General features: G+C 39.5%; 3 protein-coding genes across 3 annotated transcripts; 2 read left to right on the top strand and 1 right to left on the bottom strand.

Moving 5' to 3' along the window:
- The first annotated feature begins 1,623 nt into the window (after window positions 1–1,623).
- On the top strand, window positions 1,624–3,959 carry LOC147337731 (uncharacterized). Its single transcript, XM_086262943.1, has one exon. The coding sequence runs from the start codon at window positions 2,307–2,309 to the stop codon at window positions 3,957–3,959; it is 1,653 nt and encodes a 550-aa protein (XP_086119069.1). The 5' UTR covers window positions 1,624–2,306.
- A 37,460-nt stretch (window positions 3,960–41,419) lies between these two features.
- Window positions 41,420–45,436, bottom strand: LOC147337730 (uncharacterized). Its single transcript, XM_086262936.1, has 8 exons — window positions 45,333–45,436; window positions 44,348–44,472; window positions 43,716–44,072; window positions 43,408–43,627; window positions 42,863–43,086; window positions 42,540–42,687; window positions 42,325–42,434; window positions 41,420–42,092 (listed from the first exon to the last, which is right to left on the bottom strand). Exons 1-8 carry the CDS (start codon window positions 45,370–45,372, stop codon window positions 41,784–41,786), a joined length of 1,533 nt encoding a protein of 510 aa, XP_086119062.1. The 5' UTR covers window positions 45,373–45,436; the 3' UTR covers window positions 41,420–41,783.
- A 286-nt stretch (window positions 45,437–45,722) lies between these two features.
- LOC147337729 (uncharacterized) lies at window positions 45,723–50,545 on the top strand. Its single transcript, XM_086262931.1, has 4 exons — window positions 45,723–45,985; window positions 46,887–47,259; window positions 47,352–47,432; window positions 48,008–50,545. The coding sequence occupies exons 1-4, from the start codon at window positions 45,747–45,749 to the stop codon at window positions 50,153–50,155; spliced, it is 2,841 nt and encodes a 946-aa protein (XP_086119057.1). The 5' UTR covers window positions 45,723–45,746; the 3' UTR covers window positions 50,156–50,545.
- Window positions 50,546–72,089: the final 21,544 nt, after the last annotated feature.

Below are 72,089 nucleotides of genomic sequence, written 5' to 3'. Positions count from 1 at the left end.
ACGGGCAGACATGAATTCCAGTGGTCTAAGTGAGTGGACATAAGCCGGCTTATCCAAAAGGTAAGGCACTACCTGTTGAATTATTTCCAAAGTGTGCCAAATTGGATATGATAAAATTTAAGTCTACTCACTGAAGTTACTGGTGGATGTCTGTTTTGATTTTGATGAAAATCTCATGAGTTGAAGCAGTTAGAGTTCTGCTAAGAAGAAATGAAAGTAGTTAAGAGTCTGATAAGAAAAGTTTAAATACTGGGTTGAAGTCCCAAAGAAATTGAGTTAGAGTCTCAAGTAGTTGGTAGGGAATTGGTTATTGTGTTGGTTAGAGTCCAAATTTGGTCATAAGAGTGGACCTGAGCGGTCATTTTGTGAGTTGGAGTCTCCATTTGACCACTAGGTTGCACCTGCTTCAGTTATACACTTGTTTCGGGTGTTGATTGTTGTTTCAAAATATTATAAATTATTCTAGAACGGCAGTTCGAGTCTGCTAGGAAGCGCAGAGCCCGGAGGTTACGCTCCCTCCTTGTCGTGGACGCGCGACATTGACCTCTCGGCGAAGAGGGTTAGTTCAGTGTGGTTTAGCTGTGGGGTACAGGGCATCCCGGAATTAAGCTAGGAGTTAGAGTCTCCTTACCGTTTGAAACGGTATCTGCGCTTTTTTGGCCAGCAGAAGTGGACTTCGGGCGTGTAACTTTAACCTAAAACTTCAAAAAGTTTGGGTTGGTTGACGCTTTTAAATTGAGTTAGGGATTTTAGAAATGAGGCCAGAAACAGTTAAAGTCTTGATACTGGTTAATTGATCGCAAAAAACGGTTATGTTAAATTTGTCGAAATTCGATAGGTGTTAAAAGGTTTAAAATCTGTGCAGTTGTAAATATAAGACGTCTCTGTAATAAAAAGACCTCTGTGGGTCGAGTCAGCAATGCACTGACTGCCTGCTGCTATTCTTAGATGAAGAGTGTGTGTGTGCATGCAAATGAGGCAGCAGATGCAGAGCGCATGAGAGGACTATGCTTTCGGTTTTGTGTGTCATTCAGCTCTATAACTATTGTTTGCAAATGTGGATAAATGTCTGCAATTAAAATGCTGGCTTAGTAAATAATAACATTGTAAATATATGAATGGTGACAGCGTTTCAAAATAGAATATAAGAATTGTTTGTGTTTAAAACCAACGTTTAGGTAAGAAGATTTAAGGTGGATTTGAAGGCATAAACAAAAATAAAAGGGTTACAGTCTGCAAGGGTTGTTAATTTATGAGCTGACTGGATGCAGAGTAAGTGGAGTGGTCATCCTGAGAGGATTGAATGATGCTCTAACTCTGTGGTCAAGTCAGACATAGGCTTTAAGCAACCATGAGCCACTAATAAGCGTGACAAATTAATGAGTATGTGTAAATTGAACTTGTTAAATAGCTTTGATAGGAGTAACTCAATGAGCACGCAATAAAGTGGACTTTTTAGGGGCAGTTTATCACTGACACCATAAAAAGCAACTTAATTAGTAGTTCAATAACAAATTGTAAAGATAACCTTTGTTATTTGATAAGAGAGAGAAAATTCAGGTTACATATAGTGAATAAATAAGGAAATGTTAATCTCTGCGTCATTCCACACTGAAATTTCAATTGTAGGGGATCATTTGGAGGTGAATTGTGTAGGACACGGGGAGACAGAAGAATCTCCCCATGAGTTTTCGGTGTGCATAGAAATTGAGGAGGCTGAACTGGAAGCCTGCCTGGGTCGTTGTTTTTGTTTATTTGAGGGTCTGCTGGAAGTTTGTGAAAACGACCACCTTGATATGTGGGAGCCTTCTCGGGCAGCGATTTTTTGTTAAACCTGTGGCAGGCTGTGCAACATGGAGAAAGCTTTGACATAATGTCATAAAGGTGATTTCTTGGTTTTAGATTTATTAGTACGGGATGCTTGAGGGTGTGTTGCTGTAAAGTATATAAGGGACGCGCAGCGCCGTTAATGGGTTTAAAATAAATGAAAAAACACTAATCCGAGGAACTATTGGAGAGGTAAGTATACGGAGGTGAGCGCGTTGCGCATAAGGGTTGCTGGTGTCATATATTAACACTTTGAGGGCGAATAATTTTGATTGAGTGTCAACGCTTGAGAACGCGAGGACAGCGTCTAAAGTGCTGGGTTAAACTTTGTGTATCACCGAGCAGGGGAAGAGGAGCCAGTGGTTGCGAGAACAGCGAGACGAAGACTGAAACCGAAAGTTAAGCGTGTCTGGGTGACCTAGACCAAGAAGGTGGAGTCGACCAACGCCATTGGAAGAGGTAAGTCTGTGTTTCAGAGAATGGCTGACAGCTCGGGTGCGACACCTAGTGGGAAAAGGGGATGCAAACCTCTGAAGGATCAGCTTGAACAGCTTAAGAAAGCTATTCGTTTGGCTTCACCTGGAGCATTAAAATCAGCAGAGAAAGAGTGCCAAGCGATGGAGGTTGAGGTAAGTAAACTTATTACATCCCAACAGAAAGGGCTGGGTGATAAAATACCTCTGAGCTTGGTGTTAAAAACTGAAGGAGAAGTGTATGGACAAATGCATGAGGCCCTACGTGCGTCCATAGAGGCATTAACGGCATTGGAGGTTATAAAGCAGAGAGTAATGCAGGGAGGGCCAGAAGAGGAGAATGAAGACCGTGCGACGTCATCAGAAGAAGAGGACGAGGAGGAGGACGAAGATGGAGGACCTGAGCCCCAACCAAGTACAAGCCTAATTTTGAGGAAAAGAAGTGTGAAGAGAGACCAAGCACAGAGACAGCCCATATTTAGGAGCTCAAAGGGAAAAGGAAAGTCGAGGAAGAGTAGAAAAGTGAGTTTTGAAGCTCCTGACCCTGGTTTAAGTCTGCCTCTAATAGCAGGTCCAAAGAACGAACCAGTTTATCGCGCCTATAAGGTGAGAGATTTGGAAGCATTGGTTAAACAACTTCCACCAATAACCAAGGGAGAACATTGGGAAGGAGAAGAATTAGCGCTGGGCGACTTTCGCGCTTTGGCCGGACGTTGTATGCTGGGTGGTGGGTTAGCAGATGTAGAGCAGATAGCTCAAACAACCAGATATGCAAATGACCTGAAATATCATGAGGTGCAGAGTGACTTAGCAGATGCAGTTCGGGAGAAGGACCCAACTCCTAACTCTGGAGCCATTCCAAAAATTATTTGGGATCCCAAAAACACACCCAGAGAGTGTTTAGCTAAAGCAAAGGAACAATGGTTGTTAGGAACAGGAATACATCCGGGGAAGGAGGGTGAAAGTAGAGCGTGGTTTCGTTCGGCAGTGCTGGCAGGGCTGCCCAACCAGGTTGCAGTTGACTTGGAAAAGAACCCAGATTTTGCCGTTGCAGACTCGGTGCAGTGGGAGAGACATGTGACCCACAGACTTCAGCAGGAACAGGATTTGACGAACAAACAAAAGAAAGAGTTAGATGAAGTACAGGCGCAGCTGCTTAGGCTGCAGCTGGGTGAGGCTCGCGAAAAATATAATGCGAAGAAAAAAGAACTGAAAGAACTAAATAAGACTATAATGGTGGCAAGGCCTCAGCCCGATCCTGTGCCTGACTGGCCAGATCAGGATCCGGGTCTCTACCCTGATGACCGTTGGCCCGCCAATGCACCAAGGCAGCGTCAACCCGTAGGGAATTGGGGGACCGGTGGACCGCAGAGAGGGCGTGGTGGATCCGTGAGGGGAGGACAAAGGGCTCGGAATCCAGGGAATCCTAATAATGTGTCTTGGACTGGCTGTTACAGCTGTGGAGCAGAAGGACACTGGTCCCGAGAATGCCCTGAATCGCAGCGAAATTATCAGAGGCGAGGCTATCAGCCCCAGGCACGAGGAGGCCCAAGACAAAGAGTTGCTTACAGGGGAGCACATCAAGCTCCAAACCCGAATGCAGCACCAGCCCCCCAGTACCCAGTAGCCGACTGGGGCTGGGAGGGGGAGCAATACTGACGGAGCCCGGAGAAACTGAACAGCGTGGGGGGCGGCAGAACCCATGCTGTCAATGACCGTGGAAGGCACTGAATTGCCCTTCCTGGTGGATACTGGAGCAACATACTCAACATTGAAAGACACACCAGACAGTGCAACACTCTCCTGTCACACAGTTAATGTGGTAGGCTTTTCCGGGATTCCAATGACACTGCCATTGACAGATCCAGCATTGACACAGCTGGGAAAACAGACTTTGAAGCACCAATATGTGGTGTCCTCACAGGTGCCTGGAAAATCTCATGGGCAGGGACCTGCTTGTGAAACTGGGATCACCTTCAAAGACTCAATATCTAGTCCAGAACTCTGAACAACCCACTGCCGAAATCTACTGGGGGAGGCTAGTGGAAGAAGGCATTTTGAGACATTATCAGCTATGGAAACCCTGGATAATGAGCCTGGCCGTCTATTCCCCCGCGCGAGATCCTTTCCACGTTACACTCTTTTATGATAGGGAAGATAACGATATCTATCGGGAACAGTTCCAGTCTGATCTTGAGGGACAGACGTGGAATGTGCAAACACATAACATTTATGTTGGACCAGAAGGTGTGGCCGCGGCTGTGAAATTTACTGATGAACAACTGCCTTGGTACAATGTGGGAGAGGATTCAGCCCCTCACATTACATTGGCGGTCCACGAGGGTCATGGGCCAAGAGATCTGGGACCAATGGTTAAGCGGGCGCTGGACAACGCATGCTGGCAAAGCACCCAAATTCCAAACGTTTGGTATGCACCAAAATGTAAAATATATCGCATAACTTGTTTGTCCAACGATGCAGTGATCTTAGAACATAAAGAAATCTCCAGAATACATGGCAGGGAAAGAATGGATCATCCTGATGCAGTAGCTGAGCTCTCAAAATTGCCTGGTACTTTGTGGTCCGCAGGGCCCACAGATGTAGGTCTAGCTAACTGTTCGCCTGTCCTGTTCCAGCTGAAGTCTGACATACCATTTAACAGACCATAATAGAAGCACAAAACTGAAGACCAAGAGTGGTTCACATGTATTGACTTAGCGAATGCATTCTTTTGTCTCCCACTGCACGAGTCACTCAGAGACATTTTCTCATTCACATACAGAGGCCGCAAATTTAGGTACACACGCCTACCACAAGGCTTTGCACTCTCACCAGGAATTTTTAATCAGGTGTTGAAAGAGGCATTGTCCCCATGTCAACTGCCAGGGGGCTGTACATTAATAGAGTATGTTGATGATCTTCTTATTGCAGCCCCGTCAGCAGCGGCCTGTACGGTAGCATTGCTCGTGGTGTTGAACAGATTGGCGGAGTGTGGCTTCAAAGTGAGCAAAGAAAAACTGCAGTTGGTCCGGCCAGAGGTAACATTCCTGGGCCGGGTGATCGCACACAGATCAGTGGGGTTAATGAACACACACAGAGACCAAATTCTGACACATCCAAAACCAAGAACTGTGAAGGAGTTGCTTTCCTTTCTTGGCTTGACAGGTTACAGCAGGCAGTTCATTCCGAACTATGCGGGTAAAACGGCCCCTTTAAGGGACCTGATCAAGAAAGTTGGTGTTCGAAATCTGAAGGCTGAATTGCCTTGGACGCCGGACACAGAGACAGCGTTCATTTCACTAAAACTGGATTTGTCAAGAGCCACAGATCTGGCCACACCTAACTATGATGAGGCATTTTATCTTGATGTTTCAGAAACAAAGGGAGTTGTGAATGGTGTGTTGTTTCAGAAAAAAGGGGGAGGTAGGGATGTACTTATGTATGTTAGCATAAGATTAAATTCAACAGAAGCAAGGCATCCCACATGCACACAACACGCAGCAGGAGTAGCAAAGATAATTCAGAAAACAGCACATATAGTGAGGGAACACCCACTGAAAGTGCTTACTACACACAGTGTAGTGGCCTATGTGAACTCACAGGCATTCACAATGACTCCACTGACGCAACAAAGGTTCAGCAAAATTTTAGAGGCGCCAAATCTGATATTCACACATGAAGGAATAAATATGGCAGACCTAATGGGGTCAGGAGAACCACATGACTGTATTAAGAAAGCCCAAGTTGAAGGAAAAATCAGGGAAGACCTAAAGGCAGAGCCCATACTTGGAGCTGAGGATTGGTTCACAGATGGATGCTGCCACAGAGATGAAGAAGGATTGAAAGCCGGCTATGCTGTAGTCTGTAGAGTAGGAACTGAGTTTCAGGTGAAAGAAGCAGGAAAAATCGAGGGACAACAGTCGGCCCAGAGAGCTGAAGTGATAGCCCTAACTTGAGCCTTGAGGTTGGCTAAAAACATGAGAGTGAACATCTACACTGACTCAGCATATGCGTTTGGAGCAGCTCATGTGGAACTGGCTCAGTGGAAGAGAGCCGGGTTCAGGACGGCCACTAATGCACCCATCTGTCACAAAAAGGAAATGGAGGAACTGGAAAAGGCCCTGGAGGACCCAGACGAGGTAAGTATTATAAAATGCAAAGGCCACTCACAAGCAGACAGTATGGTGGCAAGAGGAAATCAGAAAGCTGACGAAGCCGCAAAGGAAGCAGCGGGCTACAAAGGACAGAGACAACTGGTGCAGGTAACCCCAGAAGAGGAGGTTAGCACTAACAGCATGGAAGAAGTTAGACAGGCTCAGGAGGAGACATCCCCAGAGGAAAAGGGGGTGTGGGAAAACAAAGGAGCCTGGCAAGATGGCGGTTTGTGGAGGGGGCCAGATGGGCGTCCCGCTTTAACGGCCAAAATGGCGGAACAAAAGGTGAATGAGGCTCACGGGCTTGGTCACGTGGGAGTGAAACAGATGGAGAGAAATTTGTGCCGATGGTGGCATCCTGATTTGAGAAGGATGATACTGGAAAAGGCCAGAACGTGCCTAATTTGTGGGGCACACAACCCAAAGCCAGCAGTAAAACCTGAAGCTGGTAAGTTTCTCATGCCAGAAAGGCCAGGAGAAGAGGTCGTGATTGATTATACCGACATGATTGATACAGGCCCAGGTGGGGTGAGGTATTTGTTGGTGTGTGTGGATGTTCTGACTGGATGGCCCGAAGCATGGGCGACCAAATGTGAAGATGCGAAAAGTGTGATTAAGTGCTTAATCAATCATTACATTCCAAGGCATGGGTTTCCCAAGAGAATTAGATCAGACAATGGTACTCACTTCAAGAATAAAGATTTGCAAGAGGTAGAGAGGATGTTGGGAGTGCAACATAAGTTCGGGACGGTCTTTCATCCTCAATCTCAAGGAAAGGTAGAGAGGATGAACCTAAATTTGAAAAACAAGTTGGCTAAAATTTGTGCGCAGACAGGGCTAAATTGGGTCGCAGCCCTGCCCATTGCTTTGATGACCATAAGATGTTTATGATGATGTTAACTTTGTATTTCAGGTGCAGTTATAACTATTTTATACATATTGCATTTTGTGCTTTTAAAGGAGTTGTGGCTCAAATTTGTCTCTGGAGGGTCACGAGCCTTTGGCTAGCGCTATGATTAGCCAATCTACTGTGAGGATAATATGAGTTCATGAAGGATTGCACACGCTTACAGACACAGAGTTAAGAAACACACATGACAGTATTGATTCCAGGCAAAAGGCCCTAAATTCATTTAGCTTTTAACTGAACTTAAAGAAGGACCAAAGAGGAAGGAAAGCATATATTTTGGTTAAGTCTGATACATTAGAATTAGAAGGTATTGTTACATTAAGGGAGCAAAATGAAATAAAAAGGTTATACCAAAACAGGTGATAACATAGGAAATGTGAGGTTTTAAAATGAAGTTAGTGTTAACACATAGGAGTTGTTTCAAGGCAGCATTTAGCTATGATGAAATGTATACAGGAGTAATTGCTTATATGCTTAAACTTAATTGATTAAAGTGGTTGTTTTCTTTTGGAGTAGATTAACTTGCAGCAGCGACAACTTGTGCACAGGATGTTGATGATCAGATAAGGGAAAGTAGAGCGAGCAACTGGACGTGAAACCAGCGCTTAAAGAATTTTAAAGTGATGAGTAACGTTGAAGAGTATACATAAATACAAGTCAATAAGTTAAGAAGATAATTAGGATCAGGCTTTTGATTAAAGAGTCCCAGATAGGATAAGTTAGGGAGATGCAAGAAAAGGTGTTTTGTTTCCTTTGCAGAAGATCGATCTCGGCGACCACAGGAGGGGCGAGGATCCTGGAGATCTCAAGGTTCGAGACCACCAGAGAAGGGTCTGCGTGAGGACACAATGTATTGTGACCTCTGGTGTTCCAGAGGTCAAAAGAGGGAGTGTCGAGGAGGGAAATTATTTTACTGCTATTGTTAAATAATTGTCATTGCATTAATAATATAATCTGCAGCATGGATATTGCATTCCAAGGTTTAAACAGTGTCTCTTTCAGAAAGACTGAGTTGCAGGCTGACAGGAAGTTGTATGCAGAAGTGAAAGCAGGAAGTTATTTTGAGCCGCAGGCTAAGACGAGGCTTTAACAATGTAACAGATAGCTTTAAGAAGGCCTTAAGCAGCTATGACTATTTTATACACAATGCATATCTGTGCTTATTAAAGAGTTGGAGCTCGGTCAATTAATTGGGGGTCGGAAGCTTTGTTCGGCGCGATGTTCGGACAATCTATTGTGCAAGTGACTTGGAGCCATAGAAGGAATTGCAATACATGCTTACAAAACACTTATATATCAGATCATTTTATATTAAGGTTTTAGTAGAGGTTCTTGATTAAAACATTTATTTAGTAGAAGACATACACATAGTCTCAGTGAGCTTCTGGTCTGGTAAAAGGTCAGAAGTGCAACAGGTGAATTGAGAAAGAGCATTTGAGGACGAGACACAGACAGTAGGTGAAGAGGTGACACAAAGAGCATGTGAGGTCAACACACACACACACACACACACTTTAAATTAGATTTATTTAGAGGAGAGGTTAGTTATGTTTGGCTGTAACTGCAGAATTGTCTTGGTAAAAGAGGAACCGTTTCTTGGTGTCTCGGCAAGAAAGAGGAACAAGACAAGAACTGAAAGGTAGACAGGAAGGGCTAGCCATGAAAATAGAAGATGATTTTCTAGGTGAAAAGTCATGATGATGTTGATCTGATCTATGTATAAAATGTATCTGTGACGCATGAAGGGGCGTCAGTAAACAAACCCTGATGCTATAAAATATCTGTTCATGCTTTGATTAAGTCGAAGACTACTTCCTGTCTGCGTACAGAGTTGTCTTCCCACGCGTGTATTCATTAAAATCATCGTTTGACTTCACCCGGCCGGATCGGTGTGGTTATTCTTCGATCACCTCTTGTACCCTTCCTCAATATTGAATCTTAACACTTGATATCATGATTTTTTTTTTTTCGAAATTAATAAACTCCAAAACACTTGCAAACTCCAAAACACATGCAAACCCCAAAACACATGCAAATTCCAAAACACAACGGAAGTGCTCCAGGACGCTAGGGGCAGTGTTGAGCTTTTGTTACCTAGTAACTACACAAGCCAGGAAGTACCAATGACCAGATTTGGACTGTATCCCAATTCAGGGTCTGCAGCCTTAAAGGCTGCATTTTAAGGCCGATTACGAAGGCTGTCCCAATTCAAAGGCTGCTCAAAATGCGGCCCTCAAATGCGTCCTTAATTTCCCTCGTTTTTAAGGATGCGTCGGTGTAGCCTTCATGGCCCAACATATCCCAGATTTCATAGCGCGGTGGTGGTGTGGATAATTTTGCCGAAAGAAACGGCAGAAGCGGAGCCGCCGAAGAGTAAACTTTTAGAAGTAAGTACTGAATATTATGTCACTTATTTATGCGTGAATGTTTTTATAATGAAGAACATTAAAACATTACTGTTGGCCACATGTCGGGAAAGTTATGTGACATTAGCGATGTTTGTACTACCTTGGTTTTAAAGCCCTTACTTCAAAATATATGCCGTTCAATAGTTGACTTTAATCTTACAGAGAATCTGATGATTTTATGGATAATTAAAGACAGTCATATATCCACAAACACAACAAGTTGAAATTCAGTGATGCTGCTCGGTTTGCAGTCCTGAATATCACGGCACAAGCAGGATTCACTGCACTGTTAATGTTAGCTATGTTATATTGCTGCCTCTGTTCGGTGGTGTTGAGCCAAACGGACTTTAACGTGTGTTTGAACGAGCTGACGGTTCACTCGTTAAGCTGAAAGAAAGATGCTTTAATCACAGGAGTCACACATGTGTCCACTGTACCATCTGGGAACTCTTGTTGTTTCGTAATAACACAAACTAAATCCTCCTTCTCTGGTGCTGTTTTGTAGCAGTGTGTACACCTGAGACTGTCATCTGTCTGTCTGTCCTACACTCTCTCTCTGTTTCTTTCTCTCTGATTGTGGAATAAAAGTATGAACATGTGTTTATAAGTTACACTTGTGTTTGAATCCTGCTGCTTATCACACATTTGATTTCCATGTGTGACAACTGCAAGTGTCCAGAGTGAGGACAGACTGAGGGACCCACTGCTGCACATCATCTGTGAGGCTTTGCAGCCCTGATGATCCACCAGGACAAACTCAACAATGTGTGAGGAAGACGAGGAGGAAGAGCCAGCAGCAGCTGACAGATGGAGAGAATAGACAGACTGTTCCCTGTTTGTGAAGGACTGCTAGAAAAGTTTAAAATAACTAATTGTCTGTCCTGAATCAGTCTTATCAGGTAATTTTCAAATAATATTATCATTCCAGTGTTTTCAGTGTGGGAGAAAGTACTCAGGGCCTTCAAGTTACACACTATGAAAGGCAGCAACAACTTTAATGTTCAGAAACCTAAAGTATGTATCAGCAGCAGAATGGAGGTAAAATAAAATGTTTGTTTCAGTTCTATGAAGCTTTGAGTATTTTGGATCAGTAGCACTGCTGTGTTTGTTGCATCATATTGCTGTAATTGTTTATATGCTTTATATATTCTGAGGTAAGTTGATCTATAGTGTTACATCATATTCTATAAGGATGTTATGTGTTTGTATACTTTCTGCCCAGTTTGACCCATTTAGCAGAAGCCAGCCTGTTTAAGGCTCTGATATCTATTCTGTGTGACTTAAAGCAGTTATGACATGGTCTGATTTTCTCACCCAATAAAGGAATATTTCATATATCAGTCTACTCTTCATTTTATCAGAAACAGTTATCACAGCTTGTACATTTTCTTTTTATAAATATATGTAAGCAATGAGCCAAATTTAGTAATGCCAACATACTGAAGGAACAACATTTGTCTCTTATATATGATACACCTATATATGCACTGTCAAAGATACTTGTCTTTGAGTGAAGATTTAAGGTGATAAGACATATAAATAACTGCAACTTGAATCTGTACTGAAGCTCAGTATTTGACACAGAGTTCATGTTCACTGCTGTAATAGCTAATAATGATTAATATAATAACTATAATATTGGCCATATTATATTTACATTACCAAAGTGATATGACTTTAGTCTCATGAACAACATCAGCTAATTGTTATTTACTAGCTAATCTTAAATGACTGTTCAGTCCAGAAATGAAGCCCAAAAATCATGTTTTACTGTCCTGTGGTCTCAGCCTCAGATACTTATCAAATCACTCAAAGCTCTTGTAGAAACAAACAAACAAATGAACAAAATATGTTCTCCTTCATTTCTGTCAAACAAAGTTGTATGACACGTTTCCAGAGGTTAGTATCATGGTTGCTAGGCAACCTGGGAAGCGCGACGGAGACTAGACCGTCCCATACAGACAAACTTGCCGTTTATTTTTCAAATCGAGCTCAACACTGCCCCTAGCGTCCTGGAGCACTTCCGTTGTGTTTTGGAATTTGCAGGTGTGTTGGATTTTGCAAGTGTTTTGGAGTTTGCATGAGCTTTGGAGTTTGCAAGTGTTTTGGAGTTTGCAAGTATTTTGGAGTTTGCAAGTGTTTTGGAGTTTGCAAGTGTTTTGGAGTTTGTACGTGCTTTGTCTCTAGGGGCTACCGTAGCCCCGGCAACCCGTGACACTTATGTTCAGGGGAAATTGGCACGGAGCATTGCCGTCCTGGGGAAAGCAAAGCATATGTTGGATCAAAAAGCTGCACATTTTATACTGTGCTTTACTACTGCCATATATGAGCTACTGTGTAGAGGTCTGGGGAAACACGTGCAAAAGTAACACACAAACAATAACTATAATACAGAAAAGGGCCATTAGATTAATAAATAATGTGGGGTACAGGGACCATACAAATGCACTCTTTGTCAAAATGCAAGCTATTAAATTCCAAGACTTGGTGAAGCTTAAAACAGCGCAAATAGTGTAAAAAGTAAGAAATAAATTGCTTCCAAAAGAAATCTGTAAATTGTTCATAGAAAGAGAAGGTGGGTATAACTTAAGAGGGAAATGGAATTTAAAAATACAAAGTGCTAGAACAACTTTAAAAACTATGTCTATCTCAATTGCAGGAGTTAAATTATGGAACAGTCTAACAGAAGAAATAAAAGAAAGTAAAAACATAAACCAGTTTAAATTAAAATATAAAAACCTAATTTTAAATAAGTATAAGAATGAAGAAAACAGGGTTGACCCAGAACGGTAATGGCTGGTAATGGTGTTGTAGTTCTCTTTTGTTTCTTTTTTGTTTGTTTGTTTTTCCATAACTTGGGAATCTGCAAATTTACACATTCTGTATTTTTCATATGAAAGAAACTATACTGTGGCGGGGCTTGCTTATGATTTTGATTTATGTATGTTTTGTTTTGCTTTACTTTTGTTTCATATGTTGTTTGTTTAATTTAAGACTACAAGAAAATTAAATGAATGAGAGGTAAAACTTGAGGGGGTAGGGAAAAATAAGTAAATACTTCTGCCTACTCCTTTTCAAACAAATAATGGAATGATATTTTGTAATGATTGTGAAGGCACATGTTTCAAATAAAAATGAACTCAACTGAACTGATCTGATGGGCATCAGTAGCCTAATAAAGTCATAAATACAACTTTCTTATGTGAGCTACAGGAATTTTACATATATGATCTTGAAAGAGGACACAGACTGTAATTGCTGAATACATTATTCTGCTGCTCATCTGACACTCAAAATAATAGTAATAATAATTAGTGTTGTCAGCTTTAATCCCGTTAACATGACGTTAACGCCATAACTGCATTAATGCGGCAAATCTCTGTTAACAACGAGTTACCTCCCCATGCGGTAACTCGTTGTTAACGCGTTGATGCTGTCCCAAGCACGCCCCAAGCACGCCCCAGGGGCTATCCGCACCTACTCATTGTTAATGGAGATTTGCCGCGTCGATGCGGTTATGGCGTTAACGTCATTTTAACGTGATAATAGTCGTGTCCAAATTCATGGGCTGCATTCTCTTGAGGACCCGGCCTTCGCGGTCTACGTGGGCCGGGTCCTCAGAAGGTCGGGTAGGCCAGAAATAAATGGCTGTGAAACTGGACGGTCTAGCCTTCAGATTTGCGTCTCCGCGGCCTCAGGAGGATGCAGCCCATGAATTTGGACACCCCCTAAGTGTGATCAAAGCTCCTCTTTGATAGCTGCCTTGTCCATCTTGTTGTTGCCTGCAGGTGAAGTGATGGGGGAGTTGTGTTTAGTGTAGGAGAGAAGCGAGGCAGAGTAATGTTGCGTAGAGACAGAAGTGGACGAAACAGAGGCAAACGTTCGGCTCCACAAGTACAATTATAACGTAACATAGACTATATCAATATAAATGATATTGTCACATCTCATATCTCGTATAAACCCATATGGAAAAGATATATATAAATCTTATAAAGTTTGTATCTGTCTTTTGTGAAACTTATATGAAAAGCATACAAGAGTGAAAACAGATATAAGATCCCTTGAAAAATCATATAAATGAAACTTGTATGTTTTGGATACTTATTAAAAGAATATATGAAAATAATGAGAAAGTGGCCACTTTCATGAGTAAATCATATAAGCCTTAGATGATTCACTATATGAAGTAGGCCACATCTTATGTAAGTCTTTTATAAGTTTTTACTGTTTCTTTTCCATATTTTAGAAAATATATCGATATATTTAAAAACTCGATATATCGCCCAGCCTTACTCTCAAACCTTTAAACAGCAGCAAGTCTGAAGCAGAGAGAATACAAACTCAAACTTTCAGAGCAGGTTTGATCGTTTCGATTACAAATCAGCTGGAAGCATTTTCCCTCAGTATTTTATTTACAGCATGTTTAAAACAGGGAAATGTGATTCAAATAAGCAGCATGTAGCCTGCTGTAGCCTACTAAAATGACTAAATGAAGAGCAAACAGTGTGTCGCATTGTCATGGGAACATGCTTGTATTTATTTGTTGATTTATTAAATGTATAAATGTTATTACTATACTTGATTCTAATCTGCTGCTGATTCTTTAATGCTGATGGAAATGCAGATAACAACACACATCAAGAAAACCTGCTCAACCCATCACTTTCATTCTACTTTCATCTGCGAAAAAGTATTCATCTCTCTTGCAACAGTGTTAATAAAGTTTTTGCGTATATACACAGGTCATACTGCTTATTGAACAAAAAACACAAAGATTTATTGGATTTATTTTCTGTCTCTCCTCCAATTTTTTAATTTTTAATGTTAGTTTTAACATTAAAAAACAGTGTAACAACTGAAGCGGGTCTATCACATGCTTTGCAGTGAGGCTGGGCTGGGCAGACCACTTCAAAATCAACGAAGCACTTTTGCAAAGAGGCTCTACCTTGACAAACCGACCACATTTCCGAAGATTAAACCACTACATTCTCTGCTACAAAATTTTAAAAGTGAATCTGATGACACACAAACAGGGTTTTTCAACTTTAATTAGTTATCTATATGTTCGTTGCTGGCGCTGAGAAATGCCCACTCAAAGATGGCCACCAGGCCAAAGCAATGGTTTTGACTTGATCAGCATTAACCCCGCCCCCTGACTTTGATGGGTGAGGCTGACATCCATCCATCCATGAATGGGCATTTAATTAATTAATGAAACATTTAATTAATTATTCAATGGTATATTTAATTAATTCATTTTGTCACTCCTGGCCCTCCATACAACACCTCTGGAAATCTGAACTGGAGAAGTGGAAGAGAAAGGATGAATGGACAGAGGTTATTAATCACCGTCTGTGTGAGTACGCTCATGCAAAGTTTGCTGAGAATGACCTAGCCATGGACATAGGATACACAGAGACATATTATAGACACATGCACACATACGCTGCTATTAATATAGTAAGATATATTGCAGAAGCTTTGGCAGTGCTGTGCCTTACTTATTTTATTTCTAGTGATTCATCCACAAGACATAAACGACATCTGAACAGAAATGAAGCAACATTAATCTTATTTAAGAAAGCTGATGTTAAAAACCTGTGAACAGTTATACAATTTTATTATATTTTATTTCATTTTCATGTTCTAATAACCAGTGCTTTTAAACCCTTTACAGCAGAATCCAGGCTTTTTTTTCTCCCCCCTTAACCTCTTGTTCATACTTTTCTTTTCAAATGCGCTGACCTAATTTCTGTGATAAAAATAAACTCATCACACATACTGTAACAGTGGATGAGTTTAAACTGAGAAAGTTTACTAGCCTGAAATCAGAAAAAGAAATGGTTTGAGGCATTTGTCCGAATGAAAATTGTGAGTTGTTTTACATTTTAGAATGGAGCTGAATAGAATTCATTGGTGAGCCAAGTCCCTTTTTAATTTCTAGGGTAAATGCAAGGCTACCACTAGACCCAAGGCAATGTGTGTGCAGCTGAGCCGATGTAATATTTTGCTTTACTTTTGAGTGAACTTGTATTACACACATGCAGGGGAGGAGAGTGCATGCCACTCTCCCCCTCTCTGTTGTATGTGTGTGCGTGTGTGTGCACTGACCACACTCTATGCCTCTCTGTAGTAGAGAATAAAGTGCAGCACCCTGTACTGTGATGTGGCTGGTATACTTTTGCCTGTGAGCGACACAGCCACGGTACAACTTCAACTTGAGAGGACACTTAGGCCAACCACTTTTGAAAATTGTTTTACCAGTTGCGATGATAGTTAAGCAATTTGCCATAAAAGGTTAAGAAATGAAAATGTCATTACTGTCATTTGCGTGTTTAGACAAATGTTGTCCATTAACCTTGAAAGTTCAGTAGTTTTGGAGCATCATCATGGTTTGCAGACAGAAAAATAATGTGAAACTCCTACGTGTCTCACCCCCCTGTCGTTGTATCAGTCACTGGAACTCTTTTTGCAACTCAAGAGCAACACTAAGGATTTTATGTGTTCAGGCAAAGAAGGATACATATTATTGTGCGGACTGTTTGTGGCTCATGGCTATAAGCTGTCTGCACTTTCAAGTGCTGCTTTGTTAGCTCTGTGTTAGACTGTTGCCAGGTTACCACACTGTTGAACCATGCAGCAATGGCAAAGAGCATCTACAGCAGGGCTGCCCAATCCCGGTCCTCGAGAGCTACTATCCTGCAGCTTTTAGATGCATCCCTACTCCAACACAGCTGAATCAAATGGTTTGATTACCTCTTCAGCATGCCATCATGTTTGGCAAAGGCCTGATAACAAGCCATTCATTTGATTCAGGTGTGTGGGAACAAGGATACATCTAAAAGCTGCAGGACGGTAGCTCTCGAGGACCGGGATTGGGCACCCCTGATCTACAGTATCTAAACTTTATCAAGAGATGCTGTATTATGGTGGTGAGAGTAAAACTCAACACTGACATTCTTGTAATTTAAAAAAAAATCAAACCTCATACTCAAACTCGATAATCAGTAAAGCCAGTTATATATAGTAAAAGCTGCAGAGTCCTTTTGATCTTTCCAAAAGTAATCACAGTATCAGAAATCTTCAGCTCCTACACATGTAATTAACCCATAGCTAACCCACCTGCACACCCTTAGTTAGTATTTCATACAAATGTCAGCAGCAAGTTTTTAACTTGCTATTTATTTATCTATTTGCAGTTTTTTGTGAGATTCAAAGAAGCAAACACAGGTCACTTAATTATCTCATGATGTCACCAGTAATCTGATTACTTTTTTCAAGTAACGAGTAAAGTAAGGGATTACTATTGCAAAATCGTAATTAGATTACCGTTACTTTCCCGTAGGAACGCTGCGTTACTGCGTTACTAAAACCGTGATTTTTGTTTTACGAGAATGTCTCACGACAGTGACGTAAGCGAGTGCGCCGTTGGTGACAACAGCTGTGTGCAGATCAACAATGGATCACATATGATTGTGGGAGAGAGTATGAGCGTGCAGCGTTTAAAGCGTGGAAGTACTGACCTTACTTTGAGTTTGATTCCATAAAAAGTGACAAAAACATTAGCGTCCGTTGTGCGTGGGAAGAAAACTTTTTACAGCGAAAAAAACCCCTAAACTTCCAAGCAAGCACCGAGTGCGCAACGACGTAATGGGAAATTCACAGAGAAACTCGCGGATTCTTCGACTGACGGCTGTGGCACACCTGCACCAGGGTAAACCTCCGCCTACCCCCAGTCCTGCTTTACAGGTGAAAATAGAGCAAAAGGACCGCTGAGTCTTTGACTTTATTTATTTTCTGCTGTGTTTTACTTGCATCTATTTGAAAGAGTGAGTGTAAACACAAAAAATATTTTATTTTATGTGCTGGAATGTGCAGAAAATAGGTTTAATTGTTAAACTAATTTATTCAAGTCAGAGAATGTTGCATATAATTACATTTTTGCTTGATGCATAAAGTTAAAAGATTAAAACTGATAAAACAAGTTAAAAAAAGAGACTTTTCCATTTGATTACATTTTGTATGATGGATTATGCAGAAAAAGTAGAATTGGGCTGAAAGATCTATCGCTTTATCACCTCTTCAGGTTGTAAATTGTGTTTTTAAAAAGTAACTAAGTAACTAAGTAATTAATTACTTTTGAAAATAAGTAATCAGTAAAGTAACGGGATTACTTTTTTGGGGGAGTAATCAGTAATTAGTTACTGATTACTTTTTTCAAGTAACTTGACCAACACTGGATGTCACATGAGTTGATGATCGCAGTAGAAATATAGCTGCTGTCTTTCTAGCAGAGAGAGTTGGCCACAGAATTAAAACACAAAATAAATATTTTGTATGTCTGTTAACGAAATGTACATAATAGTTGAGTGTTGACATGAGGACCCAAGTGCAGACAGGGAAGGAGACGGACCTGAGTCTTAAACAAAAAACAAGGCATTTATTTGGCCTGAAAACAAGACTACAAAACAAGGTGAATAATGCAGGTGGAGTAAACAAAAACTAGAACCTATACTGGGGAAAACCTAGACTATGATGACTATAAAAAAAGGTGACATGAATACAATTCTGAGCAGGTGCATGCAAGGAACTATGATAAGGAAATATGAACAGAATCATGAAAAAAAACCTTGATCTTGATCTTGATGTGACATGGAGGGAGGTAAACAGACGACCTGACAAAGACTGAATGAAAACACACAGGCTAAATACACAGAAGAGTAATGAGGGAAGTGGAAACACCTGGGGAGACACAGCTCACACAAATGAACATAATGACGCCACAGGGGAAGAGTAAAACCAAGCACGCTGAACTTAGAAACACACGACTTAAAGAAAAAGAAAAACAGGAAACATGGAGAGACGTAGACATGACAACACAGAGGTCAAGAAAAGACTTGTAAATCAGGAGTTCTAGAAGAAACAAAACTAGAATGAAACTCAACTAAATCCCAACTAATAGTGACAACAGAAGAACTTAACATATTTCCAACATAATATAAGAAAACCAAAATATAAAAGAAACTCAAAACTGCTGGATCACAGACCCAGCCCCTGATAATAGCACGAAATTGGTATGGAATTTAAAAACGCAGGGCTACTACAAAGAAGATGAAACTTTTTTCCCTCATAAGAGTGAAAAAATTCATTCATATTTACATGTATTTACGTTTATGCAGTCTAAACTATAACACTGCCTACACTGTTTTTTTACAGATGGCTGCAGACACTCACAGTTGTATCTCTCTGATATCTCTCCTGCTGCCAAAATTTTCAAAGTTGGATTCATAAGACCTGTTGCCACCGGTTTTCAGTCCAATTCTTGTGTAATTTGGCATACCTCAGCCTTTTCTCCCTGTTTCCCCTCCTTAAGAATGGCTTCTTGGCAGCAGTCCTTCCATTGAGACCATTTCTGATGAAGCTTCAGTGAACAGTAGATGGATCATATGAAGGGCTAGATAATATCCATCAGCTCCTGTGTCAGGTCTTTGCTGGATTTGTCCTATCTCTTAAGGACATGACTTTCAGATACTGCCCATCTGCTGTAGAAAATGAGTGAAAAGCATTCAATGTGCAAAGAAAAACTTTAAAAAACCATCACAGAAAGTCTGCTGTGCTCTTGCTCAAGACCAGATTAAAGCTGTATAAGAAATAAGGGGTGGCTCAAGACTTCTGCACAGAATACGTGCCTTTTTTGCAGTCCAGTACAATAGTCATATGAACACCACTTTAACATACAGAGAGAAATTCTAATGTTTACAGGTAAACTATGTCATGTTATACTTGCTAAGCAAGAACTGGGCAATCTCAGTTTTGGGATGAGGATTCTCAACCAAATAAACTGACATTTTAAACACAATCTGTTATGCTGTCATTTCACTTACACTGAGTTTCAGACATTGTAATCAGTGCATTTGACTTTAGTGCCTAGAAACCTTTTTCCACCCAGCTAGCAGCAGTGATGACAAAAGCAGAACCGAAGTTCTGACAGCCTGACAGCCCAAGGATAGAAAACCTATTTGACACACCAAACACATTTACCAACTTGGGAACTAATTGCTTCCTCAAACGTATTGCTAACAGGAATTTCTAAGCATAGATTTTTTTTTTTTTAAACTAACTCCTTTATAATTTCTAGAGTAACTGGGAAGAAATCAGTGTTCCTATCCCACAGATGGAGAAGTAAAGAATGTTATGTAATTAATGATAAATCTAGGTTCAAAAAACAACTAATTACAGTGGCTGTTGCTTATTCATGCTGTTCATTATGACATCCTGTGCATTGGCCTCTAGTAAAATTGACATCAGACAGCTGCCTAGATCATACAACACGTACCAACTCAGCAGAGAGGAATGTCATTTCAACAGCATGCAGATACCCCCAAGTCATGACCCTGTTTGGATTGTAGTAGGTGCAGTGCAGCATGGCAGAAGTTGCTTCACAGGATTGGCTTGAATGCCTTCAGCCATCCAGAAAAAAAGAATTAGCTCTTTGGAAAGTCTCCAAGCAAAAAAAAAAAAAGAAAAAAATAGGGAAAGAAAGAAAAAGAGAAAGAAAAAGAGAAAGTGATAAGCAGTGCAGCAAAGGAAGAATAGCCTTTTGGTGCAGGCTGTACTCAGCGAGCTTCAAAGAGCAGGATGTCAACAGAACAGATGCAACATCAAACATGACTTGCATTAGTTACTGATGCAGAAATTGAGATTTCTATTGCTCATTATGGGCACTAGGAACACAAGCTGGAGTCTTGCTGTTGTAGGCTGAAAATGCTGGTACTCCTAAGAGTTATCAGTTCACTAGTAAACCTGAGTGCTTCTCCAAAGCTCTAAGGAATATTTCTGTGTCACGATTTTTGAGGGAAGCCAAATTTGAATCAGCCTGTCCAAAACTGCATATATCGTGGCACTTGTACTCTCACAAAACACCAAAGTTGGTGGCATAACATCCTTCTGTAAAGTTACATTACATAAGTCCATGGTAAATTTCATGCAGTTAAAGGAGAAACATCCTCTCAAGAGTATGCAAAGCTAACACCCAAACTGCTAGATGTACATTACAAACTGTTCATAAAAGCTTTTACATTTGCTTGTACATCAACACCGACTGTATGAGCAAGCACCTCTTTTCTGGAAGATACCCCTCTAGCAAGCAGGAGTTGATGCTCTATTTCAGTTGAAGTGGCATTAGTGTGTTGTTTTGAATAAATCAGAGGAACGGTTCACACGGGCAGTATCATCCACCTTGGTGAAAAGGATAAGCTTCTGAGATAATCTTCACAGATGAGGCCAAAGGGCTGAAAGAATATTAAGGTTTCTGGCTTTAATGATTCCCAGTGTCCAAAAAAAAAAAAAGATTTTAATGTTGAACAGTCATTAAACTATTCTGATTTGGACTCAATACACAAATCATTAAAAAATGTATAGAAAGATGTATTAAAGTACAAAAAAGTGACCTCTATGGAAGGAAACACTGTCTAACAACTGTCCTGATGTAAAAGAAAATACAGTTATCTTTTGCTTTGACTGCAAATATAATTGTATTTTTGCATATCCCCATACTTATTTCAAATCAGCAGCTACCTAACACCATATACACCATATGTTCAACTTAAGAAAAAGTAAATAATAAGGCAGAATGTGCTTTAGGCACTCATTAAAGTTGTGAAAATGCTTCTGCAATAAAGCTATTTAAAATGCCTGAAGAGATATTTCTATTGCAAACAAACCCTCGGAATGGACGAGGGGACGGGACACTCAAATTATCTCTGTTTGCTTTCAGATTGCCAGGTTCAGGTCTTAAGTCCCAACTCCCATTGCAATATGAAAAATTAGCATATGAGATGTGCAATCCAGTCACGTGACTTGACCCATCTGGTCTCAGCACTTCCCAGCTTGTGAAGAGAGCTGAACATTTAGTCTGAAATTCAGGAGCAAATCATACAGCATCTTACAGCAAAATGGCTGTTATATCATATATTTAAAAAAAAATCATTTTCCACTCCTGCTGCATTCATGCTATACACTAAAACATGTGCAGAAAATTGACACCTAAATTTAACAACCATAATCACACTGACCATGAACATTAATGCAAAAAAAGTTATTTAAACTCTGAAAACTTTTTCTTTGCATCAAGTTTAATTATTCACCAGTAAATTAATAGCTGCTCCTCCCTGTAAAACTAAATGTAACAAGAATAGTAAATGCATACCAAAAATAAAGAATTAAATAAAAAAATAAAATACAGAAAACGTATATATTTTAATGGCTATTTTCAGATCTCAGTGCAGGAAGGGAGGCTACTTTTCATTTCTCTACACAGGTGCACATTATTATACAATTGGTCTTTAATGAGCACGCCGTGTTTGTGCAGATCTGTCTGAGCTGGAGGCCTGTCTTCATTCATTTTAGATGAAGTGCCTGGAGAGATACCACATCAATATTCATGCACTGATGATTACAAGAAGCAGGCAATATTACTGCACTGTTAAGTGCAACGAAACGTCAAATACAAACACGTGCAATATGATATATGATTTTTAAATGACGTATGATTCGATTAATGGCTTGAACCAACTCCACTGACCTCCATTAAATACATTTTTTATTAATTATCCTCTTAGACATTGTGCAAGACTTAAGGAAATTAATTTACAGAGAGAAAATGGACTGATTGAAAGTTTTTATATTTGATTTGCTAATGTGCTGGAGGTCTTTCCTTTGGAGGCTTCGTTAAAAGAGACACATTCATTCACAGCAACGAGGAGAAATGCACAAATAACCCGACTATTAACCCATGTGTGCAGCGACGAGGATGATTTACCGTGTTACTCTCTCCTCAGTACGCTCAAAGACTAGCGAGTTATACCTGAAGATGCTAACACAAGCAAAGATTTCCACCAAGGATTTCAGCTTTGTGCTTCTGAAGCATCACTTCTTAGTTGATGTGTGTGGATGGTGGATTCCCAAAGTAGCTGAGGTAGGTATTGATTTGCTGAGGATAAGAAGGATAAGGATATATCTGAGTGGTACTGCGGGGAACGAATGAATACTCCTTGAGAGGCTGGAGAGAATGTTAACCCAACTCAACGTACACCAGTTTTGCCACAAGGTAGAAAACCAGTTTATATGTAAAGACTTTTCATCTTGGTATTTAAGAGAAAAACAAAGACTTTTCTCATGGCAATAGTGAATACTTTCCCCCACATGGAGTAAAATTTAGGAACTAAATCCACTCTGAAAGTTTCGTTGGATGAAGTATGACAAGAACAATATGGCAGCACTGACTAAATCTGATTTACAACAATTTATTGTCATCTTTATGATTATTTGTTGCCTATTATAAGTTACGGTGACTGCCTGAGATGGGAATATTGGGATCAGCTACATCACTTTCAATATGATGACATCAAGTTTATGAGAGACTTGCTAAAATGTCTTGTTAACTGAGAGGATTAGATCACTTTTTGTTTGGATCTAATTCCCACCTGGGTGTGTAACAGTTTGAGAGATACAGAAAACCACAGATGAATGGCTTTTGTTTGCCAAATTAATACAACAACACGATCTTGGCAGTGTCATTATGGTAAGCCATCTCCACTGACAAAAGAACCTGGATAAACATACTTAATATTCATCAGCAGCCTTCAACAGAGTAAATGAAGCAGAAAAAAGAACAAAAATGTAGACTCTGATGTTCTTTACATCTGTTTGAATTAACGAGAACATATTTATTTCACCTTCTTTTACACTCTTCGCTGGTTGTTTTTAATCATCGTTTAGGCGTAGTGTTTGAGGTGGAGCCGCATAAGGACACAGTTAATCAATGGTGGGCAGATTTGAACACTCACAATAAATCACTAGTTTTGTTTCCCCCCTTCTGTGTACTGTACCAAAGATTAAGCTTTATTTTGAGAAATTGCTTTTTAATTCCATTTGTTTGCTGTGATATTTTCCACGCCTTGCTCAGTAACACAGGAGGCTGCAAAACTCACAAAAAATGTTTATACTTTTCACATTTACTACTTCCATCTTGTAAGAAGACATTTCCCCCCCCCCATGCAGTGAGAAGTGTACTTGAAAATGTACTTGTATGCCACACCAGATTAAACAGATTCTAATAAATGTTCAGGTTTTATAGTTTTTGTCCTGTGCGTAATGTTTTGTGTAAATGAGTGTTTTGTTTGGAGCGAAAAAGATAATTGGGTTTTGGAAAATGAAAGGCAAAAAATCATGTAATTACCTGTGCTCTAACTCCAGGTGACTCTGGATTTATAGATTTATATCACTGATTAATGGAAGGTGCTATCCAAAGTTGCAATGTCTGACTTTTTATACCATTTAGTCTATTAATCAGACTGATGTTACATGTACACTTAAAGCTTGCAAATCGCAGAGGTTTTGGAGACCTTGGATTCACCAATAAAATGTGTTATTTAGCCCAGTGTTTCCCAACCACTGTGCCGCAGCGCATAGGTTTGCTGTGAGAAATGATCAGGTGTGCCATGGAAGATTATCTGGTTCCACCTGATTGGTACTCTAAGTCAGTGGTCCCCAACCTTTTTAGCACTTTTTTGCGTTTATGTCCGACAATATTTTCACGGACTGGCCTTTAAGGTGTCGATAACAATAAAAACCCCTGAAAACCATAAATTTCACACCCGAGCCTCGACTCTCGCAGCCTGGTACCAAACGACCCAGGGGTTAGGGACCGCGGCTCTAAGTGATCGGCGGGGGTAACCGGCAGGAAAAATTACATTCTCTTCCACTAGAGGTCAGTGCAACTACCTGCTATAATTAAATGGGTTGCCAACTGGCAGTAAAATAGAAAAAGAAGAAGAAATTACATAATAGCCATGCATAAAAGAAAAAGATAAACATTTGAAAAGAAAAAGTAGTGAATCTGACCTGGATCCTGGAGAAAATTCAGACCCAGATGAAGGCCGTAGTATGAGTATTGGTCAGAAGAAAGCAAAAAAGGTATACTGGGAGCAAACCGAGCCAATTCACTATCCCTGGTGCACGGGGGGGAAATGATCAATATGCTTTTTGTGACATTTTTGTTTGGTGGTGTGCCTTGTAATTTTTCTAATGTGAAATATGTGCCGTGGCTCCAAAGGTTTGGGAAAAACTGATTTAGGCATCATTAATGCTCGGATGTGACAAATGTAGTTCACATTTGTCATCCAGTAGGGGGCATTCTTAAATTCTTCATTCAGGTTGATATTTCACGTTCAATCAGTAAAGGAGAAAACTGAAATACAATAGCAAAGCAACTGAGGAGTAGTTTGTGGAAATGTTTTGGTTTTGATTCAACAGATGGCAAATTAGCCCACTTACAGAGACTTTGGACATCAATAATGGGAGAAGACAAGTTGTTTCCCTGCTGACTGCCTGCAACACAAAGAATGAGACAAATACCATTAAATCTCTCGTCATTATTCTAAGGCTCCACAACCGTTCGCACACGGGCCTCTGATAATATCACTTTCACTGCGAGAAAAATGGCACACTCTGAGAAGGAGGAGGAGAAAAGAAGCGTGCAGCAGTGGAAACAGCAATTGTCTTCCATGTATATCTGTTTCTTAATACAACGTCCTTTGTCAGACTTATCAAATCGTTCCGGCTGCTCAAACACATAAAGGCTCCCTGGTGTCATGCCAAATGTGATAAATATTTGATTTGAAATCACTGTACACCATTTTATCAATCTCATGGGCTGTTGAAATTTAACAATTTCCCAGAGTGGAAAGAATCAAAGATTTTTGTGTTCCTATGGGAGCGGCCTCATTGGCTGCAATAGTGTTTCATTTACCCGTGATTATACAAGAAAAATGACACAGAATGGGCGTTTACTCAGCAACAGTGGCTCACAAACTGCAAATATGGCTCCACTGGTAGAGCAGAGAGTCATTGTAGGTGTTGAGTGGACAGCTGGGGGAGAAGTATCAAATGAATTTCAGTTGACTTTGACTTTTATTTCACTCCAGTTTCAGTTTTATTCCTTTTATCATTAACCCCTGGAGGGTCTTAGAAAAATGCATACACTATCGGTCTTAGAGCCACAAATCGACCCAAGACTCTCCAGGGGTTAATGGAATGTAAAAACTAAAAGAAATGGAGAAAATAATAGAGGACCACTGCTCAACAACAACAACAACAACAACAAATGGGACACCTCACCAGCTAGTTTGCCATCCAAATGAGGTAGTGGAGCCCCCAGAAATAAATGGCGCAACAACAACTGTATAGCCTTGTCTGATTGGTACACTTTTCACCCCATTTATCCTGAGGGTGCTAGCAAGAAGCTTGTAAACAGGCCACTGATGGCAAGAGGCAAGATTTACACGCAAGGAGGCTCAGCTCATAGGCTTTGTTTCGGGAAAAGGTTTTCAGGACTATGACAGAACAGTTGTAACATGCAATCGCACTAAAGCACCATGATATGGAAGGAAAGATGGATGTAAAGAAAATGCAGGAATTTCAACAATCACATTTCCATCTGTCTAAAATACACGTGCTTACTACATTTTGTGGCTGCAGAAAGTTAACTTTAAAAAAAATCTAAATGTCTGGTGATATAAATTACTTTTAGGTACTTCAGCATCAAACATTTAAGCCCAAGTGTTTATTGTCTGCAGAAACACTGCAAGCATTTTGTGAGTGTTTAAGCATTCGCATTTCAAGATAATAATGTCTATTTTTACATTAGACAGAAATAGTTTTAAAGTGAAAATTGATCTGGTACTTGTGACTTGGCCCTTCACTGGGGTGTGTATAAGGAGGCGAAGCAAGAGCGAGTGAGACTGATATTACAGTACATCAAACATACAGTGAATCACGGAATAGTCAGGTCTGGGGGGTATTTTGTATACTGTGGAGTTGGACACCTACACCATAATGAAGGAGAAGTAGTTCTCCATTTCTCATTCTACACTCTCTGGTTTGCATCTTTGTGGTGAAAGATTCATAGTTCATCAGGATAAGGAGCTCAAACACATCTGAAAGCTTAGCAAGAACTTTAATTCCAAAGAGGAGCTCTTACCCCCGCAGTCATCTGACCTCAACTTTACTGATCATTTGCTTGAAGACTTAGAGAACTATGCACTCCTAGCATAACAAAATACTCTTTGGAATATTTTATTTTGCACAAAGTTGCGGTCCTTGCCAGCTTGAGTGCATGCTAAAGGCAAATCAAAATACGAAGCTGTTCTAATATTCGTATATATTATTCAGAGGTTCAACTTTTCACTCAAGTCATTAAGCTGACATCTGTAGTAATGAGAAATGCTGGAATATATTCAAAACTAAGAGTAAACAGTCTTCACTTGTGTTGCTAGGCTCTTTGGGTCCATTTATGAAGTATAATTCTGTCACGGACCCGGTTCCGGGGACTCGGGGTTCGTGAACAGTGTGGACCTTTATTGTTATTAGTGTATTGGATGTATGTTTGCTGCACTGTGTTCTTGTGTTCAATGCTGGTGTGTGTATGTGTGTGAGGCTGGAGGATGAAGGACAGCCACCTGCAGGCCTGATGGGTGTGGCCCTGCCAGCTGCTGGTCATGCCTAGCTTACCACACACCTGCTTCTGATCAGGATCGTCGGGGGAGCTACTTAACAGAGCGATGGAGCTTCCTCCGGCGCAGGATCGTTGAGTTAGACTCCATGTCAGTGTTTCTAGTGTTGTTAAAGTGTATGCCTGCCGGAGTTGGTGCCATAACGACTGTGTCTGTGTTTTTCCCCAGGAGGACAGCGGAACACAGGACTGCAAGACACACGGGGTGTGTGAAGGCACAGGGGCAGAGAGCACGGGATACCAGCACTTGGGAGAAGACACGTCACGGGAGTCGAGGGAGCACTTTTGGAGATTTAATGTGTGGTGTACAATTACCTCACTGTAAATAAACCCACTGTTCATTCCATTAAGTCTGCGTTTTGGGTCCTTTCTCCTACATCCCCACGGTCTGCCCTCCAGACCGTGACAAATTCATTTTCAGTTGTTGAAGTTGTATAATGAGAAATGCCAGTTTTCAGGTTTTTTTTCTTCGTTGTCCTACTTGTGCGAATGCAAATACATACCGACACATACAAATTCATTCTTCAAATGCTGACGCCTTCTAAACAAAATCAAAACTTTGTGTCACTTTGGACGAAGATGCGAAATACAGTTTAGCACACAAAAGCGTCGGCTTGTTCCTTTTACCAATTAGCGCGGTGAAAATTGAACAAATGCGACGCATGTCTGAAACAGAGACACTTTGCCTTCAAAGTAAAAGTGGCGACTTTTGCAACGTGTTGGCAGCAGTGGTAGATTAAGAAGAGCTGAAACACATACATGAACAAACTGTCTAAATAATGAACACTTTTTATATATTTTTGTCACTTTAACACAGCAAATCAGCTGTTGGTGTTAATTTGGGTCGACATTACAAAAACATAGGAGCTCTTTTCATTTTGTTGTGTTTTTTGGCATTATGGGTAAGTGACACATGCTTTGGTGCCTCATAGCAAAAATGTATTCTTTCAAAGATTTTTGTGACCTGATATCACAGCAGGAGACATTTACATTATCTTTACATAATTTATCAAGCTATTCGTGTGGCCATGACAATCTATATCAGTCATGTAGAGCATTAACTTTATTTCACTTCACTTGCTAATTAATCAATTACCATATGAGAGCAAATTAGATCTTGTTGCCCTTTGAGCTTACTATTTGCCTCCAAATGGACCGGCTTTTAACAACTTTCTACTCAAACTGCTTTCTGTTCCAAGTCTTATTCATTCAAGCACACACACATTCAAACACACTTTTATCTATGCCTAACTGCTTTTCTAACATTCACACACACACACTTACAACTGATGGATGCACCGGGAGCAACTCGGGATTCAGTATTTTGCCCAAGGATACTCTGGCATGAGAACTCCACCAAACTTCCAATTGGTAGACGACCCGCTCCACCACCTGAGTCAGAGCCGCTCCAAATGCAGGTGCTCACCCAAAAGGTCCATCAGCTTAAACTAATCCTCCATGTCCGCTGTGGCATTAGGTATGCAATATGACACCAGCAGGGAAAATATTTGACAGAACTTTCAGATGTGGCTTAAATAGTCCCTGAATGGATTGACATGATGCTTTTCATTTTGTAAAGCACTAAGCTTAAGTAAGCCAAACAACCCCGGGTCAACTTATTTAACCTGTCAGAGCACAGCAGGTTATGTGCTCTGACAGTCATTAAAAATAATTACTTTATTGTCATTAACAAGTCTCAACAGTTATAATGTATCAACAATTTATTCAATAATTCACTGCACCTGAACATCAGACTCATCCATTGATGCTGTTTGAAAGCTGTGTCACAATAAAGCCAGAAATGCCCTCCAGGTATTACATGATGGCTTCATATTACATCATGGCTAGTATCACTGGAGGCTGATGCCTAGAAAGTGTCCGCTAATAACGCAATTTTCATGTAATAATTTTATTTATAAGATATTAAAATGTCATTGCCTATTTTATTGTTCACACAAAACACTGACTGGATGTGGCAAAACTGAGAAACAGTTTTTAGGTATGAGTAATGGTGCTATCTTAGGTCCCACATTAATGCTGTGGTATTATTAGCCATAGCTGCTAGCTGCTGCCTTAATTGTAGTTTTACAGATGGCTAATGAGGCCTTCGAGTAACTGATAATGGTTAAAAGAAGACATTAACAAGTTAACATTTATGATAACTGTTTAATAGTAATGAAACAGAAACTTTAGCACTTTATATGGAGTTTTTAAAGTACTAAATAAAGTACAACTACTTCAGCTGCTAGTGAGAGGAGAGACTTTTGTGAGGAGGCAAAACCTTCATAGTTGAGTATCTAATCCAGTAGCACTTTATGTGTTAATTAGCTTTGAAAATTTATTTTAAATAAGCATGATGGCTGCTAACGTATATGGAACAAAGAAATCTGCAATTCAGCCTTATTTAAAAAATCTTGGCATGTTTGGAAACCATTACACTGTGCATTATATTAAGAAAGTCAAAGCCACAATTAAAACTGAACATTAGGCCTTTTTAGTGCTACATTTCCTCATTTACTTTCTCATTTTCAGCCTTTGGTTAAAATAACACATTGTGCTCTGAGATTATTTGTCCAATAATCAAGAATTCTGTAATTTGTTGAGAAAAAACAAAATGCAACACATTACTCTTGCCTTTTTTTGTGAACTATACCTGCTAGCTTTATGCCTGTGTCTGTGTTACAATCAAATCAAATTTCCTGCAGCAGCACTACTAGCAGTTTGTAAGATGGCCCTCCTTTAGTGCAACTCCAAGTCAAGTCTACATGTGCAGCTGTAAATTGCTCTTCCTTTTACTTTTCTTTCCCATATGAGAAACGACAGAGCTGCAGTTTTAAAGACGACTTTTTCCAGATACAACTTCTTTCAGGAAACAAATTGCATTTTGCACTAAAGCAAGACAGCAAATAAATTTTGTAACAGTAACACACTCGGCTTCATGTGGTAACTGAATGATGGTGAATTCACTTCCCCCCCTCTTCCTCAGTCTTTGCTTTTATTCTAGCACCAGAGGACAGTTTATCTTTCTTATTAGCAAGCTGCTGTCTGCTACTAGCTGCTCTGTGTGCATAGCAGGCACTAGTAGTCCTGAGATGCATTAATGTGCTTTTAGGAAAATCCAACTATCTAATGAACCAGAGCCTTTGAATAAAGGAAGGCACCAGTTTCACTCTACTGATAGTCATCATGTTTTGCTAGTGTTTTCTTTGCTAACGTTGATATAATTTTGCTGGCAAAGTCACAGTTTTTAGCAGTACCACTGCTTCACAAGAGCTTTGACTGCACCACACATAAAGAAAGCCCTACTCTTTTTTTTTTCACTTCATCCTAGTAAGAAAGACCTACATAGCATTGCACAGAACTCCCTTAAGATTGTGTTACCTCTGTAACCTTGGCCACAAATTACTGGATCAGGTGGACGAAGACTGCAGCCTTTATGATGTTTATTTCTCCCAGAGTGCTGTGCACATGCAGCATTTCTGCATTGGCACGCATAAAAGTCGAGACCCAAATGATGTATACAGTACAAGCCTGGGAAAATCATCACCCATGGCAACACAAGACAAGGTCATAAAAAAAGATAAAAAATCAAATGGAATCCGTCTATAACTTGATTTTCAATAGTATGACTAATAAGTGGATATTTTTTATTCAGACGGTGATTGCTGGCACCGTCTCTTAATTTGTGAGGACAGGCAGATAAATAATAATTAACTTCTATTCAGCACCACGATTCAGGTGATTGTTTTTTAGAGTGCTGACCAGACATCTGTGAAAATGGCCTTTGACCTAGAGTGGTACAATCAGACAAACAGAGACATTACTGCAACCTTTTCCCCTGTACGGCGATAAAGATGTGTGGTTTTTGTAGAAAGTAAAGGGGTTTTAGAGAACTGGAGCAAAGCCCAGTTCTACTGATGCATGCTGCTCCATGGGTTTAAATGTAGGTCTGAAGGTTAATTGCTTCCAGATGTTCATCTTCACTAGTTTGTTAATCAAGTAAAATCATCTGTAGTAGTCTCCTGTAGTGAAGCCCGAGTTATAGTGAGACCACATTAAGAAAGAAACAAAGAAAGTTCCTCAAACCATGGCAAGTGTGACAAAATGAGCCTCAGCTGGTGAGGCTATATTAGGGCATACTTTTATCACATACTGTGTTTCCTATCATGCTCTGTCTGTCTTTGTTTCCTTCTTGTTTGTTTGGGTTTTGGAAACATTTTGCTTACTCTTTGTTTGAGCCCCTTTTAGATGCTATGTTTCAGTCTAAAAATGATGCTTAATATCTGAATTTTATTTGATGCATTATTATAGTGGTAGATGCCTACAGAATAGCATCCACTCATTCACTACTCCCTCTTTGGAATAACATCAGCTATGATATTATCTAATAATTTAATGGCCTTTTTTAATTCGTTGAATTAAAGGAATGGGGCTAAAATGAAAAGTGCCAACTTGAAGCTCCAGAATAAGATAGGGTTTGCTTGGGGGGACAGAACCTAGGCAGCCAAAATGGTTCTCAGCAGCCAGCCTATTTCCTCTGTCTTTGGAAAGCGTGCCACCACTGGCACAAGGTCTGATAGCACCACTGATGGATAATCTTGTAAGTTCATTTTACTTTTGCTCAGCTAACATAACAAAGCACTGTAGTTTTAATTTGAAAATGCTCACTCTCTACTGCATAGTTAGATACAAGATGAGCACAGTATTAAAAAGCACATTTTTCAAACTTGACAATCATTTCCCTGAATGTGTTATCTTTTGTAAGCATTTCCTTTAACTTCAATAATGGTAAGAAAAATGAAATAACAGACTCTTTTCAAATCACTGCACTACCAATATTAGCACTGAGATGAGTCATATTTCAAGTTCTACTTTGTGAATCGCTTCCCCTGATTAAGAGCTGCAGGCAGTTTTGATCCAGCCAGTCATCTGCTTTATGTCCTGCACATGTGAAATTGGTAAATTTGCTTCATTTTTAATGGTGTACAATACCTTATCCACACTGCATTAGCACAGAATATGTTCAAGTGTTCTGACTGGGCGAGCACTTGGACTGAGCTGTAAACAACCCCCTAAAATAACTGCCCAGAGGTTTTACTGAGATGGCTATCAATTGGTCAGACCTGTTTCTAGTAGGATGTTGATCTACCTAACCATTTTGGAAAATTTTGTTTACGGTATTTGAGGGCATAATTGTACTCGGCCATACAAACCGTTGCTTGCTTTCCTCTTAACTCTTTTGTAACATCAAGTAGCAGGAAACTATTCAGTTCTATGCATTTCCATAACACTAATGTATCAATGGAAAAATGATTAAATATAGATTATTATCCTGGAACTACATTTAAGTAAATCAATGCCGGTGGCCAATCAGATTAGTTCTGGTTGGTCTCTCTGTTTAACTAAACAGGCTCATTTATGTCAACAATCATGTAAGCTAATCTCTTCAAAACATAGCCGACACATTCAGCATTTTACAGCTGCGTAGTCCCAGCCTGACCATAAGAGCTGGACTTTAGCCCAGACTACTTTTCTTTTTCTTTTTGAATATTTATCTATTGCTATTAAATTAGTCATCCCTATTATCAAAACTCATGTTAACTTATGGCCCAACAACAAGCTGAATCAATTCAAATAGCTTTTATTTATATTTACACAGACTAAAATCTCATAATATTCAAATATTTGAAGAAAAAATGTAACATTTTAAGAAATTTTGAAGCATGGCCTGTGTTTGCAGTAAGGTGTAAATACGTTATACAGTTTTGTCACCTCTGAATAGTAAATATAACAATCATCTGAAAATGATGATGGCAAAGAAATGAGGAGGGTGAGACTATAGAAAGAATAGGCAGAACAGCAAAAACAACATAGTTACTTTCGTTTACTGAGAAATAATACAAGCGATAAATGAATTGTGAAATCAAAATGTTCAAGAATTAATCTTAATACTATAGAGTCAAATCAAATGAAAACAGAGAAACCAAATCTAATTAGTTTCAGTTATTTTACAAACTTGGTGTGTTGGATATAAAAATCCATTAAAATGAAATGATCAAATAAAAAGGTTTGACTTACTGGATTAATAGCTGTTCTGTTCTGTTTCTATGAAACTACACTGCCTAATACTTACCTTATTTAAAATGAGATTCTAGACATGTGAGTCTGATGGAAACTCCGAGATGATGAAAACTGAACCTTTGCTGCATTTATTTTGTTTCCTCCTTCAGAAAAAAAAGGGCTATTCTTGAGATTAAAACTGGCTGGTTGAAAGGTGGTTTGACTCCAATCCTGGGTGCAATTAATGTAATTTATGATACTTTACCTGTATCAAGGTTGAATCTCATCGAGATGCTATTTGAAATTGTCTGTTGGACATTTTGTACTTCTTTCAATATAGGAATGTGCGTGCATATGTGTGTTATCTTTTTTGTCCTGCTGGGAACTCCTGGGACATCACTAAAGCTTCTCTAAATCCTAAAGGAATGGTACAGCTTTCCCTGGTTAAGAACACTGATAAACAGCTTTTACTCATGTTCCTAAAAGTGAGACTAAAGGTTCACCACTCTGGGAGTTTCAAACCCATAAGGACTAACTCCCTACCCTCAGATGTGCCATAAATACAGACCTAGAGCTTACGTTATCCTGTATGAAGGCAAGGAGTTGAAGAGTTGCATCATTATCCCAAAACCAGAGAGCTGTGTGTGCCGGATTAACTAGATTTCTCTGAAGCTCAGTTGTTTAAGGGCATTCTGAATAAAGCTGAGAATGTAAAAAACAAAACAAAACCCAAAACTGCTCGCTCCACAAGTTTATTCAAAAACTAGTCATTACAGAAACACATGCGATTTCCAAATCAAAGTGATACCTTTAAGTATTGTGTCTAACCTTGCAGACTTGCAATCATCACCTGACTAAGCTAGCCAGTAGCACTTTATGAAGTAAGAAGGAGAAACGACTGCGTGCTCCAAACAGGGATTTAGGGATTAACACTCCTTTATGTGAGAAGATAAAAGACAGGCTGGATTAGTAGAGAAATGATTAATGTTGAGTTGTGCATGGACAAAGACCAATAAATATTCAATTATAATCCTCCAGTCCATAATCAAGATAACAAATGCCAAAACTGAACTCGGAGGAGGTGGAAGGTAGCAGAGAAGCGAAGCCATAACTATAAATCAAACTGAAAGGTAGGGAGCATGCAACTTTATACAGTACTTCTGTGTTTGTTGTTATAATGATTTTTTTACAGCATCAAATCATTGGACTCAAGGTTTTCAAAACACTCTGGATGTTTTTTTGTTTTGTTTTTTTTTAGTAGGAAACCAACTAGTTATTAATGCTTTTTATCTCAGTGTGGTTTATCCACTCAATGTACACAGCAAAATCTCCAGTGTTAAATTAACACTGGAGAGTGTCTATATGGGTCCACACCTCTGAGTGTTAAATACAACACTGCTGAGTGTTAAATTAACACTTTTGACAGTGTTATATGTTTAAAAGTAACCTAGTCAGTATTGAAGATTAACAATGGCTAACACTGAGCAGTGCTGATTTTCTAACACTGGAAAATAACTCAAAATGTTAGAAATATTCCAGTGTTAGAAAATCAGCACTGCTCAGTGTTAGCCATTGTTAATCTTCAAAACTGACTAGGTTACTTTTAAACATAGTCTTAAACATACTTTTAAGCTCAGGCCATGGGTGGTGTGGAGAGAACTGACAGTTATGTTCTTTTGTCCATAAACTGGCATTTTTTGGACTTTCTATTATTCATTTGGTATTTTGGTAAATTTTCTATATGGTAACACTATAGGCACACAGATAAAAGCACAAATGTGCACTGTGTAATCCCTGAAGCAATCGGTACTAAGCTGGTGAGTCCTGGCTTTTTAGCAGAGGGAAGACAGGAATTAGGAGAGCTATCAAAGTGGAAAAGCAGAGGGACATTAAATAGGCATGACTTTAACACACTCACGATGTGCAGTTATTTCAAGCTGAGTCATATATTCATATGTAGTCTGATTAATTAGAAGTGAAAGTAGGGAAATCATCTGCATTCCATCAAGGCTGAGCTGATATGTTGCTCTGCTCAGCTATAAATGCTTGTGATATAGTCACGTCACAGGAAATATTGTCCAACTTAGTGACTAGAAACCAGGTTTAATGAATAAATGACCTGGTGCGTTTACTAATGAGAGCAGGGATGGTTCAAGAAGTTTATACAGACAAAGCCATGACATCATTTCATGGCTTTGTAATTCACTTTCCTGGGTGAATTACTGCACTCAGATCATGAAACAGTATTTTGTTGTTATCAGCCCAGATTAAGCTCAACTACTGGCCAAGACAAAGTAAGACAGCTTATCCCCTGAATGCCCAAGAAAGGGGTAAAATGAGGATAGACAACCAATTAGTGAACTAGAGAGAGAGTTGAAGTCCCCAAAGACAGTTTATGGGGCGTCCAGGGTTTTCCCATCTCAAATTTGCAAGTAATATAGAGAAGATAGCCCAAAACATGTTCATAGATGTTGTTGCTATGGACCCTGCTGGCAAAAAAATACAATCCCTTACTGAGGGGGATAAGATGTCATTGGAGAATTGAATATCAGACTTGCTTCTATTGGGAGCTTCTCTTTCTTCTCTTCCCTCCTCCTCAGTCTCTATGAATCAAATTTGACCCAAATGAAATAATAATAGTGTCTGGGGAAAAAATATTTTGGTTGCTTTTAAATTGGAAGAACATCTGCAGCATCAAGCTTAAGTCCACATGGAGCTCTTGTAATGAGGCTGGATCGTGCTGAAATTTATCCTTTCATTCTCTAGTCTGGGCAGTGAAATCAATCTTAGGAAAGTTAAGGTAGAAGTGTGTATGTGTGTGTGCGCACTTGCATGTTTCCTCTTTTTTATAAATGCTTACACGTGTGTGCTGTAAAAATAACAACTGTGGGTTATCACCATACACCATCCATGCAAGACCAAAAACAGAAAAAGAAAGAAAATGGAGAACACAAAAGAGGAAAGACACAAAGTGTCTTCACTCGTGCTTTGACTTTTTCTACTTCAAAGCCAGTGAACCCATACCTGTCGCCCAAATATGTGAAACACATCAGTCATAGCGACTTTAAATTTCCCCCCATCCTTGGATGCTACCACAGGTGTTATTCCTGGCTGTATTGATAATGCCAGATTGCAGTCAGTAGTGGCGATATTAAAACACAGTCCCTAAACTGCACTTTAGTGACCTTTTGTGCTGTCAGAAAGTTTGACATTTGTTACGGTGAACCAGAACTGGTTGTCAAATGGCAGCATTGACACACAGAAAAAGCAAATGACATGTGAAGACAGTGATGTACCGTAAGTGACACATATAGATATGATCTCCCTTTTCAAAAAGGACAGAAATACCCTAAAGGTGCATATTTGGAAAAAAAAAATGGGAACACCAAGAAGAAGAAGGAGGGAGGCAATCGTGGCTGTCATTGATATTGGTAGCACTGGGCGTGAGTTTCATGGTATTTAAGAATCGCTCAGGCGTCAGCTTTCATCTGTAATGTCGGAGGTGATTACACACTAATTGAAGTAATCTAGTTCTGCTGCTAATCACGGTTAAAGAGTTCACCCTTTTATCACAGTGGACTACATGTCATGCAGACTTGTAGGCTCTGGCACCTTTAAATCAAGATGCATGAGTGAAAAAATATATATATAAAATGGGAGACAGCGTGATACAATGGAGCAATCTACTGCTCTCAAGGGCATTTGGTTTTCAGTCACTTTCACATAGAGTACAGAAGCTTTTTCAGCTCAAGTACATAGTGTCATAATACCACTGCAATTTAAGTAGTTTAGTCATGGTTAAGTCTTTTATAGGGCAGTGCCCTGTATATGGGGTGTATGACTAGTGAATGTGGTTTAAAATGTTACCAAAATTTGATTTGGCACTCAATGATTGAATTCCTTTGTTTCAATGTACACAGTAAAACTAAGTTCAAAGGCAATTTCACCTTAAATGAAACACAATAAAAATACAATAAAAGTAATACCACTGATAAAAGATATAAATGATAAGATTAAAAAATGGAATGGAACAGGAAACAGGATTAAATATGCATTAGTGCAAACTGTGATCTTTATGATATACACATATTCTACCATGTTTCCTTTTATGTTGTATTGTTTTTTACCGTATTACTCTTAATATATGATGATCTTAATATATCCTATATATTAAGATCATGTATACTGTATGATTTCAAATATGCAGCTATGCAGCAGCCAGCATAATCCATGCTAGCTGATTTTAAAACAACAACAACAGAAAACATTTTAAAGTGGAATTCAGGACCCAGTGAACAGAAACATCTAAAAAAACAGGAGAGTGGAAAGAGATTCATGCAAGGATTTCTGCAAGGTCAAAAACAGAGGGAGGTTATGCAAACAGGCTATATAATGATAAACCTTTAAGACAGAACAGAGAGAAGAAAATAAAGAAAGAGAACAGAAAAGACTGTGGTGAAACATGAATACTGACAGCGCTGAAGTGAAACTGCGTCCAGGTTAAATGTGCTTCAGGTGACCCTCCTATGGAAAACGGGTGGGTGTGACCAGGAAAAAATGGCAGGAAAGTCAATGAATTAAACTAAGAAAGAGAGAGAGAGAGAGAGAGAGAGAGAGAGAGAGAGAGCTTACTGAAGGAGAAGTGAGCTTTAAGTCTGGGTCCTAGCTGATGTCAGAGAAAGCAGTGCAAGTGGGGAACTGCAGAGTGTGGATTGAGAAATCATGTGTCTTTTCTACTGTGATGAGGTGCTGTAGGAGCAGGAAATAGGGGTTACCGGTCAGCCCGGCTTCTTTCGTCACAGTAACCCCAATTCACAATATTATTACAGTTAAGGTCAAACTGAGCAGAAACCCAGAATGAAGGAAGAGAGGGGCAGACAATGAGCATCCGAAAGAGTCAGAGAGCAAGAGAAATAAAGTGAGACAAAGCGAAGAGGTGTATTGCTGTGTGTCATGCTGGTCATCCAGTAACTTTATGGTAAAAGAAAAAAGAAAGAAATGAAAAGTGCAGAGTTACAGAGCCTACTCTTTCAACCGGTTTGATGTTGCTCTATGGGCCAGAAACCTCTAAGAACAAGAGTCTGTCTCTCCTTGTCACAGTGAATATATACCACCTACTTCCAGCCTGCCTCCCATGCTTGTTGCTCCTTAGTCCACATCCTCAGTTTCTGCAGTTTCCAATGGCAACCAACGGAACTAAAAGATGTTTTTAGTTGACATATTACTTATGAAATGTATCTTTTCTCCCTTCTACTGCATCTACCCCTGTAGATCATTGTGGAAGATGCTGCACATTTGTACTCTAAAGCTGACTGAGGAAAGAGCTCTGCGGGTGGAGCGGGCAGACTGTTGCACATGTCTGTTGCCATGGGGATTCTGGCGCAGTGACTATGCAGTAATGCGGCTTCGGGAATGGAAGATCTGTTTTCGCAAGGGAGGTTCGTGCAAAAAAAAAAAGAAAAGAAAAGAAAAAAGAAGAAAAAATGGAGCGTGCATGAGCCGGATCCTCAGCCACCAATTATGTGGAGGGGGCATTTATTTTGGAAAGTGAGTTAGCGAGGCTTTACTTAGGATGGGAGCAAGGTGCTGCCTCAGAGACCTTTGATGTTTTCATACTACCTCACAGACCAGATTAAATTAAAGATCGGCCACCACGAAAACGAGAAAAATCCATTTCAATAAGGGGAAGACAATGGAGAGCTAATGGAGGCTTCATAATTGCATGTTCCCAAGATAAACATGTTAATCAAATACAAGGCCTGCATAGAAAACAGTCATTTGCTGTTCAACAAGTCGAGGGCGCTCAGAATATTGCCGATATAATCACTGGAATACATGAATTAATTTTAATTAATATTAATAAAAAAAAGCCATCTGCAATTTGCATATTATATGTCCACATTCTGGCCTCTGTACTATTGGCAATTTTCTTAAATCTTTTGTTGAATATACCATCTTACAGTTCAATCTTAGCTTCAGGCAGGATTTGATAACCACAAGCACAACGTATTATGGTAACAAGGAGGAAAAGGTTACTTTAACAGTTCAAGGATAACTAACTTAAATTGTTATGGAGATTTGTATCCCTATGAGACCTTTGCTGGGAAAAAAAAACAAAACATTGAAAATAAGAATTTAATTAAAATTTTTTTTAAAAATCAGTAGCTTCTGCTGAGAAACTGTGTTGTGATAACAAATTGTAACAACTTTTAGTGCAAAACAATATTTGAAATGTGTGGATGCAATTAAATGAGAGCACGTTGAGAAATTAATTGTTAAACACATACAGTGTTGTCGATGGCACATTTGAGCCCAGATGAATTAAGCAGAGTACTCATCACACACAGTAACTACATAAGCAAATCTAACATTTTAGTTCCAATGTCGCAATCAGAACAGAGAAAAAGACTCAACTATCATTTAAACACTGTTTAAACACTGTTAACATTTACATAATTTAATTGTTGTATCCACTCGCAGGCTCTTAGCGCTTGACTGCCAAAATATTTGCTCAATAAGCTAAAGAATATGTTTATAGCCACACCATAAAGCAATAATACTCCATACATAAAATGTGGCAAATGCACACAAAAATACTCTTCTTCACAGTTGTTGGTGAAGCTTTTGTGGGGACGTTTGAACATCTTGTGTTTAAGTACACGGATACACCCATGGGGGACCCCAAGTACATAATAGTCCAAACAGTATTTAAAAATAAATAATGAAAAAGAAAATTGCAACTGTTTTATTATGACATATTACATAGACTTTTTTTTATGTAGCGCGCTCATGTGTGAGTGTACGGCTCACAGACGACATCCACTTTAAGACCGACTTTTCTGCTTTGTTTAACAGCTACATGAGTTTGTGGTTAAGAGGCACTGTAATTGCAGCATGCTTTGTTTGATTCATGACCTTTGCCGCACGTCATTTCGACTTTCCTCTCGTTCTTTGCGTGTTTGCTCTCTGCTTTTGAAGAGATGAGACAAAAGTATAATAAATATGCAAAACTTGAAAGAAAAAGAATCCAGAAGAAGGTCTGTTTTGTGTAACCGTTTGTTACTTCTTTTCGGGATAAGTTGCATCATGTATCATGGCCTTTTTTTGGATTAGGGTTAACCTAACCCTTCTGAAAAGGCTTCTGAGTTTTTCATAGGCCATGAGATGTAATTTGCACTTCTGCATAAGAACCACTTAGGAGCTCTTTAATTACCACTGAAACACCAATTTGAACTTTATAGCTGCAGTACTGAAAAAAGAAAACACTGTCTTATTTGATGCTGTCCAATATTACTTCTTAGCAGTTATTACCTACTAAAAACATGGTCTGATAAGCATGCATAATCAGAGGAGACTGTCTCATCAATTATTTGTAATGGTCCCCCTGTCCTCTCAGATTCACACTTGCTTTCCCTCTCATCTGTGTCTCTCTGTCATGTGCATGCCTTTGGTGCACTGCAAAAACAGCTATACTTGAAACAAGCCAAATATTCTTAAATCTGACAAAATTTTCTTGTTTTGAGCAAAAAAATCTGCCAATGGGGTAAGCAAAAGTTGCTTGACTAGAATTCTTAAAACTAGCAAATTAATCTAACTGCCATATGCCTTTTAACTAGACAAAATTGTCTAAAATGTATGCTTATTTGAAGAAAATATGACTTATTATAAGTAAAAGATACTTTGATATTTAGAAAATCTGTACCTAAAATGAGTATTATGCTTTCTTGAACAAGCTGTTTTCAAGAATTATTTGCTTACTTTAAGATTCGACACCTTAATTTAGATTTTTCACATAAAAAAAAACACCTTACTATAGGACAAATTTTCTTAAAACTGAATTGTTTCTTTCTTGATTGAGCTAACTATAAGAATTATGTTTCGACTCTGAGAACAATAATCAGCAAAAATTCCTGAGAATAAGACACCATCTCTTCAAAAAGCTACTAAAAATAAGGGAATTCATCTTAAATTAAGACAGCAAAAGCACTCTTAGATTTTGCACTTTTATTGACACAGCAATGGGTCAGTAACTCACTGAGGTCTGTTCCAGGAGAATCATGTCTAAAATTATACATTTCAGCAGGGTACTGTGTAACATGGCCAATATAAGAAGTGCATATTCCAGATACTCTTAACATGAATAATAACAGTATAACACACTCATGGCTGGTATCAAAAATAAATTTTGCTGAAGCTTAAAACAATCACTATTTCAAATCCTATATTACATAACATTTTAGAAGAACAAGTTTAACGACCACACAAACAAACATGTGTTTTACATTTGAATAACTTTTCTAGAGAGAAAAAAAACAACCTCACTGACCAACACTGAGTCTGATAAACAAGGCAGATGGAGTCTGTCATCTGAGAGACTCACTCAATGAATGACTTCCACTCACCAAGCGCCTTCTTGTAAGAGGGGGTTGAATCTCGGTCATGGATGGAGTCTTTGAGTATTTCAGTTTGCAAGACAGACAGCAGCGTGGAAATGCACTTTGGATATGTGAGGTGGAGGGCATAGTAATATGCCATCAGATAGAGCAGTCCCTCATTAAGATCCTTCCGGTCAAAAGTGCTCACTGGTGTGGTTCCAACAGCTATCATGCAGTTGCCTTCAGAGACAAGCAGAACTGGACAAGCCAGGGGTCGCTGACGCAGGTAGCCTTCAGGGTCTTCTGAAGTCTACATGACAGAAAAAAAGAGGATTAGAACAAGACCGTAAGAAATACAATTTTTGAGTTGCATTACAGTTTAAAATAGATCAACTTTTTTTGTAGGTTTTATTAACATCAACATGTTATGGGGATCTGAACTTTAAGAATATTTGACTGACTCCACAGTAAAATATATAAAATGAAAACATGAGTAACTGCAAAATTCAACAATATATACACATAGAATATTGCAGCCTTACCTTTAGGACATGGAAAAAAGCCTCACTACAGATGCCCAGCTTCTTAGGTGGTACTGTGCTGGAAGGGAAAAGCACGGGAAGGGCTCTGAACACAGCTGCTGCATGTTCCACTGGTTTGAAAAAAGAAAAATAAGACAGGGCAACACCATTAAGCATTGCAAATAATGTAATCTGCAAAGCATAAATGTAGACAAATCAAGATACTGTAGCATTACCTCCATCCAAAGTTTTTGGCGGCTTCATAACTTTCTTCATGACACCATAAAACTGCACCTTCGAGTAGAAGATTTCCCATCTATCCTTCATCTCAGAAATGTATTTCAAGTTGGATGGTTGAATAATTCTCCGCAGCTCATCAAGGACCTGAAAAATACAGACAGAAACCCAACTGAGATAGATCTGTCTAGCTCTGTATCTGGTCTTGACAATAAGTGATAACAATTTAAACATGAGGGCCAGTATTTAAGAAATTTGAAAATCATATCAAAATGTCCCCAAAGGAATAACAGGATGGCTAAAAGAAATAAGTGCTGCTTACATGGTCCAGTTCTCTGAAACAAGGATATGCCTCTAGTATCTTCACTGCTCTGTCCTGCTCCTTTATAGCATCAGAGTTAATGAATTGTCTTCTAGACTCAAACTCCAGGTTCAGCAGTTGGGTAACAGCAGCTTTGTTCGGTTTTTTGGTCTTGTATATTTCTTGAAGTGTCTTGTAGTGTCTTGCCTGGGTTTTTTGGCTGTCAAAGAAGTCAGCTGAACCAGCTAAACACACAGAGCAGAGGTGTGTAAATAATTTATTGCCACAGTAAGGCTTTATATATCTGTTATTGGTGCAAAACAATAATACAAAAATACCAAAATATTTCTGTAAATTAGATCAACAAATTAACTAACCACCTATCTTAAAATTGTTCATTAATCCTGTGAAGTTGTCACTATTAAATGGAACACAAAGATTCCAAGATAAACAGTGAAGTAGTTGTGTTCCATTGTTAGCAGAATTAAAAAAAAAAAAAAAAAAGGATCGTCCAAACCACATTTACACTCAGGCTGTAATAAGAGGGTGCATTATATTATACTTACATTCTTCATCACTGCCATCCTGGTGGTGCACTGGGGTGCCCATCGATCTAACTGGTGATTTATCTAGAATAATAGTTGATGCACTGGACTCCCCACTGCTGTCACTTTTTGCAACGCTTTCATTCCCATCCTTTCTTGGCTTCTTCGCAGGAGGTTTTTTGCCCTTCCTTGGACTTTTGACATTGGAGAGTCTCTTCATTAGCTTTTTAGCAACATGCTCCTAACAGGTACAAACGGTAAAAATTAAAAGATGATAAGATACATCACTCATGATTAACACAGAGTGGTATTGAGCAAATGCTACTTACCCACTCACCACACGTTTCTTTAAGCATTGGGTAGTACTCCATTAATCGCTTTGCCATGGCATCAACCTCATGTTTGCTGGGGTATCTGGAGTCTTCAGCTGCTCTTGCTATCGAAATCATGTTTGTCATGGTGTTTCTTACAAGTCGACAAAAGAGTTCCTTTGACAAAGGTTCAGCACACTCTGTCCCCAGCCGCTTCTTTTCAAAGTAGGAATGTCGAGCTTGCTCAAGTTCACTGTCTGTGAAGACTATGTACTCTGGGTTGGACATAGTCACAAACTTAGAAGTGCTGGGTTCCTCTCTGGAGAAGTCACCATCTCCAGTAGTTGTTAGCATTTTTTCAGCAGCAGTCTTGTTCTAAAATACAGTGTACATGGGGCTAATTTCACATAAAATTGCACAAGAACTTTAGGTCTCTACACATGAAAGAAAGTACAACAAAATATCAGTAAAGTGTTGAACAATAAAAAATATGTATATTTAATAAATGTGTGGGCCACTTGATTTAAATCAAAACTAAAGAAGATTCTACTGTCTATCTGTTAAGTGAGTATTGGTGGAATTACTTGAAACTGCATAAAACAAGCTGGTGTGTTCTCAGTTTTGTCACACAGCGATAGGACAGAACTTACTTCTTCACATTTGTGCACTGCAAGCCATAGAGCCCGACGCCTGAGGAAATGTTCAGGACCAGGAAACAGATCTTTGATGTCATCTCGTGAAAGTGATGAGAGCAGGTCTTCTCCAACATTTGCTTCTGCAATAGGAGTTTCCAATTATCACTACATTGCATCATCCTCATGTGCAAGCCAGCTGACAGCTTTGCTTGGGTAACAAACAGGATGCACAAGAAACATAATTTAATATTTACCATTTAAAAACAATACTCTATTCCATTATATTCCCTCCTGACTGCTCCACAGGTTCTAAATTACCTTCCTCCCATTGACTGGAAAAAGTATTATATTTGTGATTCGCTTGCACCTTTCGTCCACATGTAAACAGCGTTTTCAGTCACTGAAAAAGGAGATTTCTAAAAACGCTTGCCAGGGTGGATATTTTCGAAAACTCCTTTTTTGCATTTAGGTGTGGACGAGAAAAACGGAGAAAACGCAGCGTCAAAGGTGTGGGCCTTGTGCGCCACGTTATTGTTTCGGTGAAATGAATTTCTACAATACTGTTACTGTTAATTGTACTCTCTGCAGTGTTTAAATACTTACATATACACAGTTACTGTCCCTCCAGACTGGGTTCTGCTTCTATGCCCCATCTTTCTTTACTATTTCCCACCGAGGCTTCTAGACTTCTGATTGGCCAACATTTCTACATGGTTAGGAATATATCGCCACCTGTTGCTTTGGCATGTTCCTAGCAGCGTTTTCCTTCATTTCTGCGTTTCCGTGTGGACGGGATTATTTTTAAAATGAAAACGGAAAATCTCCGTTTTCAGAAATACCCATGTATGTAGTGTAATAGCACTAGCATATTTAAATATGCTAATGCAACTAAGCTAACCGCACAAGCTAAGCTAACAACCGGGTATAGCCTGCCATGCTAGCGACTTACCATGCAACATAGCAGAACACAAAACATAGAAAAAACAAAACAGTCACATACCTTTCAGGGTGGCAATTGTTATTTCGTCCAGTTTCTCCATCGCATGCCTTAATTTCTTCACACTGTACCACTGTATCCCGGACCCAAAAATATTACTAATCCTGCAATCCAAATTTGAGGCGCGAAGCTAGAGGCGCGAAGCTAGAGGCACGAAGCTGGACTGTACCAACTCAGGAGTATGGGGTTGTGTACAGAAATGGTTTAGTTCGCTGTTTTATATCTATAAAATTCTATATATTTAAAGATTTAACTATTTAGTTAGATTATATTAAGTAAATACTGACATGTCGGTACTATTACTTAGTACAGCTGTTATAAGGCACCGAATTAGGATAGCCATTCCTACCCCTTAATGGAATAATCCTGGTCATCTTGGCTTTATGGGAGAAACGGTTCACAGACCAGTGAAACAAAATGATTTGGCGCTGTGTTATCTGCTTCGTTTTTGTGGGTCTGACCCTCAAATCCTTACTGAGTCATATTAATTCTGCACATAGCCATAGTCCAGATTTCCGTGTAGTTTGTGGCATAGATGGATGTGTCAAAGAATATCGTGTTTACAATTCATTTTGGTATCACATTCGTCGAACACACTCCGACCACCTTGGCAATGGACGATGCAGCGGATCGACTAGGACACAAAAATCTGTAAGGTGAGACTGACTATATACTTTGATATCTTTGAAAATAATCATATAAAGTATTCATGTTAGATTCCTACTTGTGTTTACAGCTTAACAGTAGATATGTTAATGCTAATTCCTTATGATCCACATCAATGCTATTTCTAAACAATTTTTCTGAGTGCTTAATTTCTCCTAATAGAGAAAACACCATTTTTATTTATTTTTTTTACTTTTGTTTTAAATAAACCAATGGGCATGGTCCAGAGTCTCCTTGGTTGTTTGTGTTTATTAATATTCATTGTTTCAGTTAGTTTCCTGGTTATTTGTTAATTATTTCCTGTGTTTAGGTGTTCTCCGTGCCTCCCTTGTCTTGAGTCAAGTGTCCCTGGTTTGATGTTCATGTTTATTCCTGTTTTACTTTGATAGTCCCATGCCCTGCATCAGTGTATTCTGTTGCCCTTCCCCCTGGTCTCTTCTCATCTGATTAGTGTCAGCTGTGTTTCGTACCTGTCTGCCAATTCCTCGTTTCCCTGTGTGTGTGTATATTTAGTGTGTGCTTCCCTCTGTTCTTTGTCGGATCGTCTGCATTTTCTCCTCTGTGTCATCTGTGTTCCCTCCCTCAGGTTTTCATGTCTCATGCTCCTTGCTCCAGGTTGTAAGGTTTTTGCAACATTTTCAATGTTTCCTGTGTTCTTTAGTTTAGCTTTCCAGGTTTAGGTTTTTGAGGATTTTTAAAGCTTTTAAACTACAGTTAAGCTACCAAATATCAATCAGCAATAAATTAGTAACAATTTATTAAACTCAGTCTGAAAACATACATATTTTGGAGTAAATTATCAAATGCAGAATAGAATTATTTAGAAATGATCAGTGTAGCTTGTAATTAATATCTTTAACTAGTCAATTAATCAATTAATCTCAATTGCAGTTCTAGGAGGGAACCCTCATCAGCGGAGAACAGAAGTCTGAGTAACATGTGGGCCTACAGGACTGATCCAGTGGTCGAAAACCAGCCAACAAGCCAGCCAACAATGGATGCAGCTGTAGACACCAGATTGAACTCAGGAGAAGATGCAGTGATTGATCAAAACACAATACAGCATGATCCAGACAGTGTGTGCCCCGAACATTTTGGTACTTTTGACAATAATAAGACATTGTACTCTGGCTTCGATGATGGTGCCCATATCTCGCAAAGGCCCCTTGTTCCATCCCAGACCAACAATGATACCTCGACTCCAAACATTTCAGCAGCTTGTCCAAGCGGGTTCGCAGATGGAGTAGCATCATCCCAATCTATGGTGAGTCTATCACTACTGAACAATAACAACTTCTTTTGATAAAACATTTTACCAGTTTATAACATTCCTATATTTATTTCTCTTTTCTGAAGGATGACTCCTGCCACGATGTTCTTACCAGACAAGCAACAGCTCTTGTATTGACTGCAAGAGAGAAACATCGTCTTTCACAGGTTTGTGCTCATACAAAATTAGAATGATTATTTTAACATGTGGCTCTATTTTTTTTCATCATTTATTATTAACAATTTCCCTAAACTGTAACAGCCTTTAATTCATTCTGATTATCCTAATAGTAACTATGCAAAACCGAGCATCACTTGTATGTGCCTCCAACTTTCCAACAAATGACTATGACTGCCTTAGTTTACCTAAGGCAGTCATAGTCTCCAGCCATCCATCCATTTGCCTCCGCCTATCCTTTTCAGGGTTGCTCCCATCACAAGCCTTCCTCTGCCACCTAACTCTTAGTCTCAGTTTAAAAAGGAAAATTGTAATCTTAATTAAACTAAAAATTTGAGTTTTGCAAGAAATCCGAGAAGGAATTTAAAAAATTTTTTTTTTTCCTTCAGTTTCAGTGAGGGAAAAAATCTATAAGAAACAGTCAAATAATTCTATGCAGTTTTTTTGGTTGCAGAGCTACGTACGTTATTAGTCCTTACATTATAAGTTGTCTATTCGCTAAAAATAAATCTCTTTTAATAGCAAACAACTAAGATGTCGTTTGTCCTTTCTGTCTGTTTTTCAGAGTGGTGTGAATGATGTCGTTGCAGCATTACAACAGTATCAGGCATCGTTGGTCAATAATCTGAGAAGTCAGGTACAAAAGGTTTTCCAGCAGCATCATGGAAGTGGACTTGAAAAAGATGTTTTGGCAGTCTTCGACCAGATTGAGGATCCATTTGCCTCTGTTTCAACAACATACAGGCAGGATGATGTGATAAAGAGAAATTTCAATTTTGTGGAGTCCGAGGAGGTTTGTGTTGGGTATACTGCTGTCATGGGAAAAAAAGGGAAAAAAAGATTCCTCACTACTGTGCCCAAATGTTTTCATTATGTTCCGCTTGTCAGAAGTTTGGAGCAGTTATTGTCCCATCCAAGAGTTTTGGCATTGATAGATGAGCAGAAAAATTTGAGAAATGAGTATTTATATGATATCATAGATGGAGAACTCATGAAGTCTCACCGTTTATTTTCTGCACACCCCTCTGCCTTACAGATTATCCTTTACTCAGATGAAATTGAAATTTGTAACCCACTTGGGTCTCATGCCTCCAAAAATAAGTTGGTAATGTTCTATTATACTTTGGGAAACATTAATCCTAAATATCGATCAAAACTACCTGCCATTCGTCTACTTGCCATTGCAAAAAAGAGTGCGCTTTCTGAATGTGGTGTAGATGGAATCTTGCAAAGGCTGCATGAGGACTTAGGGAAGCTATATAATGGAGTTAAAATTCAAACTGGAAATGGTGAACGTGAAATATTTGGAGCATTAGTTTCATTATGTGGAGACACTTTGGCGCAACATGAGCTTTGCGGGTTTAAAGAGGGTGTTGGGTTTGCTCATAGTAAATGCAGGCAGTGTGAATGTTCATTTGAGGACATGCAAATTTATTTTGATGAGGATAACTTTGAGGAACGGACATTTGAACGACATGTCCGGCAATGTAGCGAAATTGAGAAGGCCAACACAGAGTATCTAAGAAGCAGCTTAAAAACAACATATGGAATAAACAGAAGAAGCAAACTTATTAATTTCCCAGCATTCAACTTGATCCAACAAACACCCCAAGACATGATGCATGTAATTTTTGAAGGGATTGCTCCATTAGAAATAAAGTGTGTGTTGAAACACTTAGTTCTCATGGGAGAGCTAGACTTAGATCTCTTCAATGCTGCAGTGACTGGTTTCCCATACTCTCCAGTTGATATTAGAGATAAACCAAGTGTTATTACCTACAGTACATTAGCTTCCAGTGACAATAAGTTGAAGCAGTCCTCGGGGCAAATGATTGTTCTTCTGAAAATTTTGCCATTTCTGATTGATGCAGCCAAAGGTACTGAACACTACGCATTCATTCTTGAACTCATTGAGATAGTTCAGATTTTACTTGCTCCTGTCATCAGTCTGCAGACTATTAACAAGTTGAAAATCCTCATTGAACAGCACTTGAAGCACATGAAAGCCCTATTCCCATATAACAACATCACACCAAAACAACATTATTTGATTCATACACCAAGCCAAATTAAACGTTTGGGACCAATGGTCCGTCATATGTGCATGAGATTTGAATCGAAACATTGCTTTTTCAAACAATGGGCGTCAAAAATAAATTTTAAAAATGTTTGCAAATCTTTAATAAAGCATAATCAAATGTATGAATGTTGTCAGAATGTGGATAGTTTTGATCACCCCATTTTTTCCAATGAATGCACATTAGGACCAACCTCAGAAGTAAGCATAATGTCATACTTAAAAGAAAAAATGAGGGTCTTCCTTGGAAATGATGAAGTAAACCATGCAGTGACTGTTAAATGGCTTAATCTAAATGGTAACAAATACATAAGGGATAGGTCATTAATTGTTTGTGCTGTTGGTTCTAGTGGTTTACCTATATTTGGGCTTGTGAAAAATATCTATGTGATCAATTCATCATTGTACTGTTTTGAATTCCAGCAGCACAATACCATTTGTTATGACAAAGATTACATGTCATATAAGATAGAGATTCCAAACATGGCACAAGCAACGGAGCTGATATCCGCTGATAATCTTATGGATTTCACTCCATATTACAGTTTCACACACAAAGATATGACATATGCAGTCATGAAATATTACCTGTGTGATGTAATTGGACTACACATGAGTTCAACAGATGTTTTATAAAAGGCACACTGCTTTACATGCATGAACTGTATTATCAGGTTATTGTTTTGGACAGTTTTGTTGTTGAGTTTTCTATCAAATCTGACAGTTGAATGCGATTGTAGCATTGCCACAGTGAAGATATGTGTACTGATACTTGTCTGATGCTGATCTATTAATCTGTTTGACATGGCCTAAAGTGAATGAGTTATGCCGTTTCTGTTTTTCAAATGGGCCTGTATTTCATGTTTATCATGTGCTTTTAGTTCCAGCTTTTGTGCATGTTTTGTCAAACTTGACAGCAGTTTTATTACACTTTAGTGTCAATAAATACATTTCTTAAACTGAGCAGCTGTTTAAGTGGCCTTACTCTTGAAATGAGAAAAATAATCTTGTTTTTATTAGGGAATTTCAACCAAACGGTTTTCATACCTTGTAACTGGTAAATAAAGCTCAAGATGAGCTGAAATATCCTTTTAAGGAAAAGTTAGACATATTTTCCTAGAATAAGATTTATTTTCTTGTGCAAAACTTGCTTGTTAAGAATATATTTTCTTTTTAGACAAAAAATAAGAAAAAATGTCCATAAACAAGGGTTTTTTTACTTTCTTGAAAATCGTTTTTTGCAGTGTGTGTCCTAAATGACAGTGCTTATCTCCACCCAGAAGTGGGTGTGGCTACCCCGAATTGCACTTGCACCCCTGATGTTCATCAACAGTAACCAGTAGCATATAACCCTGGTTCTCTTCATCGCATGTAATTTTATTCTGTTGTGCACATCTATAACACATATGTATTCATAGCCAATCCTTATGTATGTGGTGTATATATAGTAACTATGATTTATTCCATAACTCTATTCCAACATTACTCTGCACCAAAAAAGTGTTAATTTTCTTGTTACTGTCTGTGTCATGTTGATGTCGTGTTGTTGGTATAGTCTGTTGTCCTGTTGTCGCTGTTTTGCACACTGAGAGCAAAGCTATAGCCGGAGCTCAGCTCGTTGAGTGTGTACACATACTTGGTAAATAGGGGTGATTCTGACTCTGATAAAGGTTATTCTGTATCACACATCTTGTCCTGGTGTACCTGCCTGCCTTCTGAAGAAACCTGCTCAGTCTAACTCTCGCCTACTAAGAAATACTTACCTGCACTCAAGACTGTGGGAAAGCTTTTTCTTTCTTACCTCCCTCCATGTTCATGAAATCTGAAGACGCATCTGCAACCTTTCCTGTAAAGACAATAACTATTTACCTCAAGCAGAAACTTGTGAGAACAAAACACTTTTACCTGCAAAATAATCTGGTAGCAGCTGGACCGATCTCTGCAAAGAAACGGAGAAAATGAATTTCCCGTTTCAGTAAATTACTGAATAACTGCATATTCTCATTATGATTCTGAATTATGATCATTAAAACCCCTGAACCTTTTCCAGTGTGCCCTGCCATTGAGTCTTTTCCACAAAACATAACATCAAATAATGAAATAATAAAAATGCATGCAGAAGTTCACTTTTTTTTCTTTTTCTTTTTTTTTTTTTTACTGCCAAAGCTTAGTTAAGAACTAATTATTGAGATATTCACTTATATTATTAAGCTTTTACTGAGATGCAGTTAGACTGCAGTCATTTAAAATTCAGAACCCATCATAAACACCTAAATTACCTCGCATCCACATGTGGCCTGTAAGCATCAGACCTCTCCTACTTTTGCGTTTAATTCTTCCTCCCACCACTCTCACTTGGCTCACACTACGAATGTGCCTGTGCTCACAAGAGGACAATTCCTATCCCAAAGCAAAACCCGAGGGATCTCACAGCAAACGTAGGAAACACTTTTATCTGCAGCATATTATTGCATTGTACATCTTGACTTCAAAATCCAGTTTCTGTACACGAACACCATACTTCTGATATGCTGGGCATCTCTCACCATAATGAGATGATGAAAACCTTGTGTAATTGCAGAGGCAAGCCAGGTTTAGATGCACTGTGTCTGTAGCCAACCTGACACAAAATACAACATCCCTGGAAATTTCATTCAGAAAAAGAAGTTACTTTACTTTTCTATGGTCAGACATTTGACCTTCAAACTCTATGACAGTCTCAGAAGGGCACAAGCTAAAGGTTCATCATTTCTGATATGACAGATGTCACTAAAAGGGGATTTAGTCCACGTATTAGCCTTAAGTACCCTGACACATAACGGCAGGTGGGAGCCAGGTCTGACATACAATGTCATTGCAGTAAATCCCTAAGTATATTTACACAGCAAGGGACAGCTTGGAAAGGAATTAGAGAGGAAGCAAACAGAGTCAATGTGTGGTTTTTTTTATTTATTTAGTTTTTTATTTGAGAAAAAAGATCTCAGGAGACCCCAAATGTGTCAATAATGAAGGCAATTAAAACTTTCTATCACTGTCTCAGTTGAGACTTTGAGACAGAGACGGCTGATTTAAACTCAGTGTTAGCTATTGTGACAGTAAATTACAGTCTTTGTGCTCCTGACCTAAAATGAGCATGCAAGTTATTTCCACTGTCAGCTGAACGTTGAAAATGTAACAAACAAACATATGTCCTCCCTGTGGAGGTGATCCTCTGGGAGGCTGAGGCTAATTGCCTTTTACCGGTTTACCTCTCCGGGACAGATGCAATAAGCTTGGGAATTTGATTTTTGTTCCTAAGACAAAGAGAGTCTGCCTGTGAAGCCCAGACTTAGGAAGTGTCTAGGAAAATGTACCCTCTGTTTTCTACTGGGAATGTTCCAGCACATGATCTCCAATCAAAAAAATGATAATGAATACTGTCATGAGAATGTATGTCTTGGATTTCAGCCTTTAGCAATTTCCTGCACCTTTGTGGCTTTCAATAACACTGATTAAAGTCTCTGGATATGCTTTGAGAAGAGATATCTAACCCGTCCACCCTGCTGTAACCTTGAGATAGAAGTGACCCAAATATACTGACAGAGCACATTCAGCTGAAAATATCAAATAGAATATGCACTCAAAGGCACCATCAAATGTGGCCACACTTGGTAATTATGTATAACTAACACAGCTACAGTTGACACCAGCAATAACGACAGCAAGAAGAACAATGATACGCCACATTTCTGCCGCTTTTTCACAGATAAATATTGAGATAATAGAGCAGGGCGTGTACTGTTCGACAACTACTGTGGAAAGCTTGGTGTTATATTTAACTAGGATGTCAACAAGCATCGCAGAATGAATCACAATCTACTAATAAAGGCCATTTGCAGTATTTGTGAAATAAAATGTTTGAACGCAAGCGAAGATCCAAACTTGTATATAAATATCTTCAGTTGGACCTTTTACAGTTCCCGCACTCACAGGTTGGCACGCATATATGTGCCTTTTTCATTTTGGGCGCACAATAATTTTCAAATTTGTCTCTGTTTCTGGAAATGGACAGAGTGCAGTTTAAGTTGATTCTTAGCCAGTTTGCAAGGACAGATTATACGGTGAACAGTAAATGCCAACATTGCTTATAAAAAGGACTTAGAGGAGAGTTATTTTAAGTTTATTGAATTTAGCAACTGCTTCTGTGGCTTAATCTTTATTATCAACAAATTACACACACACACAAAATAGGCAGCTGATGGATATATATATATATGTATATATATATATATATATATATGTATATATATATATATATATATATATATATATATATATATATATACATATATATATCCTGGTGTATATGTACATATATATATATATATATATACATATAAGAAGAGAAGCTGGAGAAATACCAAGGATGTGGAGGGTGAAGGTAACGGTGGTCCCCATGGTAATCGGAGCACTAGGTGCGGTGACTCCCAAGCTAGGCGAGTGGCTCCAGCAGATCCCGGGAATAACATCGGAGATCTCTGTCCAGAAGAGCGCAGTCCTGGGAACAGCTAAGATACTGCGCAGGACCCTCAAGCTCCCAGGCCTCTGGTAGAGGACCCGAGCTTGAAGGATAAACCGCCTGCAGGGGCGTGCTGGGTGTTTTTTTTCTTTATACATATATAGCTGTCATATTCCCATATATCATTGTGATGCCGTTTATTCTATTACTCTTGTTCTCTTCTGCTTGTTTTCTTTTTTCTTTCTCAGCAGGTGATCCAGGTGATTGATATATGCATTTTTTATTTCTTATTTTTTTTCTTTTTCTGCTCATTCTGTTGGTTTTTGTTTTTTGCCCTTCTCCCCCGTCCCTCTTCTCAGCTGTTTCTCTTTCCCTCTTTCTTTCTCCCCTTCTTTCCCCCAGTCAAGTCTGTCCCGTATTCAGTAAGTGAAAATAAAATAAACAATAAAAGGTGAATCAAATGGACCATTACGGCAAGGCTGGGATGGTCAATTTGGTAAAGTAAATCCGTTGGGCATCTTTCTTTGCCTTTAGACAACAATTCTGATGGCAAAAGAGTCAAACAGGACAGGCAAAAAAAAAAAAAAAAAAAGTACATATATAGCTTGAGGGTCCTGCGCAGTATCTTAGCTGTTCCCAGTACTGTGCTCTTCTGGACAGAGATCTCTGATGTTATTCCCGAGATCTGCTGGAGCCACTCGCCTAGCTTGGGAGTCACCGCACCTAGTGCTCCGGTTACCACGGGGACCACCGTTACCTTCACCCTCCACATCCTCTCGAGCTCTTCTCTGAGCCCTTGGTATTTCTCCAGCTTCTCGTGTTCCTTCTTCCTGATATTGCTGTCATTCGGAACCGCTACATCGATCACTACGGCCGTCTTCTTCTGTTTGTCTACCACCACTATGTCCGGTTGGTTAGCCACCACCATTTTGTCCGTCTGTATCTGGAAGTCCCACAGGATCTTAGCTCGGTCATTCTCCACCACCCTTGGGGGCATCTCCCATTTTGACCTCGGGACTTCCAGGTTATACTCGGCACAGATGTTCCTGTACACTATGCCGGCCACTTGGTTATGGCGTTCCATGTATGCCTTGCCTGCTAGCATCTTGCACCCTGCTGTTATGTGCTGGATTGTCTCTGGGGCATCTTTACACAGCCTGCACCTGGGGTCTTGCCTGGTGTGATAGACCCCAGCCTCTATGGATCTTGTACTCAGAGCTTGTTCTTGTGCTGCCATGATTAGTGCCTCTGTGCTGTCTTTTAATCCAGCTTTGTCCAGCCACTGGTAGAATTTCTGGATATCAGCCACCTCCTCTGTCTGCCGGTGGTACATACCGTGCAGGGGCCTGTCCTTCCATGATGGTTCCTCGTCTCCCTCCTCTTTCTTGGGTTTCTGCTGCCTGAGGTATTCACTGAGCACTCGGTCAGTTGGGGCCATCCTTCCTTCCGCTTAGCGTACAGCCTCAGGGTGCTGGACTTGGGGTGAAACCCTCCATGCATGGTAAGGAGCTTTCTTGTCTTTATGTCAGTGGCTTCTATCTCCTCCTTTGGCCAGCCTATTACCCCAGCAGGGTACCTGATCACGGGCAGGGTGTACGTGTTGATGGCCCAGATCTTGCTCTTACCATTCAGCTGACTCCTCAGGACTTGCCTGACCCTCTGCAGGTACTTGGTGGTTGCAGCTTTTCTAGAGGCCTCTTCATGGTTCCCATTCGTCTGCGGGATCCCCAGGTACTTGTAACTGTCCTCTATGTCTGCAAAGTTGCCTTCTGGTAGTTCAATCCCCTCAGTTCTGACTACCTTCCCTCTCTTTGTTACCATCCAACTACACTTCTCCAGTCCGAATGACATTCCAATGTCATTGCTGTATAGCCTGGTAGTGTGGATCAGTGAATCGATGTCTCGTTCACTCTTGGCATACAGCTTGATGTCATCCATGTACAGGAGGTGGCTGACAACTGCTTCGTTCCGTAGTCGGTATCCGTAGCCAGTCTTGTTAATGATCTCACTGAGGGGGTTCAGGCCTATGCAGAACAGCAGTGGGGACAGAGCATCTCCTTGGTAGATCCCGCACTTGATGGTGACTTGTGCTATGGGCTTGGAGTTGGCCTCTAGTGTTGTACGCCACATCCCCATTGAGTTCCTGATGAAGGCTCTTAGGGTCCCATTGATCTTGTACAATTCTAGGCATTCCAGTATCCAGCTGTGGGGCATTGAGTCATAGGCCTTCTTGTAATCAATCCAGGCAGTGCACAGGTTGGTCAGTCTGGTCTTGCAGTCTCGGCTGACTGTTCTATCTACCAGTAGCTGGTGTTTTGCGCCTCTGGTATTCTTGCCAATTCCTTTCTGTGCCCCGCTCATGTATTGACCCATGTGCCTGTTCATCTTAGCCGATATGATGCCTGACATGAGCTTCCATGTAGTACTGAGGCAGGTTATTGGTCGGTAGTTGGAGGGGACCGGTCCCTTCTTGGGGTCCTTGGGGATCAGGACCGTCCGACCTTTGGTTAGCCATTCCGGGTGTCTCTCGTTAACTAGCAGCTGGTTCATTTGTGCTGCCAGACGCTCGTGGAGTGCAGTCAGCTTCTTCAGCCAGTAGGCGTGAACCATGTCGGGCCCTGGTGCTGTCCAACTCTTCATACTGGAGACCCTTTCTTGGATATCTGCCACTGTGATGGTTACTGGACCCTGTTCAGGTGTCATGGTCCTGGGTCGTTGACCCAGCGTTTTGCGTTTTTTCTGATCTGTATTAGTTAGGGTTAACCTGAAGTTTGGTGTATTGTCAGCCCTACCTGTGTCTGTCCTTGGTGCTCTGTTCATGTCCCCGTGTTGTGTTGTACATCAGTCTGTTTCCTGTTTTATTTTGAAGGCTCGTGTTCTGGATTTCCTGTTCTGTTCTGAAGGTCTGTGTCTGTTGTTATTGTGTTCAGCTTGTCTCCTCCGGTCCCCAGGTGTATTAGGTTCAGCTGTTCTTCCCTCCTGTGTGTGATTACCTGATTACCTTGTGTGTGTATATTTAGTGGGTGTCGGTCTGTGTTCGTTGTCGGCTCATCTGCGTTCATCCATGTATCACTGCATTCTTCCGTGTATCTCTGCGTTCTATGGTGTTCCTGTCTCTGCCCCGCACCCCTTTTGTATGGTCTCAGGTTTGTGATTTAGTTCTCCCAGTTTAGGTTTCTTCAGTTGTTTTGTCATGCCTCACTGCCCGTTTCTGCCATTGTCACTTTGTAAATAAACTTCACTCGTATCATCAGTCACTGCTGCATTTTGGGTCCTCCCTTTCCTCCACACCACACGGCTCACTCCGCCAGCCGTGACATCAGGGTATATATGTGTGTGTGTGTGTGTGTGTGTGTACTTTGACTACTTTGAACAAGTCAGCAGGGATGCTGCTAAGCAATGAATAAATAATTCTAAGATAATTGGAAGATGCATGTACTGCCCAAACTAATACTAGTTTACTCACACTTGAACTGGACATGAAATTTCATTGAAAGGGCAGTTCCATGTATTCAGGTTTTTGAACAAATGTATTGAACTGCACTTTAGCAGTGCTAAAGGCACTACAAATATTGGCTGCAGTACACAGACCACATTAATTCTCTTAACTTAAGCAGGCCGGTCTGTTAAACAGGCCAGGGAGGATCTAGCATTGCAAAGTTCTTCTTTTTGCACGTTTTAAAAGAGACTGCAAGAAAATGGCTTTATTTCAGCATCCCATTTACCCATTTGTACCTCATTCTGTATTCATTTCTATATTGCTTTATACAATGACTTTTACTTACTGTTTAGCTGTTGGCACTAAAACTATATTGTTAAGTTTTAAAAAAAAGCAAATGATAGTCACATTTTATTCCATATACTACTTCTTTAGCACTGCTAAATGTCAGCTAATGGATCAATACATTTGTTCTACTTTGATGCAACAGTACCTAAATTTAGTCATCTGTATTATAATACGGAACCTTATAACTATTATTAGTTTATACAGTACAAGCACTCCCTATAGAATTCTGTCTTCATTACTTTGAAGTGCAGTTTCTCTGCTGACTTCTTTGTGGTGCTAATCCTTGTAGCAACATCACATGTTATAATATTACATCTAAAACACACTAAATTCAATGATATTACACATCTAAAACAAAAACAATATCCAAGCTTATATGTGTGTGTGTGTGTGTGTGTGTGTGTGTGTGTGTGTGTGTGTGTGTGTGTGTGTGCATGTGTGCGTGTGTGTGTGTGTGTGTGTGTAATTTGTTGATGATGATGATTAAGCCACACAAGCAAAAGCTAAATTCAACAAACTTAAAATAGCTCTCCTCTATCTATATCACCCTTTTTTTCCCCTAGCATCAGGTCCTCTACCAGAGAACTAGGAGTTCTAGAGTTCTGCAGTATCTTAACAGGTCCTTGAACTGCACTCTTCCAGACAGAGACCTCTGATGTTGTGTCTGGAATCTGTTGAACCACTGTTCCAGTTTCAGGGTCCTAAAGTTCCTGTTACCACTGAGACCTCTTTGGATTCAACCTATCACGTTTGCTCCCATTGTTCCTTCAGCTCCAGGTACTTCTCTATTTTGTCGTGCTCCTGTTGATGTTGCTGTCCTCTGGGATTGCACATCTATCACAACTGTGGTCTTCTGTTCCTTGTCAGACACCACTGTGTCTGGTTGGTTGGCCAGCAGCTGCTTGTCTGTCTGGAACTGAAGGTCCCACGGGACCTTAGCTCTGTTTTTTCTCAACCACCTTTGGTGGTATCTTTCATCGGGACTTGGGGACTTCTATTTCAAATGCAGCACAGATGTATATATGTATATACATATATGTATTCAGCTTCTCTCTTATTCACAAGGAGTCACCACAGTAGGTAGCTCTTCATGAAGCAACACTGAAGACATTTGTGCCTCCTCCCATGGATGAAACCAGCGATCTTTTCCTTGTAAACCACCACTCTATGGAGCCACTAAGTTATAGAAATGTATATTTCACTGCGCTGCTTCCCTCCAGTCTAGGCTATATAGGTCAGTAGCACTGACCTGCACTTGAATAGCCCTTACAGGGACACAGAGAAAGAAAAGAGGACATGAGTAAAACCCCAAACCTCCTGAAATCTACATTTGTGTGATCTCAACTGTCTATTCAATGTGAGGATTTAGGTTATTTTGCCTTGTGGTTTTTTTGTGTGTGTGTTACCACAGCAAAATGTTAGTAACGTGACACCTTCTATAACAGGCCCTATGACAAAAGCAATGTGCTGTCAGTTCAATTATGAACGGAATGCTTTTCAATAAAATATCATCGCTGCTCTGCAAAATGCAATCACAAACTTTACATCTGACCTCAAATGGTGCCTGAGTTGAAAGACAGATGTTTTCTAAACAAGGAAAAGACTAAAAATATGCATATGTGTTTATCGTGATTGCAAAAGCCCACAAAAATTAAAGCATCCATTATATTGTAAAAGTTATGCATTTTTATGTGGTATATACGTCCAGATTCAGTTGAATATGGGGTACAATGTGAAGACAGTTGGCTTCACATTCTGTTTTCTGTGTAGTATCCCTTTCTGAGTAAATGCTTTACAGTACTGTGATAGTGTGACAACTCAGGCAAGCATAAAGAGAAAAGGAGCCCTTAGGGTCCTCTGAGGACCACTAACATTGAAAAACTGCACATCTCATGTGGTTTTTCCTGGTACTGAATATATGTTTGTTTCTGTTGTTTTTAAAAAAAAAAAAAGATTTTTGATACATTTTTTTGATACCCCGCCCCCCAACTAAAAATGTTTTATATTTTTAAGGAATTCAGCTTTGGAATAGAAATCATCTTCTGCTACTTTTAAAGCAGCAAAAAAAACAACAACAACTATTTTTCACACACTAGAAAAATATTCTGTAAATCATTTTTACATAGATTCCTGTGCATGAGCCAATTAGAGGGCAAGGAAAAGACACCTTTATTCAAAGCAATCATTAGCGAGAGCGTCTGCCCTTGGTTCACTGTCCATGAGTCTACAAACGTATTTTAAGCGAACGCTCTCTATTGTGAAGTGAAGCTGTTGACCAGTGAGACAAATTAGTCTATTACCACCAGTTTTAGCTCCTCTATAGCTTATGCTGACGCATAACCTTAATGCTACATCCTCAGAATAGAAACCTAACTCATTTGCATGGCACCAGGCTACGCGAGGACAAAACTGTTCTCCGACTTTTACAAGTGAACACGTCCCAGTTGTGCTTCATATAGAGCTCACAGCTCGGAGATGGCACAGTTATTAAATACTTGCCAATAATCCGCCTGCACAAACATCTGCAGACAAAGTATTGTTTCTGTGACACATTCAGATAATGGAAGAGAGTGAGCCACAAACACAAATCCAAATAAATGAGTGAAAACTGTCTGGGTGCTTGTTTTAAGATTTTTTTTTTTTTACTTGAAAGAGCATGACTACAGAAGCTCAAAAAAAAGTCCAACACAAAAAAAGTTTAATAATTATTCCAAGTTTTTGCCCAAAGAAAGCAAGTGACTGTATCACACAAATGGCAGCAGTGTGGATAATTAGTAGTTTCGTTTTGATAATGTAACATAGCCAGAAAAATAAAAAATAACAAAAGTTTCTTTAGCATTCGTTTTTGACTACTGCTGATGAAAAAGAGAGACACTATGCAGGCTCATGGAAAACAGAACAAAGCTAAGACCTAATGCCTCCCTCTGAGCTTTTGAAAATATTGACTTCAGCACCTTTTAGTTTTACCGTGACAAGCAGGATTAACAGCAAAAAAAAAGTCCCTGCCCCAGCCCTCAGAATAAGGATGGTCTCATTATTCGACATCCCAAATTCATTTTAAACACGCTGCAGTCAAAAACTATGCATACCACAGCTTTAACTAAGTGAACCTAGCATTTCACTAATCAGTAGTTGCATCCACGGATGTATGAAAAGGAGTAATCACATCAGACATAAAAATAAATGTATTGAAATAAAAAAATTACAACTGTCCTGTTGTCATGAACCGAAGTTCCGAGCGCAGGCAGGACCCAGTAGCAGAACACACACACGAGGGTATGAGCGAATAAAGAAAGTAATTTTTATTGAAACTAAAGGTGTCCCGTGAGGGTAGCCAGAAAAACAACGGGTGAAACCAGACGAAACCGAGGGACCGCACAGGGAACGCCGAGAGCGGGGCTGTGAGAGGCTGTAAAACAAAAAGAGAGACAGATTACTGGGGTGCGGAAAAAAGGCAGCATATGAGGGAAGGTGGAGTGTGCGTCTCACGGTGATAGCCGGGCCGAGTGAACCAGAGGGGGGTGGAGCTCCAAAAGGGGTCGAGACGGCGAAGCTGAATGTGAACCGAATCCCAGGCGGACAGGTGGACAGGCAGGTGGCTCGAAAAAAACACGCCGAGTTGTGATCTGGGCACACAGGGAAAGAAAAACAGGGTTAGGTCCGATGGAGAGTTTGTCACACGAGTTCTTTTCCGCAGGCGTACGTTACCGCTGAGAGGCGACTACGGACTGGCGTGGAGCAGCAGGTAGGGCAGGATTAAATAGTCCACCTGGTGATCGCCTGGGATGGGATGCAGGTGTGGGGTTAGCAGCCACGCTCGTGGGCGTGGACATCCCAGCAGCACCCCGGACGCCGGGCCGCGGACCATGACACCTGTGTCATTTGCTTCCTCATTTATATCTTTCATTCATGCTTAACTTGTAGCTCTGCTACTTCTGACAGCACCCGGAAGGCAACATAATGCTCATTTGTTAGCTTGGATTGGCAAAACACAGTAAGTGTGTAACAATTTCAGTTCAGAGCACAGAGAAATACAGGTTTACGAGGTGAAAGTGGCTCAGGGAATATGATGTGCTCACAAGGTGTGGTGAACTTGAGGGATCTTAGTCCACCAGGAGCGCTCTCTCACTCCTCCAGATGGCCTGTCCTCCCCTTCCTCTCTGTGGAACAACCCCTCTCGGTGGCTTGTGCTGAAGGGATGCAACAATTAGCCTCTGCCCAAAGCTTCAGCTGCTAACGTTGCATTCCCTGATTGATGCAATGTAGATGTAGTTTCTTTAAATTAGATTCATCCATCAGAAACCAGTCCCAGGTAAAAAAAAAAAAAAAAAAAAAAAAGTTCCCCAAAACAGTAAAAATTAACATGTTTCAAATTTTTCATATTGACAAGTAGGATGAGATATAAGTCTAAACTGTAACCAGGTTTATTTTACTCCTTTTTAAGATTTACTTTGCCAAAAACCCATTACATGTTTTAGACCTTTAGCAGATGCTGAATACATTTCAGGTTTTTCTTTTAGCAATTTCAGTACTATAAATCATTTATGTGTGTTTGGTAGTCATCCTCTCATTTCCTTCCTGATGCATTACTGTCATCTGCACATTAGTGGAGTTGTGCAAAATCTCTGGCAGCTGTGTACATCACAGACATGCTTTACATGCACACTCTGTGGCTGAAAACGGAGTCTGTCTTATGAGCATGTACTGTTCCCTGTGTGTTTGCAGGAGGTCGTTAGAGCTGTGCACTGCCCAAAAAGATGTCAGAAAAGTGTTACACTTGCAATAACACAGCCCAGCTGTTGTTCTTGGCATCCTCTCAGAAGTGGGATGCTAAACACATTATTTTAAAAAAAAAAGATAATTAAAAAGACAGTGCATCCTCCACCAAAGCCAATGCCTCATCTCTCAAGTTTACAGAAAGCGTTCCAAATTCTCATCAAATAGTTCTCTTGTATACAGTTCTGAAACCTGCTACAGGACCAGTATAGTTAAGAAAAGCTGTAATAACAGGAAGGCCAAACTTTGGCCAAGCAGTGGTCACACACAATATACTGAACATCTGCTGTACAGTTGTTGTTTTCTTTGAGAAATGTGCATGCAGCCGTTTGTCTGTCTTTGCCCAGTACTTGAACTGGTAACATCAAGGCCTTTTTTTATCATGAAGTGCTTAAATTATTTTATCCACAGTGTCTGCCGGACTAAGATTTTTCTTTCTATTCACAGTGAAGAATATCAAGGGCACAGTAAAAGGCTGTGGTATTGATCTATGAGTAAGCAGAGACAACATTAAATGAATCTAGCGAGGCAGTAATCTGTGTGACAATGACTATGTCCTGAGCAGCAGAGGTGATTTGTATTCCAGTGTTACAAATTTTATGCCCATAGAAGGTTTACAGGTCTTCAGATTTCTCAGAGCTCAGGTGGATGCTGGCACTAGAAGGCGTGTAGTTCAACAACAAATGAAGCTTTTGCTTTAATGAATTAAAAGAAAGTTCACTTTTGAATTATGAGGTCTCATCACTGATTCTTTTGAGTTTAGCATAAGCATACGTGTACCTGCTATTCTGTGCCACAAGGAAAAAATATCACGTGGAATTACTGTAACCAACCCCGCAGCCATCCATCCACTGCATCCTGTTTTCAAGTTGCAACCTAAGTCTTAATATTATAGCTAGTGAGTAAAGTTGGAGTTCACAAAGAAACTGAAGCCAACTGAATCAGCAACGTGGGAAGCCTTCGTGCAGGTTCTCCAGATTTTTTTTGGCAATCTGAGTGTAGGGAGTTATGCTGAGGTTGCGAATAAAATGCTGAAAGCACATCAGATAACGAGTGCCAGAATGCCACTGAAGATGCACTTCTTACATTCCCATCTGGACTGTTTTCCACCAAATCTGGGCGATGTCAGTGACAAACATGGGGCAAGATTTCATCAAGATGGAAAACTGATATCACAGAAAATTGAATCAGAGAATGATGGGTGACCGCTGGTTCACATTTTCAAGCACACTGACATGGTTTTATTTTGAGTTCAATCCACAGAAATATGCTTTACCGTGTGTCTGGCAATGTCTTGTTGTTGTTGTTTTTTTGTTAATTAATTTAATTTCTCAGAATTAACACATTGAAATAATTTTGGTGACAAATAGTTCAAATTCCTGAAACTATGTTAATACATTTTAGTGAAATTCAAAAACATGAATGACGTTTATCTCAAAAACCTAGTGTGCAAGCACAAATCGGATTAAATGTAAAATTAGTGTAATAAGCAGAAGCAATATATATATATATATGGGTTTTTTTTTGTAAACTTGGAATATCATTTTGATGTACTAAAAGCTTGTTGTACTGTCCCCATGTGGCCCCCTCAAAAAAACAGGTTTAAGTGTGAAGTGCCTAGAAGTGCAGTAAAAATATTTTGGCAACGGTCTTACTTTAAAACATTGCCTTTCATTTTAGCATTACTGGGGTGCATGTTTCCCTCGGGTTCAGTCTGTGTGTGATCATTAAAAGTTTCTTCACACATTTGGGACGAATTTTAAGGATTGACTCTGCATATCTTTTAATCCCTACATCCAAATAAAAACAGATCCGCTAAGCAGTCCTTGTTTTATTTAAGGTCAAATTTATATGAATAGTTAATTACAAATGTTGCTGCAGGCACCCGCTGTTTTGTTTTATTATACAGGGGAATAACGATATTTTGCCCTTGAACAGTACTCTCGGAGCCTCTTGTTGAAGGAAATGTTTCATTCCTTGAACATACTTATTCCTGATCAGCCTGACAGTGATACTGTCCTTGCATGCACCAGGCAGAAGGCAAGCAAACAGTCTGGAGCGTCTGGCAGTGACACAGCAGGGCTTAGCAATGAGCCATGATGCTATTCAAAGAAAATCCTTCCCATTTCTTCTTTGTGATTCTGTCTGTTTAGAGTGCCTCTCTGCATGGTCACGTAAGAGCACAAAATGTCTCCCTTAATTGTATTAGAAGTCCTGGCCAAATAAAACACGCAAGACTTATGTTTTTGTTTGTTCCGCCACATGACTAAGAAAGTGTATGAAAAGAAAAATTTTGACCACTTAGGCCGAACATGCTGCGGCAAGCCAATGGAAAGGCTCAGTCAATTCCTTTTAAAGAACCATAAGGATATTATTAGCATCACCAGAGAGCCAGGGTTCATTCCAAAAGTTCAGATAAATTTTAAGAAAGTATTACAAATGGAAATGATCTGCATAGACATCAGAATCGAACTGCCAAATACCTCTATCTAAACTCTGTACATCAGTAAAACATGTTGGTTTCTTTCTAAAGGTCTCTCCTTATTGAACACAAGTCATTTGTGGATTGTAGTACAAACAATGACACATCAAAGTAACGAATTTATTATTCTTCAAAAATGAGGTTTGATCTTTCCTTCCACTTTCTGTAGTCGTTGCTGTCATTGTCCTGGGTTTGGACTCAGGATTTTGAGTATTGGACTTTGAATGTTGCTAGCTTCATATAATTAGTTTAGTTATTCGTTTATTATTTTGAATTCCATGTCCTTTGAATCTTTTTAGTTCCGGTCTCTACATGTATTAGATTTTAATTGTTCCTCAGGGTTTGATTTCCTTTTCTTCATTAGTCTTCACGGTTTCTCAGTTGCAGGTGTTTATTCTTTAAGTATTTTCTTGTATTCTGTGCGCTCAGCTGCAGTTAGGTTCTCCATATTAAACATTTCAGTCATTCATTCCCTTTTTTTAAAATGTTGGAATAAAATTTTACATCGTGGCTCATGTGATGACTCACATGATTAATACCGTGCCACCTCCAAGGGGACAGCCCCGCTATAGTGGCTAAATTCCTGTGACTCTCCACTAGCTGAAGACGCCTCTTGGATGAGAGTCAAAGCATTTTCATAAACTTGGAGAAGTCCAGTAGTTTTCTTTTTAAACAGTCAAGGCTACCGTGTGCTGGGAACCTATGCAGGCATATTGTTGTAGTCATTTGTTTCTTGTGTTTGGATTTAGTTTTGCTTCGTTTTGTCATTACCTTGATTAGTTTCAGCTCATCTGTTTTTATAGTCCTGGTCTCCCGTTAGTCTTTGTCAGTGTGTCTGTTTAGCCTCTCTTATGTTTCACAATATTTGTATCATAACAAGGTCAGTTTTATGTTTAGCTGATTTGTCTTTGAGTTGTGGATTTGGATCCTGGTTTGTGCTGAACCTTAGCAATTACTCTTCGCTGTGTTACATAAAATTGATTCATTGTATTTAGATGATCAAATCAAAATGATAGAGCAACTGAACTTTTAAAGCAAAAAAGAAAAATAAGACTAAAAAGGCCTCTGCACAAGCACTGTTGTGTAAAAGGCCTTAAACAGAAGTTAGGAGGTATTCAGTTCTTATTCCTTGGAGACATGCTCAGTGATGCATTTGGACAGCGGTCTACTTTCCTGGATTACAGACTACAAGGGCAGGCCACACTTTGTTTGTGTAGTGAGCAGTGTGTCGGACAGGGACCAGAGTAGTACAGGGCTGCCTCGGGGGACTTTACAGTTACCTACAACACCAGTCAAAAGTGTGCAGACTTTGACATTGCCTGCTTTATACTCCAGGGTGAGACAGCGAGAAATGCAAAATTCATGCTGCACCCACTCTCTTTGGCAAGTATATACCACACTACGACCCACATATCTAAAGTTTTAGCTGAAAAGCCCATAGGGCTTTTTTTTTCTTTAAGCAAAGAGAAGGAAAAATAAATACTTGTTTATGTTTTTGTTGCTTAATTGAGCTTAATTCTTCCATTTTCTGTCATTTAATGGCAGCAACCCTGTATGGAAAAGAAAAGGAAATGTGCCTCTTTTTATATGTACAGCCCACACTATAATTTATTTATGAAAAAAATGATCAATTTGAAGGATAATTCAAGTGATTCTGATGTTGTATCACAAAAGTGAGAAGGACTTTTTTTCCCTCAAGTAAATCAAAATATAAGACTTATATCTAAAACATGAGTAATATCTTTTTATATTAACACCATATAGTTACAAACCTCTGCTACTAGACTTTATTAATATCCAACCAAGAGTGTTGAAAGTGTTGAAAAGACACTTTTCAAAGTTTTCGCTGAGCCTTTTTTCAGACAGGAATGTTATCGCTTTGGGGGGTATTACATTGAATTTCACAATATTTCTATTTAAACTGCAAATAAAGAAAAGGTATAATTCGCCTGTGGTCATGGCATGAAAAAGCTGGCTCCCAGCCTCAACTTGGTAATTGTACTGTTACTGTTAACTGCTCTCTTTCTGCACTCAACTCAGGATTATGTTTGCAGATCAAACGATGCATTACATATTTCAAACAGGTGGTATATCAGAGTCTGCTGGCATGCCTTGCTGGAGGTGAGATGAGTTCCAGCTGTTTCTTGCTGACAGTAATGTCAAGCAAGCAGGTGGTGACACCTGTCAACCATTCAGGGGTGAAGAAAGAGCTACAGGCTGCCAGTCTGCATATAGCTGGTCTTACAAAATGAGGCAAGAGAGCAGGAATCAGCTGAAGTTTACTGTTGATGAATTTGTTACACAGTAAACAAACACCTAGATGAAATGGTCATATCAGAGGAGAGCATATGAACTAATCTTCACACTTTGCACCATTTTGAGACTAGAGAGACGTTATGTAGTAAAGGAGCAGCATCTTCAGCATCTGCCTTGATCCCTTAATGGTGTAAAATTGAGTGTTTTGGCACTTATCAATATGACCAGTTATTAGACAGCGCTAGGTTATGTGCCCGGGCCGCTCAGTCTGCATGAACTGTGCTTTGATCTCTGCAGAATCTGCTGGCAGAGTGTATGTATCAACACAAATAACATGATACAAGAAAATCTATAAAAGTCTGTTTGATGAGGGTTGGGAGTTATTTTGAGACTACCCCCAAGCAAACCAACAGTAGGAGTTGCTTGAGCAAATGTCCGAAAAACATGTTTTTTATAGGTTTTATGCTTTTTCTTTCTTTTATTGACCTGAACTAATTAATTTTTTACCCTCCAAAACGATCACTCAATAAGTTCATTCTGAATAACTAGTTTTATCCCTAATCATAACACAATCTTAATCCGGATATTTGTCATCCTACTAAGTGAGGCATCAGATCAGAAGACACTTTAGTCACTCTGAAGGACAGAAGATTATTTTTTAAATGTTTGGCCAAACACAAATGTAGCTGAGCTATAATACTGAGTGTCTGGAGAATAGAAACACAGAGAGCTGTTACAGCCTGAAACTACCACCCACAACTCCCCCACTGTACCGGTGCTGTTAAAATCAGGTAGAAGATGATGGAGACACTAATATATTACACTTCAACCACGCGCTTTTGCAAGTAAACAAAGTTTATTGCCAGTTGATAACCAAACAAACAATCACCCAATTTCCCTATCCAATGATGTTCTTCCAATAAATAAATAAATACAAAGGAAAATTTTTCATTAAAATTTTTTTACACGTCTGAGTAGATAGAAATGACCCATCAAAAACCCTCTATCACTGCAGCAGGATTATTCCAATATCCTTTCTGACTGTGCTCCCTTAACAAAATGATTCAATTTGCAGTATGAGATAAAATCAATCAGTTACAGTAGATACAGAGATCTACTGTGTTGTCACACTGAAATAGTGGAGCAGAGGCAGATAATAAAGTAAAAAAAAAACATTTAATAAAATTAAGTAAGTAAACAAAGTGGAAATGTATCTCCAGAACACTCATCTTCTTAAAACTACACACTGATTCCAACAGTGTATCACAAAATGGATGTTCTCATTTAGACATCGACTCTTGCAGTTGTCAGAACTGAGTAATTAGGGAGAGTATTACTTGTGTTTGGGCTGGCGCTGGGTGTAATGCTGACACATTCCTCACAGGTAGATATGTGGGCTTGGTGAGTAATCCACAGTTTCGAGTGTTAATGTAGTCATGGAAAAGGCAAAAAAAAGTGTACAGTCTGTACTGCTCTGCTGCAGGTGCGTAGGTTTGATGCTGACTGAATTTTTAGGTTTTCTTGACACAGTCCAAGCTTGAAAGAGGATACAGGAATACTTTTACTTTCTTTTGTCTGTTGCATATGCTTTGATCTTCTGTTTTTTCTTCCTCTGAGAATGGCTGACTGATCAAAACAAGCGTCTTGTGCAAGAAAAGACACCTTTGACAAAGGGCTTTATGGATGAAAAAGACATAACACATGATATCATCAAATGTCAAATCTAATTGGTGAATTTAAAGAGACTAGCTAAGTGTTAACCACAACAGTTTTTTTTATACTGCACGACATCACACGACATCAAACCTGACACAAGTGTAATATTTATGGCAAAAGTAAAGGTAAAACGTGGGCAACTTTTTAAAAAATAATTTCACTTTTGCCATTTATTCGTTCAGTTATCAAAGTGTAAGGATTTCTTCATTTACTCTGAGTAAGATCATTGTAACCACAAAAAACACTCAGCAGTCATTTGATTGTAATGGTACACCTGTTAAACTAGGGTTCAAACTGAGCATCAGATTGGTCAAGAACATGAAATTTTGGACCATTCTTCCTTGTATCAACGTTTTAGGTTGCTGGATTGATGTCAGGGATATTTTCTTGGTACACTTTGAACCTCTTAGTATCGAATGAGCAACGTTTAAGTGCCACAATCTACCCGAGTATTGTTGCTGATCATGTCCTTCCCTTTATGACTGCATTTCACCCATTTTCTGATGGCTGCTTCCAGCAGGATAACCTGCCATGTCACAAAGCACAACTCATCTCAAACTGGTCCCTTGAACATAACAGTGAATGCGCTGTACTTAAATAACCACCACAGTCACCAGATCTCAATCCAGCAGAGCACCTTTGTAGGAACGGGACAGTCACATCAGTGATGTGCAGACGACAGAACTGCACAACTGTCCAATGCTATAATGACAACGTGGATCAAAGTCTCTGAAGAATGTTTCCAGCATCTTGTTGAATTTATGCTAAGAAGAATGAAGGCTGCTCTGGAGATGGAAGGTAGCTTAACCTGGCACTGTGCTAGTAAATGATGTGGCCGATGGGTATTTGAAAATGTTTTTGAGACTATGCCTTTACTATTTTAATTGCAAAAGTAAGACAAAAAAAATATTGAGCGAAATATTAGCAAGCTGCCATGCCAACATGAGTTTAGAAGTACCTTTCCTTTCAAAACCTTGTGATATGAACCTGAAATGTTCCAGCATTTCATATCCTTAGACTTTAGGAAGAAATTTATGAAATGCTGCTCCTCGGGCTTACTGTCTTAAATTTCAAACCTCAGCTGGCAAAGAGAGGAGTGAATGAATGTTTTTGATAGATCCCCTCAATAAAAACGGGGCACTCGCTTAGCTTCCAGATCGAGTTAGTCCTGGACATGTGAATTGTCAGGCTTTTTGTCACAGTCTTGGCTCCATTCTTTATCACACTCGCACGCTGCGTCTGGTCTATTTTTTTTTATTGCACAGGAGGTGGGACTGAAGGAGGGCGAGAGGTTTAAAGGTCAGGTGCTGGCTGCAGAAGTGTGAAACATGAGGATTCATGCACTACTGAGGTAATAATTGCTAAGATGGTGAGCTACCCTGCAGCATGTGTGTGGATATTATCACATACAGTAGGACTACAGCTCATACCTTTTGCTTTCCCTGCATGTTATCCATCTTTTATCTCCACTGCACTTCCGAAAAACACACTAAAGATTTGCTCGAACTTTCCATTCACTCTCACTGCACAATCACATTGAAGTGTTCATCATACTGCCTGTCAATAAATGCAAGAGGTCTGACTGATTAGATTATGCAAAGAGCTTCTTTCAGCACCACATAGCTAGAACTTGTAGTTCTCTGTGTAATTGATCAAGGCGCTCTCAAATTTCCCTTGAAATGTTCTTGAATTCATTTGAACTGTTAGTCTTCAATAGAGGAGCTGATGTGATTAAAGTGTTATTAACAAGCTGTGACAAAATATTCAGTTCATGCAATCTCTTGGGCAGCATGTTCACACCAAGTCACAAAGGTAACACACACACACAAACACACGGACACACACAAGAGTGTCAAAGTTGTATAGTTTATGGACCCAACAATTTATCTCAAGATGACCTTCAGCATGTCAGCAAAAAAAAAAAGGAGCTTGACTCAATTCACAGGCGTTAGGTTAAGGAATGGCCTTTGGTAGAGAACAGCTTTCACCTCAGTGATGAAACACATAAACACTGACACTGTTTTGATGAACCATCTGTTGTTCTTTTAATACATTTAGACTTCATCCTGCTCGTTTTTTGATCATGTAAATTGAGCTGTGTGTGTTGGAGGTAACTCAGTGTTGTTTTTCTTCGTTTACCTGTTTAGAGTGTGCTTTCGTTTTTATTTACATGTTCAAAAATAACTTTCTTTCTCTTTAGATTAAAAAACAGGGTAGATAAAGTAAGTGCAGGAAAATGCCAAATTGTGATTCAAATGATAACCTATTACTGTTTATGCGCTATCAGAAAACAAAATGAAGATTAAAATGCTGATTATGTTGCATTTTTACAAAGAATTTTGTTTAAATTCATTAAGTGGAGAAATCGTCCAACTAAGCAATATCTGATGGCTGTCATTAAAATCAGTTAATAAGTTATTGAGGCTTCGAATACATGTGACCACTAACCAGTCAAGGCATTAACTTGTCTGACATTTTGGATATGTGACAATGTAAGGTCAAATGATTTTAAGCCCCTGTCACGCAGAACTAGAGACTGGTCTGCAATCATCTGACAACCACTGGTTTTAAGGAAATAAGTATCCCCCAACTGGTTTTGAGTAGCTGCTAGGAAGATGAATGCCAAAGCTTCAGTCAGACAGACCCACAGACCTGTCATTAAAAAGTGTGTTCCTTCAAAGTAAAAGCTGCACCTTCAGAAACACTTTGCAACCTTTTCCATTTATAGTTTGCGGCCCACTTTTTCAAGTTTTACTACCACTCAGCTGTTAGTTCGCAAGTATTTGCAGACAAAAATGAAAAACTCCAGGAGGCCACGGCAATCTGCTAGCAACCAACGCAATCACTAGGAGGTTTTTGGCGCAGCACTTTTCTTTACACTGTTTTCGCTCAGATACAGGCAGAAACTATGCCATTGCGACTCATGTTTGGGCATACATACATTTCAATAAGGAAAGATCATTAGAAGGAACTGAACATGATTTATTGATGTACAGAATTCAATTTCAAGTATCTGACGTTAGACTCCGATGGTCCAGCACAACGGGATGGGATC

Source organism: Aulonocara sp. 'chitande type north' Nkhata Bay, linkage group LG2 (assembly GCF_057382095.1).
Source record: "Aulonocara sp. 'chitande type north' Nkhata Bay isolate Kocher_YH1m ecotype deep benthic linkage group LG2, A_spYH_male_GT1.1, whole genome shotgun sequence".
NCBI classification, from domain to species: Eukaryota; Metazoa; Chordata; class Actinopteri; order Cichliformes; family Cichlidae; genus Aulonocara; species Aulonocara sp. 'chitande type north' Nkhata Bay.
Note: the sequence above shows the minus strand (reverse complement) of the source record. Positions and strands in the feature narration are given on the sequence as shown.

Bases quoted from the DNA above. Each gene is read 5' to 3' on its own strand.
- LOC147337731 (XM_086262943.1), top strand. From the start codon at position 2,307: ATGGCTGACAGCTCGGGTGCGACACCTAGTGGGAAAAGGGGATGCAAA.
- LOC147337730 (XM_086262936.1), bottom strand. From the start codon at position 45,372: ATGGAGAAACTGGACGAAATAACAATTGCCACCCTGAAAG. The intron at 44,473-45,332 runs GTATGTGACTGT...CTCCTATTGCAG, and splicing joins AACAATTGCCACCCTGAAAG to AAGCAAATGTTGGAGAAGAC. The intron at 44,073-44,347 runs GTAAGTTCTGTC...ACTGTATTTTAG, and splicing joins CAGTGCACAAATGTGAAGAA to AACAAGACTGCTGCTGAAAA.
- LOC147337729 (XM_086262931.1), top strand. From the start codon at position 45,747: ATGATTTGGCGCTGTGTTATCTGCTTCGTTTTTGTGGGTCTGACCCTC. The intron at 47,260-47,351 runs GTGAGTCTATCA...TCTTTTCTGAAG, and splicing joins TAGCATCATCCCAATCTATG to GATGACTCCTGCCACGATGT. The intron at 47,433-48,007 runs GTTTGTGCTCAT...TCTGTTTTTCAG, and splicing joins AGAAACATCGTCTTTCACAG to AGTGGTGTGAATGATGTCGT.